Genomic DNA, 72,089 nt, shown 5'->3' with positions numbered 1-72,089 from the left:
GCTACTGGCGGTCACGTGTGCCACTACGTAAGAGAAATGAATATTCATGAATTCTCACTGTTCTCAGCGCTGCTTACAAGCATAAAGCAGTTGCTGGCACCGGAGCAGGAGGCTGCAAGGGAGCGCCGGGTAGGTAAGTGTAATAGTTTGTTTTTTTAATGTTTTCTGATAGGGCCATGCATACCAGGATAGGAATGGGGGTGGGGGCCACTTATAAGTATGGGGCCCTGTATACCAGGACGGGATGGGGCTGTAGGCTACCAGCAGGTGAGTTGGATGCAGTGACGAGCAGAAAACAGAGCAAGTGTTAATGGGTGTTTTTATATACCCAGAGAAAAAGATAACAACGCTTTCTCCATGCAGGGAGTTAATATATACAAGATGCACAGAAGTATTGCGCGGGCAAATATGTGGAAGTTCAGTATTATGCAGTGACAGCTTGACTTCAGCTGTCAACAGTGGTAACAACAAAAAAAGAATTGCTAACGGCGGGAGAGGAAAAAACGGTCGGGTTCAACTTATCAGACTCTGTTGTCCGAAGGGAGGTGGTTGAAAGATTCCACGATGGCGCCGCAGACGCCGCGTCACGTTGAGGAAGCGGTCCTCGATGTACCGGAGGCGCTGTCTCTTAGCGGCGAAGAAGAGTCCGGGACCTTTTGGTGGGCTGCTGTATGTCCAGATGAGGTGGAGGGTTCTAGTATCAAGGCCGCAGCCGCAGATGTAAAGTGAAAGTCTCCGACGGGAGTCATGCACTCTACACTGTCTGCTGTTAAGCGTTGCACAGTACGGTCAGCGCTTCCTGCCTGCAGTCGCGTAGGGTCGGCATCCGGCAGCAGTAAGTGGTCACTGGTGCTGTTGCTGGATGTTGGGGGGTGCGCACACAAGCGCAGTTTGTCGTCAGTAGTGTTATCCGCAGGGAGGGAGCAAACCTTCCTCTGCTGCACCTCCTGTCTTCCCGCCAGAAGCCCCAGGTTCCAGCGCACCCCCCTTTTTATATCAGACTCGCCCTTTGCAGCAGAGGTCACAGGTCTGTCCCGGTCAGGTTCTCTGTTCCCCTGCCACACTAGTGGCATTCCCACACTGTTGCCTTTATTGTTCCGGTCCTTCCTCCTACAGGGCCATGCATACCAGGATAAGGATGGGGACATGCATACCAGGATAGGGATGATAGTACCTTGCATACTAGGAGGAGATAGGGGACCCTGCATACCATGATAGGGATGGGACCATGCATACCAGGATATGGATGATGGTACCATGCATACCAGGACGAGATGGGGCCCTGCATACCAGGATGAGATGGGGCCATGCACACCAGGATAAGATGGGACCATGCATACCAGGGCGAGATGGGGCCATGCATACCAAGACGAGATGGGGCCCTGCATACCAGGACGAGATGGGGCCATGCATACTAGGTCAAAATGGGGCCCTGCATACCAGGATAGGGATGATGGGGTCATGCATACCAGGATAGGGATGAGGGATACATGCATACTAGGATGAGATGACGGGCCATGCATACCAGGATAGGGATGGGACCATGCATACCAGGATAGGGATGATGGTACCATGCATACCAGGACGAGATGGGGACCCTGCATACCAGGACGAGATGGGGCCATGCACACCAGGACGAGATGGGACCATGCATACCAGGACGAGATGGGGCCCTGCATACCAGGACGAGATGGGGCCATGCATACCAGGACGAGATGGGGCCCTGCATACCAGGATAGGGATGATGGGGTCATGCATACCAGGATAGGGATGAGGGATACATGCATACTAGGATGAGATGAGGGGCCATGCATACCAGGATAGGGATGAGGCCATGCATGCCAGGATGGGGATGAGGTGGCCATGTGTATCAGAATGGGGATGTGAGGACCATATATACCAGGATAGGGGATATTAAGTACAGAATTGACCACATTTTTTGCTTCAATTTGTTTTTCCTAATTTCCGCCACTAAAACCTAGGTGCGTCTTATCGTTCAAAAAATACGGTAAGTGTCAATTTTCTGTACAATAACAGAGTTTCCCTTTAGCCTGAAATTTCAATTTCTTTTAAAACAAACTAACTTCAAGGAGGATTGTGATAATCAACAGGACAAACATTCCACCTGTGCCATGATATATCTCTAAGCTGTGCGTGGCTGAGGGCTGTAATATACATTTATTCCCGCCTGCAGGAGATGTGTTGGCTCCAGCCCTGGTTTCATAGATTTACTAAACGTCATGAATTCCATTATGTTTTCCATCCTAAGGAATTCAGATTACTGCACAATCTCTCCTGAAATGGTGGCGCTAATACATTCTCTCCTCTTCTGGTCAGGATTCATAGTAGCTCCAATGGTCCACCATAAATGAGGGCAGCTCCAGTTTAGTGTTCTCCCCTAGTACATACATTGTTGTTGGGGATATAACATTTTTTTTGTTCTATGTCTTTTTTTAACCTGCTCATTCTGTATGATAGTTTGATTGTGGTGGGATCGGCCTTCCTGCCTAATGTGAGTCTTTAACTCCCTGAAAAAAATCTCTCCATTGCCTCTTCCAAATGTCTAAGATCTAAATTTAAAGGGAACCCGTCAGCAGGATTGTGCTCAGTAACCTACAGACACTGTCAGGTCGGCGCTGTTATACTGATTGCATTGATACCTGGTGGTGAAATCCGTCTTGTGGTTGTTGTTTAATCTGTATTTGTAGTTTTCAGTTAATGAGATTCTCGTGCTCTGGGGCGTGGCTGTGGGCGGGGCTTTATGTGGTGCTCTAATTACATATGCATCTGTATTGGCTTATGACAGGTCACTGATCCCTCACTGACCTGCCCCCCATTTTTACATAATGCATATAATAGTGTTGATATTATTGTTGATAATGCCTATAATATTGTGGCTATTGTGAGGCTTAGAAAAAAAAATTTTCACATGACACTGGCGGCGCCTGTCCAATAGCCTCTACCTCTTACTTATAGATGGTACTGTGCAGGTGCCGCCATCACCGGTGACATTTTTCTGGATGTAATTTTTTATGTAAAATAGGGGGCAGGTCACTGAAGGATCAGTGTTATGAATGAGTCACCGAGGAGGAAAAACAAAAAGCATGCTAAGCCCAGAAAACCGGAGAGGTTGGTAACTAGCAGTAGCCGTGGAGCATGCCTACGGTGGTCCTAGACGCCTTGTCACGGCCGGAGAACTAAATAAGCCTAAAGAAAGAAAAGGGAAAATCTAACCTGCCCCAGAGCAGACCCCAAAGGAATAGACAGCGCCCAACATGTATTGTCGGTGAAACAAGATGAAAACACAAACACAGATAGAAAGATAGGATGAGCAAACGGTGGGGCCCACACCAACTAGAAAGGATAGCAAAGGAAAGCTGCTGTCTGCAATCCGAAAAAACCCTGCCAAAAAGATGTCCAACACGTCTGATAGGAAAAATCCCTATATCAGCACTCAGGTATATTCTGAAGACAGAGCAAAAGAGATCAACTGATCAGGGACAAAAACAAACTGAAATAATCAGAGACAAAAATGGGAATTCAGCACTGCCCCAGCCGGGGCTGGCTGAACACAAAAAACTAAGTAACCAGACCAAAACTCATATGAACAATAGCAGAGCAAACTTAGCTTTGAGAAGGCAGGAACCAAACTCGAAACCAGAAGCCACAGGCAGGAGAAATCACCAGCAAGAAAATAGGGAGTCGGCTGCCTTAAATCCAATCAAAGACTCCTGATGTCCAATCGCAGTCCTCCTCCTCAGGTGGCAGGTCTCTGCCATTTAGATCAGCTTCATTACCTCCTTTCACCAACAGAGGGAGTCCAGATAGAGAACTCACTACTCCTCTGTCAGCACAGCCAGCTCCATCACCCTCACCAGAAGCCAGAGGTGAACCAGAAAATGCATTCACAACAGTACCCCCCCTTGAGGAGGGGTCGCCAAACCCTCATCCACGCCACCAGGTCGATCAGGATGGGCCCAATCTATTGGTATGAATATCAGAGGCAGAGACCCAAGAATTGTCCTCCTGGCCATAACCCTTCCACTTGACCAAATACTGGAGTCTCCGTCTAGCCAGACGAGAATCCAGTTTTTTCTCTACCTCATATTCCACATTACCTTTAACCAATACAGGGTCAGGAGGTGCCGCCATAGGAACTACTGGCTCAACAAACCTCTTCAACAGCGACTTATGAAACACGTTATGGATCTTAAACGTAACAGGAAGAGCCAATCGAAAAGAAACCGGATTAAGAATCTCCAAAATCTTGCAAGGTCCAATAAATCTTGGCTTGAACTTTGGAGAAGCCACCTTCATAGAGATATTCTTTGATGATAACCAAACCATATCACGCACTTTAAACCGGGGACCAATGGTCCTATGCCGGTTGGAAAACCACTGGGCCTTTTCCTGGGAGAGAGACAACTTATCCACCACTTGGTCCCAAATCTGCTGCATTCTCTCTACAACAGTGTCAACACCTGGGTAGGCTGAAGATTCCACTTGCCCTGAAGAAAATCGAGGATGAAACCCAAAGTTACAGAAAAAGGGCGACATCAAGGTGGCAGAACTAGCTCTATTATTTAAAGCGAATTCGGCCAAGGGCAAAAATGAGACCCAATCATCCTGATCAGCAGATATAAAACATCTTAAATAGGACTCCAAAGTCTAGTTTGTTCTCTCTGTCTGCCCATTAGTCTGAGGGTGAAACTCAGAGAAGGACAACTGAATTCCCAGCTTGGAGCAAAAAGCTTTCCAGAATCTGGAAACAAACTGAACTCCTCTGTCCGATACAACGTTCTCTCAGGAATTCCATGCAACTGAACCACCTGTTGTGAAAACAAGGGTACCAACTCTGAGGAAGATGGCATCTTTGGGAGTGGTACAAGATGGACCATCTTAGAGAATTTATCACAAATCACCCAGATAACAGTAATTCTCTGAGAGACAGGAAGATCAGAAATAAAATCCATTGAAATCCATGGCAAGGGCATCAACAACCCACTAGAGCGAGAACAGGGTTTAGACTGGGAACAAGTCCCACAGGACTGCACAAAATTCCTGACATCACGAGATAAGGCAGGCCACCAAAAAGACAGACTCACCAAATCTCTGGTACCAAAAATACCTGGATGACCAGCCAATGCGGAGCAATGAACTTCAGACATCACTCTCTTCCTCCACTGGTCAGGAACATACAACTTTCCCATAGGACAACGCTCAGGTTTGTCCTCCTGAAATTCTTCCAGAGCACGTCTCAAATCGGACGAGATGGCAGAAAGAACTACCCCCTCACCTAGGATGGTAGTAGGCTTGGTCACAATAGGAGAATCAGCAAAGAAACTCCTAGAAAGGGCATCTGCCTTAACTTTCTTGGAAGAAAGGAGACCACAAAATTAAAACGAGTAAAAAAACAAGGCCCACCTAGCCTGTCTAGGATTCAAGCATTTGGCCGACTCAAGGTAAATCAAATTCTTGTGGTCAGTGAGGACCACAACTTGATGTCTAGCTCCCTCCAACCAATGTCTCCACTCCTCAAATGCGCATTTCATGGCTAACAATTCCCGATTCCCCACATCATATTTGCGTTCAGATGGGGAGAACTTTCGGGAAAAGAAGGCACAGGGATTCATTTTAGACGTCACTGGATCTTTTTGGGACAAAACAGCTCCTGCACCAATCTCTGAAGCGTCTACCTCAAAAGGAAGTGAGACATCAGGTTGCCATAAAACCGGAGCAGAAGTGAACCTCCGCTTCAGCTCCTGAAAGGCCGAAACAGCCTCTGAAGACCAATTCAGCACATCAACACCCTTCTTAGTTAAATCAGTCAGTGGTTTGGCAATACCAGAAAAATTAGCTATAAATTTACGATAAAAATTAGCAAAACCCAAAAACTTCTGGAGAGCCTTCAAAGAAGTGGGCTGAACCCAATCATAAATGGCCTGCACCTTGGCCGGGTCCATTTCAGTAGTTGACGGAGACAAAATAAATCCCAAAAATGAAATCCTCTGTACACCAAAAAGGCACTTCCATCCCTTAACATACAGGGAATTCTCCCTCAAAATCCGGAACACAGTCCGAACATGTTCCACATGAGAATCCCAATCACTAGAAAAGATCAAAATATCATCCAAATAGATGATCAAAAACTTATCCACAAAGTCCCGGAAAATATCATTCATAAAGGATTGGAAGACAGAAGGGGCATTAGTGAGCCCAAAAGGCATCACCAGGTACTCAAAATGTCCCTCCGGAGTATTAAACGCCATCTTCCACTCATCCCCATGCTTGATGCAAATAAGATTATACGCCCCCCTGAGATCAAGCTTAGTAAACCAGCAAGCACCTTTAACTCTGGAGAATAAATCAGAAATCAGGGGTAACGGATACTGATATTTAACCGTAATTTTGTTGAGGGAACGATAGTCAATACAAGGCCTTAATGAACGATCTTTCTTGGCCACAAAAAAACCCCCTGCACCTAAGGGTGAAGAGGATGGTCTAATATGACCCTTTTCCAATGACTCCTTAATATAAGATCGCATAGCCTCGTGTTCGGGTACAGATAAATTGAAAAGTCGACCCTTGGGAAATTTACACCCAGGCCTCAACTCAATTGCACAGTCATAACTCCAATGAGGAGGCAAAGACGCAGACTTACTCTCACTAAATACATCCTAAAAATCAGCCAAATAGTCGGGAACATCATGCGACTGGGGAGAGGTGGAGAAAACAGGAGTGTCGCCAAGAGCACACCGACAACCCCAAATCACCACAGATACAGATTTCCAATCCAAAACTGGATTATGAATTTGCAACCAGGGAAAACCCAGAACAATGGTATCATGCAAATTATGCAAGACCAAAAATCTGCAATTTTCTTGGTGGTCTGGGGCGACCCGCATTATCACCTGGGTCCAAAACTGAGGTTTATTCTTCACCAAAGGAGTAGCATCAATACCCCTCAAAGGAATAGGCGTCCGCAGAGGTGTCATAGGAAAACCACAACGTTTAGCAAAATCCAAGTCCATCAGGTTCAGAGCCGCTCCTGAATCCACAAAAACCTTAGCGGAAAATGTGGATAAGGAGCAGATCAGAGTAATTGCCAAAAGAAACTTAGGTTGTACACCACCCACAGCAAATGTGTGTGCAAAACGTTTCTGAAGACAGAGCAAAAGAGATCAACTGATCAGGGACAAAAACAAACTGAAATAATCAGAGACAAAAATGGGAATTCAGCACAGCCCCAGCCGGGGCTGGCTGAACACAAAAAACTAAGTAACCAGACCAAAACTCAAATGAACAATAGCAGAGTGTAATGATGTATAGTAGGTTTCTATGAAGACAGTGGCTAGATGATAGAGTCACAGACACAGGTATACGTGAAAGTAGTTTGTATTAAACAAGCAGCACAGAACAGCACAGGTGCTGGCGGAGCCAGACAATGACAGCAGTGGTAACAGCAGCAGAACTCAGTCCAGTAGATAGCAAGTTGCACACCAGCACTATGTAGATGTAAGCAGACACAGTCTTAAGAATGCAGGCAAGGACAGTCACTTAGCCCTCTCCCTTGCGGGAGGGGAATCTTCGAGCACAGTGCAGTGGCAGAGAAAGTCACTAGGTAATTGATACTGAATGTGTAAAGGTAGCAGGGATAAGTCTCTCAGGTGAAACGCACACAGCAGTCAAGATCTTCAGCGCATACCGTGAGTGCTGTAGGAGCGGTGAGCGGTGGAGGCAGGGCTGGAAGGAGCCTTCAGGCAGACACCGTCAGAAGGTCCAGGCGGCGGCGGTTAGGCAGCAGGTAATCCAGGTGGATTCAGAAGGAAGGAAGGAGGTAGCACAGCGTGCAACTCCAGCTAGCAGATCAGGTACAGGACGAGATATACAAGCAAGGTAGTCACGTCCAGGAAAGCTATTTAAACCCGGCGGGCGGGACCAACAGGCGGTGATGTCACAGGAACCAGTATGGCCAAATGAAGCCAGGCTTAAGGGCAACAGTAAGGGCAAAGTCCGGAACACAGCAGAATAGGAACGATGCTTACATTATTCCCCCCTTAAAGAATGTCCTCCGGACAATCTTCGACCAGGCTTGTCCGGGTACCTTAGATGAAACTGCTCCAGCAGCCGCGGAGCACAGATATTCTCCACCGGTTCCCAGGAATTCTCCTCGACAGAGTATCCTTGCCACTTGACCAGGTATTGCAGCTTCCTTCTGAAGATCCGTGAATCCAGAATCTTCTCCACGACATATTGTTCATGTCCATCAACGAGCACTGGAGCTGGAGGAGAGGAAGTACGCCCTGGGAAGGAATTTGGTACAACTGGCTTTAGTAGGGAAACATGGAACACCGGGTGAACCTTCCAGGCAGGGGGCAATTTCAGACGCACCGCTACCGAATTCACTAGAGCCACGATCTTGTATGGCCCTACAAACTTCTGTCCAAGCTTGACAGTCGGTGCCCTCACCCTCAGATTCTTGGTAGACAACCAGACCGTATCTCCCACCCTATACACCGGAGCCGGCCTCCTGGTACGATCTGCTGCTCTCTTATACCTCTCCTGCGCTGTCGTCAAGGTGGTCTTTAGAGCTTCCAAATTCTGCTGTAAGAAGGAAAGATGGTCAGACACAGCAGGCACTGCAGCCTCCTTGGGGAACTGCGGCAAGATGCTTGGGTGGTAACCCTGATTAGCAAAGAACGGTGACTGCTTAGTCGAGGAGTGCTGCGAGTTGTTATATGTGAACTCTGCCAGGGGAAGCAGATCTACCCAATCGTCCTGCAGATGACAAGTAGCAACGGAGGTACTGCTCCAGGGTCTGATTCGTACGTTCCGTCTGTCCATTGGTCTGTGGATGGTAAGCCGAAGACAGACTTACTCTAATATCCAGAGCCGCGCAGAAACACCTCCAGAACCTAGACGTGAACTGCACCCCACGATCCGAGATCACCTCATCCGGGACCCCGTGCAGACGGACCACCTCTTGAATCAACAAGTCTGCAGTCTGTTTTGCTGTGGGTAATCCAGCGCAAGGGATAAAGTGTGCTGCCTTAGTGAGGCGGTCCACGACCACTAGAATGGTGTTCTTACCCTTGGAGACCGGTAGTTCAACAATAAAGTCCATTGAGATGGATCTCCAGGGACGAGATGGTATAGGCAAGGGTTGTAACAACCCGGAAGGTGACGCACGAGGCGTCTTGAACCGAGCACATACCTCGCAGGATGACACGTATCCCTCCACGTCCTTCCGGTACGAAGGCCACCATAAGTACCGAGCCAGGAACTCTTGGGTCTTCGTTATTCCACAATGTCCCCCAATCTTAGAATCATGGATCAGTCGGAGGACTTCAAGTCTTGTCACTTCTGGTACATACAGCCGATTCTCCTGTAACCACACTCCTCCACTGAAATTTAGGCTTACTTCGGGGGTAGGTTGCCTTAGCAACGGATCTGCTGTGTATGCTGCTTTGATCTCAGACAGAAGATCCTGATGATGGATTGCAGAGATGAAATGAGCGGGAGACACAACAGTACTAGGAGACGACTCAATCACTTCCTCAGGAGCAGCAATCCTAGATAGCGCATCTGCCTTACCATTCCGTGCCCCCGACCTGTAGGAGATGATGAAGTTGAATTGGTTTAGAAACAAGCTCCAACGTGCCTGACGTGGGTTCAAACATCTTACGGACTGCATGAATTCCAAGTTTCGGTGGTCGGTAAGAACTGTAATCGGAGTTGAGGACCCCAGCAGCAAGTGTCTCCACTCCTTGAATGCCGTCACAATCGCCAGTAACTCCTTGTTCCCTACGTCATAGTTCTTCTGCGCCGGGGATAGCTTCTGAGAAAGAAAGGCACAAGGATGAAGAACTGCCTTCTCACCTCCTCTCTGTGACAACACTGCGCCGATGGCGACATCCGATGCGTCCACCTCAAGAGTAAAGCTCAGGTCTGGGTCTGGATGTCTTAAGATGGGAGCCGACACAAATTTGTCCTTCAGCCGTGTGAACGCCTCCTGGGCTTGCGGAGTCCACCGGAACGGTACCCCCTTCTTAGTCAGTTGGGTGATGGGTGCCACAATCTCAGAGAAGTTACGGATGAAGCGCCTATAGAAGTTGGCGAATCCCACAAACCTCTGAACTTCTTTCACCGATCCTGGCGCTGGCCACTCCTGGATCGCTCTGGTCTTTTGATCGTCCATCTGGAGACCCTGTGGAGAGATAACATAACCGAGGAACTGCACTGTTGCCCTGTGGAACTCGCATTTCTCCAATTTGATGTAAAGATGGTTATGCAGCAGGCGTTGCAGCACTGTCCTCACGTGGAGCCGATGTTCCTCGAGATCACTGGAAAAGATTAAAATGTCATCGAGATACACAACCATAAATACATCAAGCACATCTCGGAAAATGTCATTAACAAAATGCTGAAAGGTTGCAGGAGCATTTCGTAGTCCGAACGGCATGACCTGTGACTCGAAGTGTCCATAACGACAGCGGAAGGCCGTCTTCCACTCATCTCCAGACCGAATTCTCACGAGATTGTAGGCTCCCCGAAGATCCAGTTTGGTGAATATCTTAGCCTGCTTCACCCTCTCCAGTAGTTCAGAGATTAAGGGTAGAGGGTGCCGATTCATGACCGTTATCTTGTTTAAATCACGGTAGTCCATGCAAGGACGCAGACCCCCGTCCTTTTTCTTCACGAAGAAGATTGGTGCACCTGCAGGAGAAGTAGACGGTTGGATGAAGCCCTTGGCGAGATTCTCGTCGATGAAGTCCTTCAAGGCCTTTAATTCAGGACCAGACAAAGGGTAAATACGCCCGAATGGGATCTCCGCCCCAGATACCAGTTCTATCGGGCAATCATAAGGCCGGTGGGGAGGTAACATATCTGCCCTCTTCTTGTCACATACCTCTGCCAGATCCTGATACTCCGGTGGTAATTGTCCCTCAGTCGTAGCTACTACCTTGGGGATAGCAGCGACCTTAGGAATAGCGGGGTTGCTGTTAGAACTTGGAGGGAACTGCACTTCCCTGGTCTCCCAGTTGATGCGAGGATTCTGAACCTGGAGCCAAGGTAACCCCAGGATAATAGGGAAGTGAGGAGAAGATATTAGTAAAAAGGACAAATGTTCCACAAGTTCCTCTCCAATGCATACCTTCACCGACTCAGTCTCCATGGTTACCGGTCCAGATGTAAGTGGCGACCCGTCTACTGTCTCCATCAAGACTGACGACTCCCTCTTCACTGCCCTGATTCCATGCTTCCTTGCAAACGCGATATCCATGAAGTTCCCACTGGCCCCGGAGTCCAACATGGCGGCGCTCTCGACACACCGACCCTGGAAGCAGACCCTCAAGGATAGGTAATAGTGGGAATTCTTCTTAGTAGCGGAGTAGGAGGAAACGACGGATGTCATCGAGATCACCACTGCATTCAATGGAAGAGATGCCAGCGAATTCATATCGGCAAAGTCCAGGTCTCTCTGATTGTCTCTGCCCCCCGAATTGTTCAGATCTAGGACGCAGGACTCCCCCGCGTCGGAGTTACAATCAATGATAGCTGCAGCCGTCTTACGTCTCCTGACTGGACACTCGGAGATGAAGTGACCGGTCCCCCCGCAGTAGAAGCACAGGTTTTCCTTAAAGCGATGCTCCTTGCGGGCATCAGGAGGATTTCTACGTACGGCATCCACCTGCATCGGTTCGGGCTCGGGCTCGGGATTCCTCCTGCTGGTGACATCTCTGGAGGGAGAAGAGAACGGAACAGTGTTATTAAACCGTAGATCAGACCAGCGCTCCTGTCTGCGCTCGGAGAGTCGATTGTCAATGCGGATGCAGTGATTGATGAAGTCCCCAAGAAGCACGGGCGAGTCCCCGCGTGCCAGTTCATCCTTAACTGCCGTAGACAATCCCCTGCGGAAGATGGCCTGCTTGGCTGCCCCGTTCCAGGTGGTGTCTAAAGCCCATCTACGGAAGTCCAATGCATACTCCAGCACCGAACGCTTCCCCTGCTGAAGGGTCAGCAGCGTCGTCTCAGCAGTATTAGCTCGGTTCGGGTCATCAAACATCTGCGTCATTGCGGCAATGAAATTGTCCATAGAGTTAAGCAGGGGGTCATCGGTCTCAATCAAAGGGTTGGCCCATGCGAGCGCCTTACCAGACAGCAGCATGACTATAGTCAGAACTTTGGAGCGTTCAGTAGTGAACTGTGGGGCATGAGCAGCAAAGAAGATCCGGCACTGGTTCAAAAATCCTCGGAATTTATCCCTCTCACCAGCGAACCGGAAGGGTGGAAGCTTCGGGAAGGTCGGTGTAGTATCACGGGCAGCACCTGCTACCTGCGCGGCTGGGGCCTGTTCCAGAGCAGCAATCCGATCGAGCTGCATAGGAATCGCTTGCTCCAACGCCAGAACACGATCACCCTGAAGAGGAACTGCTTGTTCCAGCGCCGTAATCCGATTTGCCAGTCGTTGCAACTGTGCCTCTGCTGCCCCGGCGTTGTGTTCGATACGTTGCTCCAGCGTGTCCAGCTGGGTCCTAATGCCTGCCACATCCTGCCGTATCAAAGCAAGCTGCTTGCTTACACGTTTCTCCAGGGACTCTACACCTGCGGTCTCCATATTGGTGGCTTGTATATCCTGTAATGATGTATAGTAGGTTTCTATGAAGACAGTGGCTAGATGATAGAGTCACAGACACAGGTATACGTGAAAGTAGTTTGTATTAAACAAGCAGCACAGAACAGCACAGGTGCTGGCGGAGCCAGACAATGACAGCAGTGGTAACAGCAGCAGAACTCAGTCCAGTAGATAGCAAGTTGCACACCAGCACTATGTAGATGTAAGCAGACACAGTCTTAAGAATGCAGGCAAGGACAGTCACTTAGCCCTCTCCCTTGCGGGAGGGGAATCTTCGAGCACAGTGCAGTGGCAGAGAAAGTCACTAGGTAATTGATACTGAATGTGTAAAGGTAGCAGGGATAAGTCTCTCAGGTGAAACGCACACAGCAGTCAAGATCTTCAGCGCATACTGTGAGTGCTGTAGGAGCGGTGAGCGGTGGAGGCAGGGCTGGAAGGAGCCTTCAGGCAGACACCGTCAGAAGGTCCAGGCGGCGGCGGTTAGGCAGCAGGTAATCCAGGTGGATTCAGAAGGAAGGAAGGAGGTAGCACAGCGTGCAACTCCAGCTAGCAGATCAGGTAAAGGACGAGATATACAAGCAAGGTAGTCACGTCCAGGAAAGCTATTTAAACCCGGCGGGCGGGACCAACAGGCGGTGATGTCACAGGAACCAGTATGGCCGAATGAAGCCAGGCTTAAGGGCAACAGTAAGGGCAAAGTCCGGAACACAGCAGAATAGGAACGATGCTTACACAGAGCAAACTTAGCTTTGAGAAGGCAGGAACCGAACTGGAAACCAGAAGCCACAGGCAGGAGAAATCACCAGCAAGAAAATAGGGAGTCGGCTGCCTTAAATCCAATCAAAGACTCCTAATGTCCAATCGCAGTCCTCCTCCTCAGGTGGCAGGTCTCTGCCATTTAGATCAGCTTCATTACCTCCTTTCACCAACAGAGGGAGTCCAGATAGAGAACTCACTACTCTGTCAGTACAGCCAGCTCCATCACCCTCACCAGAAGCCAGAGGTGAACCAGAAAATGCATTCACAGCAGATCAGTGTCATAAACCAATACAGATGAATATGTACGCAGAGCACCACATAAGGCCCCACCCACAGCCCAACCCACAGCCACTCCCACAACCCCACCCCGAAGCACGAGAATCTCATTAACTGAAAACTACAAATACAGATTCAACAATAACCAGCCCGCAGCTTCCCAGAAAAAGCATGTCTATTAGATGTGCCAATTCTGATGCTTTTCCTAGCTCTTCCCACTTGCCCTGTAGCTGTGGGAAATGGGGTTCGTATTTGTATGTTTGTGGGTTTGTGGTGTTGATGTCACCCTTGTATTGTCAGGTGACATCAAGCCCATGGCTTAGGCTAGTTTCACATTTGCGATTCTGGGCGCAGCGCCCCCTGCCGCGCCTCCTCCGGTAGCTCAGCCTACCGGCGCAAGACGCTGCATGCGTCCTGCGTCCCCTATCTTTATCACTGGGGACACAGGTCATGAGCAGTCTGCGTTTCGCAGCGCATGCGTCCTTTTGATGGTGCGCCGAGCGCAACCAAAATGCAACAGGTTGCGTTCGGCGCTGGTCGGCGCACCGTCAGAAGGACGCATGCGCCGCCAAACAGACTGCGCATGACCTGCGTCCCCAGTGATAAAGATAGGGGACGCAGGAAGCATGCAGCGTCGTGCGCCGGTAGGTGGAGCTACCGGAGGAGGCGCGGCAGGGGGCGGGGCTTAGCGGCGGCCGTGCGCAGGCCGTCTCTGCGCCCAGAATCGCAAATGTGAAACTAGCCTTAGTAATGGAAAAGTGTTTATCCATTACGAACCCCATAGTTACATGGTAAATAAAGACACAGCCAGAATAAGGTCTTTTATTAGAAATAAAACAAAACAGTTTTCCTTTTTCAAAAATAGCAAACACAGTTATACTCATCTAACACCTAAGTGCAAAGCACCAAAATTGGCGCATCTAATAGATGTGCCTTTTCTGGGCAGCTGCAGGCTGCTATTTTTAGGCTGGGGGTCAATATCCATGGCCCCTTACAAGCCTAAGAATACCAGCCCCCCAGTTGTCAGCTTCAGCAAGGCTGGTTGTCAAAAATGGGGGGGGACTCCATGCCGTTCTTTTAAAATAATTTATTTAAATAATTAAAAAAACAGTGTGACGACCCCTCTATTCTTGATAACCAGCCTTGCTGAAGCTGACAGATGAGGGTTGCAGCCCCCAGTTGTGAGTTTTGCCAGACAGGTTATAGAAAATACAGTGGATCCAACACCGGTATTTTCATTCATTTATTTAGTTTTAGTGCAGGCGGTGGGTGAGGAATACTCCCATCATCCACTCCTGCTGTCACTGTACTTAGCAGCAGCAGGTGTAGGTTGATGGGAGTAATAATCCCAAAAGCCCCCACCTGCTGTCATCATTCTGACTTTAATAGAACTCTCCTCATTCTCCCCGTTATCAGAGCAGAGGAGAATAATGAGAGTGTCTTCAGCACCCGCCGGCGGGGAATAGCGCTTACTGTAGCACTTCTTCCCTGCCGGCCGCCCATGTGGTACTGATACTGCACACGGGCGGTATATGGTTGTCACATTTTGCCACAAATATTACACACATGGACGTCTCCGGTACCGGAAATATCAGGACGTGTGAACCCGGCCTTATACACAGTTCTCTTTAAATGCCTAATATTTCTTCTTGAAACTCATCTGACAGAAAATATTGGAGCTTACGATAGTATAGATTGTGAAGTCTCTGAGACCCACATGCCAATTACACCAGAGAGGTTTCACCACTAGTTACTCATTTATTACTGATGGAGACTGTGGAGTTTGATCATTTCAGTAGTTCCTAATCAGGCCCCATTATTAATATCTGACGTGTGTCACTTTATGTGGTGGTAAGTTTGGAATTTTTCACAAAGGATAATAGAAAATAAATGGATCTTACAAATTATTTTCCAGCTTCGCACTATACCCTACATACGGTTGTACACTACTGTCTGGGCACATGGCAGTGTTCAGAAGGGAAGGAGCGCCATTTAGCTATTTGAATGCAGATCTTGCTGGAATAGTTTGCAGACACAATGTATTGGGAGCACTGTTCATGGTCACCTGGCAGCTCAAAAGATGTCCACCATGAACCTGCTTGGCGCTATCTTCTCTGCTTTCCATATCCCAAGGATCGCCTTGCTCATCACCCTATAACACCCTCACATGGATTTGACATTACACAGGGACTTCTAGGCTTGGACCATGGTGTTATCTGCTATTCTGTGGTGTTCGATGGCAAGAAGAATAGTCAGGTAGCTGGGTCAGAACCAGAAGGACAGAATACAGAATCAGAAGACACAAGAGTAGTCAGTAAACGGGCCACGGTCACAGCAGGAAACAAATACACAAGCCGCAAGCTGAGCACAGAGGACTGAACCAGAGGAGAACAGCGCTGTATCTGGCAGATTCCGGCCATGTGCTTTGCGCTTAAGTAGGGTGTGGTACTTTCCAATTGGCTGAAGTAGGGAGCAGATTACTCCAGCTGGACAGCAGGAACAGATCCCAGATGAGATTGGACACACCATATGCAGAATCCCTAATATAACTAAATGACAGAAAAACAGAACAGTCGAAATCCCCATAAAGTGATTCCATTTTATAAATTAATTCACTGAGGGTTATAATCCTTAGGAGGAGTGAATATTTTGACTCCACAGCCTCTTTCTGGAAATTAACATGCAGTGGATGTTGGAGAGTGAAAATTACACATTTGTCATTTTATTACCCAGCACATAGTGCCCAGATTGTGCTCCAGGAGACACACACCGCAAATTAAGTGGGTTCTTCTCACTATAATATTGCTAAATACAGGATCCTAAATGTTGTTTGCGCACACTGCAAGTCTCCGAAGTGAGAGCGGATTTTACTGGATTGGTTTATGGAAACCTTGTTGCTTTTCAACAGCCTTTGAGCCACTAATAGTGCGGGAACCTCTGTTTTTCCATTGACAGATGATGGACCTGAGTGGGGACTTGTTTTTTGTGAGATGAGAATTGGTATTTTTTTCGCCTACATAACAAGGTTTTCTATTAGACTGTGAAGTGTCATTGTCTTGGTAAATAATTAAAGTTTTTTACATAGCTTGCCATTTTTATGGACAGTTTAAGTAGAAATGTTCAAAAATATAAAACTCAAGGATATTTTATTAAAAAAGAATTGTTTTTTTATCTTAGCAGATGACTGTACCAGGAGATCAGAGGGACAGCTGACATCTTCAGTTTTTAAATCTGATGTTCTTGAGATCCTACAAGATACAACTGAAGTGATTGCTATTACTCCAGATATACCATCATCCATTCACAGCAAAGATCTGTCATCTGATCCTATGAAACAGGTCCCACCTTCTGATTCACTACTGACTACTAAGGAAAATCAAAGTCACAAAAGAAGCAATAAAAAAAAACTGCTCCTAAAGCAAGAATTCATATTCATGTTCAGAATGTGGGAAATGTTTTGCACAGAAATCAAATTTTGTTGCCCATCAGAGAACCCACACAGGGGAGAAGCCTTTTTCCTGTTCAGAATGTGGGAAATGTTTTGCACATAAATCATATTTTGTTACCCACCAAAGAACTCACACAGGGGAGAAGCCTTTTTCATGTTCAGAATGTGGGAAATGTTTTGCACATAAATCATATTTTGTTACCCACCAAAGAACTCACACAGGGGAGAAGCCTTTTTCCTGTTCAGAATGTGGGAAATGTTTTAACAGTAAATCAGATTGTGTTAAGCACCAGAGAATCCACACAGGGGAGAAGCCTTTTTCATGTTTAGAATGTGGTAAATGTTTTGCACAGAAATCAAATGTTGTTACCCACCAGAGAACTCACACAGGGGAGAAGCCTTTTTCCTGTTAAGACTGTGGGAAATATTTTAACCAGAAGGATCTTCTTGACCGCTATCAGAGCAGTCACATAAAGAAGGAGCCATTTTCATTTTTCTTAATGTGGGAAATATTTTACTTGGAAATCAACTGTTAATAAACATCAGAGACATCACATAGGGGAGAAGCCTTTTTTATGTTCAAAATGTTGGAATAGTTTTAACCAAAATTGAATCTACTTAAATGGGTTGTCTCTTGAGATTCCTCATCTTTGCTGACAAAAGAATAAAACTAAACCTTATTAACTCCAAATGTAAAACTATACCCATAATTCACCCCCTGAAGGTTAGTTAGTAGGTGACTAATAGAAAAAACATGTACCCCACAGTTCAGTATATAGGGTGAGGTGACGTATTCACACTCCAAGCCTCTCATTTCATTGTCCTCACCAAAGGCAACTCATCAGGAGACTATTTAGTATTGACCTATGTTCAAGTGAGACTAGACAAAAACTAAAATCATTTATCATGTTATCAGAAAACTAGCCACATATTGTCAAATCCCAGACCTCAAACTATATACTTCATAAGTTTATAAGCCACTCCAGTGTCAGGAATAGAACAATACAAATGGTAGAAAGCTGCATCCTATAAATGTAACAAATTTATATTTTAAATAAACAGGTCATGCTAGCTGAAAATCATGGACATATAAATGGATCAGTCATACATATGCAAAATCACGGGGGTGTGGCAAAACCACATAAATGATCAAAACACCCAAATCTTAGAAAAACATATACTTTATTTTGGATAATTGGACAGAAAAAGGAAGGTCGTGGAGAGCATGTGCAAAAATAAGCAAAAAGTGCCACAGTGCAACAAGAGGACGCGCTGACCAATGAACCACCACCATCAATGTATCTCAACCATATTTGTTATATCATCACCACCCCCAAGTTATATTTAAAAGGTTACATCAGAGATAAAGAATAAAAAGTCTGAAAAAATAGCAATACCTCTTAGGAAATGGGCCAAAGGTATTAGGGCCATCAAATGAGTCGTGCAACCACCTGAAATTAGGATAGCAGCTATTGTATCACATGAATATGAATCTAATATCCTTCCCGGTCTCATCTCTCCTTTTGCCCATTTAGAAAGTGGTGTCTCCCATTATGGCGGACCCAGTCAGCGCGTCACCCTGACGCACGTTTTGGAGACTGAATCCTTCGTCAGGGGGCGTGACAGTGAATAAGAGACACTGGTTTAAATTGCCATCTACCGGATGTGATGACACCGCAGCTGGAAATGACACATCTGTAGTCCTAGCAACCTGGAATGCCTGGTGGCATTAGAATCATGTGGTAGGCAGAACCAGGTGGGTCACTCGGCAACCGCCCCCATATAGAGATGCTGCAGACCATCAGGCGTGTCGGGGCAGGGCGCACATGCGTACAGGGCCGCGGCATCATCAGATCCTCCCACATTATTGCATCACCACCAATATTGAAAATATGTGAAGATACAAATCTCAAGTAAGGGACCTGCTAAAGATAATGTATTCATTTACCATAAAAAGTCAAAAAGCTATGTCATAATATTTCCTAGATCCACTTATTGTAAGAATCTATAAATCAGCCTATCGCATTATCTACCATATATCATCTATTAGTTATATAACTTTATAAGTACACATATGACATGTTATCCAAGATAGTATTCTATAGCAATAGATGGCAAAAGCATCCATATATAAAAGTGGCATCAAATGCATAATATAGAGACAGTATATAATATGGCAAATTCCGATCCCAATGTTGAAACTGAAGGTGGGAGGACTCCATGTGTTCATGAAGCGCCTTCAATCCAGACAGAATGTATATGTGCACAATCTAAAAAATAATAAGAAAAATAAAAATAATTAAAAACAAGCACAGCACACTATTACCCATAAATGCACTGCTCCAAAGCAGGAAAATAGATAACAAGAATATATAGTATGAATTTGAATTTACCAAATGGCTGCAATGAAGCAAAGAGTGAAAAATTTAAAGGGGTCTGAATACTTTCCATACCCACTGTATCAGTAAAAATAACTCATCTTTATTAGGTAAAGTATAAAAGAATTGCGCCATTTTCCGATATTCGTCTCATGTCCATTTTTCATGATCTTGGGTTGATCTTGGGTTGGGTGAAGGCATGCAAATAGTTTAAATAATCAAGTATTGCTATAATAATCTCATCTCCATTCTTACCCTTTATGTAAATACTGAATGAGGGACACTTGTTAAGTCTAAAAATAGGTTACATTCCTCTGTATAAAGAGACTGAGAGAGAAACAGCCAGAGAGATTCTGCCAAGACATCTATTCATCCAAAGGACAAGAGACAGGACAGCAGCCACAACATCGTCACAAGGGACACGGATCTATCATTCTATAGGAAACAACCTAGGGGTTTTCAGCCTCATTTAGAAGAATACAGATCTACTCCATTGACCATCACTGAACCATGGATACGTTTGAAGCCAGGTTGTGATCCTCAGATCAACTGGCCTTGTACCTTGTATAGAATCAATGGACTGTCATCTTCTTACACTTGTTGTTACCTCATCTCTGTGTGCGTGCCACAGGTGGAGTAGTTGTCCCTGGAATATGAAGCCAGGTTGTGATCCTCGGAACAACTGGCCATGTGTGGACTGTCATCTTCCTACACTTGTTACCTCCTCTCTGTGTCTGTGCCACAGCTGGGGTAGTGACCCTGGAAGATCTGAAGTCACAGTAGCTATTATCCCAGCAGGTCAGTGGAAGGGTGAGACTCTGTAATGTGCCCCATCTTGGGTATTTTGCTGGGACTGTTCTATGTGATATCTGCCTGTTTTGTGGTACACTAAAGCATTGCCACACTGTTTTACCCTCACCCTGTGTTGTCTGAGTAGCGTTTTGCCCATAAAAAGGAGAGTGGGAGTTTGGTGGGACAATCCCTGATCCATGTGGTTTTGGCTAGAGGGTAGCGCTCATAGCATTCCGGCAGTGACAAGCATAGAGGCCTGCTGGAGACCTATGGTTGTCATGCCAACCCATCGGTGACCCATGATCATGTGACGGGGTCACCGATGGGTGGGATTTCCAGCATGCTTGCTGGAAGTGCGCATTATGTGCCGCTGTCAGAGGCTGTTAGGGGCAAATCGCAGCTGTTCAAAACAGCTGACGTGCCGGAAAAGATGTGAGCTCACCGCCATAGCCCACATCAAAGGGGGAAGTACATTTATGCCCAATGTCAGAAAGGGGTTAAAGGGGATTGTTTTTACAGAGACAGAAGTGGTAATCAATCATGCATACTTACAAATAATTACAAAAATACACAGCTTCTAATGTTATAGTATATAGTTACGACAAGAAAATATAATTGTTAAAAAATGCTTATTCTTGTATATTATTCAGGACTTATTACCAGATGCGATATGACAATTTCTTATAAAAAAATGTAGTGGTTTATTTGGATTCTTCCATTAAAGAAAAGATTATTACAGAAAAACTGTAAAAAATAGGTGCATGATTATAAAGAGATTGTCCATTTGTTCATAGCAAAGCTTGTACCCTTCTTTTCCTGGAACTCTGCATGGTAAATGGCGTCTGTCTCTGTTAAGCGAAGTCACATGGTGATTCAGTTACATACCAGCTGTCCGTAGTGTCGTGCAAGGATCATTCCTCAAGTCTGTGTCTCATGGTGGTGAAGGAGCGAGCGACCCCTAGAGTAAGCCCCCACCTTAAATATACGTCTTCTAAAGCACGTGGTCTCTATAAATGGAGTTGACATCTACCATGAGCTAAACTTGCAAAAAAACACATGCAGTGTCAGCTGAAGGCACTCTTCAGTAAAGAATTGAGTGTAAGAAATTAACAACCGATTAATATTTAACAATTCCCCCTTTTGAGGGTCAAAGACATTAATTGGAACCCTCAAAATATAAGATCTTTCTTATTTTCTTCTTCTTTGACAAAATAATTTAATATCAATAATAATAATATCAGATTATTGTTATATGTACTCAATGATGTGAATTAATGTTATGGTAAGCCGTGAACAATATTCATATAAAATATGTATAATCATATTTCCCTAAATCTAAATTGAAGCATCTCAGGTCCAGTCATCATCATCTGATGTTATTCTGACTCATGGATATTTAGAACGTATGGTACCTGGATAGACCTCTCTTTCTGGGCCCCTTCCGTATCGACCTGTACTCACGTTCATACCGATTAATCAGACAGCTTAACTCAGCCACGATCTCATGTAAGAAGACTCCAGGAAAAGAGGGATGCTTTAACTGAAATTCTTGTATTATGATGAAAGCAGCAGGTAAAGAGGAATATTCTTCAGAGGACATGTAACAGGATGCATACAGATGGAGGGACGATCACAAAATGGAGAATAAAGGAGGGAACAAACATACATCACAGGACTACAGGGAGAGAGTTGGAACAAAATACAGGGAAAGGCAAACTTCTGCCTAGCAACAGAGATGCAACACAAACAATGCAAATATTAAATGATTTCCCAAGTCATGGGACATGACACTCCCCGTCTGAAATCCTTGGATTTCACGATGTCCGTAATTCTTCGAAGTCGTTCAAACCTGAAAAACAAGAGAAAAGAAAAAAAAACATGTATGCAATAATACACATCAAACATTTTTAAAGTCCAACTCGTTGTTGTTGACCCGTAGATCACACCGGAAGATAAGTCCAAGACTATAAACCCATCTTCGGATTGGGGAAGCCGGAAACATGCCAACTCTTCCACCAACCCAGCAATCCAATGTAAAATGTCAATGTTCAATTAAAAACTGGGGAATGAGGAGGAATGCTCCCCGCCGTGAGCAACGTCCAGGAGCAATGTTCAGTTCATGTGACGTCCTCCTTTGGCAGTAGCAGCACGAGATCGGTGACCGGACGGAGGAAGGTTCGGGTAGAGCCCCCTTTTGTCACCTTAACTTCTGTCTTACGAGTCTTTCCGTCCTCACTGGGCATGACCTTGGTGATAAGACCCATTGGCCAGTCGTTACGATGAGCCTCTTTGTCTTTTAAGAGAACAAGGTCTCCTTCTTGGAGATTGGGACTGGGTGTCTGCCATTTGTGATGATTTTGAAGCAGGTGCAAGTATTCGGTCTTCCAATGGTGCCAAAACACGTTGGCTATGTGTTGTACGTGCTTCCACTGACGTTTGTAAATGTCCTTGTTATCGAAATTCCCGAGAGGAACTGTAGCAGCTCCAATCTTCTGTGTAAGAAGTGTAGCTGGGGTAAGAATCATTGGAGCATCAGGGTCAGATGATACTGGGACCAAAGGTCTAGCATTTATTATGGCTGACACTTCTGCGAGGAAAGTGACCAGAACTTCATGAGTAAGAGGAAGTTTATGGTCCAGCAACATGGAGTCAAGGATCCTTCGTGCAACTCAATCATGCGTTCCCAGGATCCACCCATGTGTGAAGAGTGTGGAGGGTTGAATACCCAAGTGCATCCATTGTCGGACAAGAAATTGTCAAACTGAAATTCCTTGCAGGCTCCTACAAAGTTGGTGCCGCAGTCGGACCGGAGTTGCTTGGCAGGTCCCCGGATGGAAAAGAATCTTCTTAGGGCGTTGATGAAGCTAGAGGTATCCATGGATTCAATTACCTCGATGTGAACTGCACGGATACTGAGACAGGTGAACAGGACAGCCCACCGCTTACTCTTTGCGGCTCCTCCACGGGTTCTTCTGGCAACAACCGACCATGGGCTGAAGACGTCTACACCAACGTATGAGAATGTTTGGTCTGTGCTCAGTCGATCTGCTGGAAGGTTCACCCTTTGTTGTTGGTGTCTTCCTCGTAACCTTCGACACTTGACACATCTATGGAGAACTGAGGAGACGCACCTCTTCATCCCCATGATCCACAAGCCAGCAGACCTGATGGCACCTTCAGTAAGATGTCTGCCTTGGTGCTGCACTCGTTCGTGATAGTGCCGAATCAACAGAGTAGTGACGTGATGCCAACCTGGAATGATGATAGGGTTCTGCTCCTTATCGTATTGGTCAGATTTATTTAAACGTCCACCCACTCTTAGTAACTGGCAATGATCGACTACTGGGTTCAAGTCAAGCAGAGTGCTGTTTCTAGACATACCGACTCCCTTTGTAATACTGTCAATCTCGTGTGAATATTCTTGTTGCACACACCTGATGATGACTTGTTCAGCATGGTCTATGTGGTCGGCAGTAAGACGACTCTTACACACATGCCAACCATGGCACCCTGAGGGCTTGTCCTTTGTAAAACAGCGAGCAATGTGGATGAGACGAGCTATAGTTCGTACAGCGGAGGACCAGCTAGAGAAGCGTTCGAAGTGGTGAGACTTCAACCCTTGCCTAGGTGTCGTTGAAGTATAGTGAACAGAGATAGTTTGTCTGATTTCCTTATCAGATTCTGGTTCCAACAGCTCATAAGCATTGTTGGTGTTGCTCGCACAGAAATCTTTGTACAGGAGACTGGGAGGCGTAAACCACATGTTGTCACCAAACTTAGAAGCAGATGTAAGTCTTGTACCTCGGTCAGCTGGGTTTAGATCGGTGGAGATGTGATGCCACTGCTCGGGGGTAGAAAAACTTCTGATGCGCTCTACTCTGTTGCTCACATATACTGTACATAGAACTGCTTTGTTTGGTTGTGTATGTACCCGAGTACCACTCTGCTGTCTGTGTAGAAGGTAAAGGAATCAATTGCAATGTCCATTTCGTCTCTTACAACTTCAGCAATTTCTACTGCCAGTACTGCAGCGCAAAGTTCGAGTCTGGGTACAGAGTGTGCAGGCTTCTGAGTTAATTTGGCCTTACCCAGGATGAAACCACAATGCACCTTATCAGCTTCTAAGGTCTTCAGATAAGCTACTGCGGCTATGGCTTCTGTAGATGCATCACAGAAAATATGGACTTCTCTTCTGGTTGCAGCCAAAGATGATCTTAGAGAATAACAACGTGGGACTTGGAGTTGCTCTAAGAACTTCAAGGACTTCTTCCATGTCTCCCACCTTTGCTGTTTCTGAGTCGGAAGCGGGGTGTCCCAATCAGTGTTCTCGGCAGTGAGCTGTCTTAACAGTATCTTGCCCTGAATAGCGATGTATGCTACAAACCCGAGAGGATCGTAGATGCTGTTTATGACAGATAGGACTCCTCGTTTGGTAAAGGGTTTGTCACAGGGCGACACTTGGAAGGTGAAGGTGTCCTGTTTGATATCCCACAGTAGACCAAGGCTGCGCTGTGTGGGAGGAACATCAGAACCTAGGTTGAGGTCCTTTATGTTCGTGGCATGGTCCTCAGATGGAAACGCGCTCATTACTTCTTGACTGTTAGAGATGATCTTGTGGAGTCTGAGGTTTGATGTGGATAGCATTTCCTGTGTCCTGGAGAGTAGGTCAATTGCCTCTTCACTTGTGGGCAAGGACTTGAGCCCGTCGTCTACGTAGAAGTTCTTCTCTACGAATTGACGAGCATCGGATCCGTACTCTCTCTCACCTTCCTGGGCTGTCCGTCTCAGTCCGTAGATCGCTACAGCAGGTGAAGGACTGTTGCCGAAGACATGGACCTTCATCTAGTAGTCTATGACTTGATTGTTGACATTGTTGTCTTTGTGCCATAGGAACCTAAGATAGTTTCTGCTGTCTTCCTTCATGATGAAGCAATGAAACATCTGCTGGATGTCGGCCATTATAGCAACAGGTTCTTGTCTGAAGCGGATCAATACTCCAAGGAGGCTGTTGTTCAGGTTGGGTCCAGTTAGTAGCAGGTTGTTGAGAGAGAGGCCTTCATACTGAGCACTGGAGTCAAACACCACTCTGATCTGGTTAGGCTTGCGAGGGTGATAGACACCAAAGGATGGAAGGTACCAACATTCTTCTCCTTCATTCAGTGGTGGCGCAGGTTCAGCATGATCTTTGTCAAAGATGTTCTGCATAAAGTCAATGAAATGCTTCTCCATCTCTGGTTTCCTCTTTAGGGTACGTTTTAAGGATGAGAACCTTGCAGTTGCTTGCTGCAGGTTGTTTGGCAACCTCGCTCTTGGGAAACGAAAGGGTAAAGGAGCTACCCAATTGTTGGAGTCATCTTGAACAAATTCTTTGTTCATAACCTTTATGAATTCTTTATCTTCCCTTGTGGGTGCTAACTTGTTGTCTTCACTTGTGGAATCGAACACTGTTGACCCGAGGTTTTCGTCCCAGGGCTGGAGCATGTTCATGTTGTTGAAGGATTCCTGTTGCCTCTTGGTGTTGCTCACTTTCTCTTTCACCCAGTAATGATGTGGGTATGGCTGAAAATGAGTGCTGCGACCATTTGGCAAGATGTGTTTTGTAAGAGGAGATGTTATTAGGTCTCTTCATCTTGTGTATGCAAACATCGCCTATAATTACCCAGCCTACATCAAAGCGTTGGGCAAATGGTGCGTCGTGTGGTCCGTTAATTTGCTGACGTACCTTGTGCAGCCGGAGAATGTCTCTGCCAAGCAGAATCAGGATATCTGCGCTGTTCTTGAGGGCTGGTATCTTGTTTGCTATCCCCTTGAGATGTGGGTGATGAAGAGCAGCCTCTGGCGTTGGGATCTCTTCTCGATTGGATGGAATCTGGTTGCACTCGACAAGTGTGGGTAAGGGTATCTCCACGGTGTTGTCGAGGGATGTCGCTATAAGACCACTGGCCCTTCTCCCAGAGACCTCTGTAACACCGCTGCAGGTACCTAAGGTGTAAGGGTAAGCATTTCCCTTTCAGTTAAACATATCAAAGAGTTCTGACCTTGCAAGTGATCGGTTGCTCTGATCATCCAAGAGGACGTACACCTTCACGGCTTTCTCTGGGTGACCGTTGGGATATACGTTCACCAGGCAAATCTTTGCACAGGACTTGTCCCAGAGACCTTCTCCGCAGACTTCTGTGCATGAAGAAGATATTGTGGTATGACTTGCAGTTTGAGCTGCGTCCTCCCCGCCATGGCTCGTGGTGGGGGAAGGAGTATGTGTAGAGTCAGGACGGTATGGGTGGAGTGCTTGTACGTGATCCTCACTGTCACTCTCCATACACTTAATTGTAGTTTTACAGTCTTTAGCAAGGTGTTCAGTAGAAGCACAACATCTGTAGCATACCCCGAACTTCTTTAGAAGTTCCTTGCTTTCTTGGAGCGGTTTCTTTCTGAAGCCGATGCACTTTTTTAAGGGATGTGGCTTCTTGTGGATGGGACACTCACAATTTGGGTTCTCTCTCTTTTCACCCTTGTTGCTCTTGCATGGGGCTGATGTTGGTAAGGGAAGAATATCCGTCTTCTTCACTGACACTGGACCCCTGCGGTTTCTGTCATTCGAGCGTGTGCTCATGTATTTAGAGGGAGGTGAAGCTGGGCCACTGGATTCTCCGTAGGAAAAGCTTGGGTCGTTCTTATGCTCTGCAATGTCTTTTATAAACTCACAGAAGTAGGAGAACGGAGGAGATGACACTTGATGGTCTTTCTTGTATTTTGACCCTTTTGCAGTCCACTTCTCTTGTACATTGTATGGTAGCTTGGAGATAATGGGGTTTACTCCACGAGCAGTGTCCAGGTAGCTAAGGCCAGGTAGGTGGGTGTCTGCCTTGGCCAGCTGGAGCTCTAACAGCAGGTCACTGAGCTCTAGGAACTTTGAACTGTCCTTGCTTGATATCTTTGGAAAATTCTGTAGTCGCTTGAATAGTGCATCCTCTATGGCTTCTGGACTGCCAGAGTTTCTCTCTAGTCTTTCCCATGCAGCCATGAGACCAGCCGTTGGATTACTGATATGTACAGACCTGAGTCTCTTGACACGCTCTGTGGATTGTGGTCCTAACCATCTGATCAGCAGGTCCAGCTCTTCCGCAGCAGTGATGCCGAGGTCACCAGTTACGGTTCTAAAGGCACTTTTCCAACCTCTGTAATTTTCAGGTTGGTCGTCGAAACCTTGTGAGACCGGTTTTAGTAAGTTCACGGCGAATCATGTACCTTGCGAAGTCGGACATGTCTGTTCTTTCTGACTTAGGATGCACAATTGTAGGCTGAGCGGTGTTGTACATAGGGGTGGAGACGTCTTGGCCTTGAAACATGGGGAAGTATGGAGTGGCATATGCATTTAGTCCAGCAACTGGTTTGGTGGGTATAGTTTCTGCTACATGTGGAGGTGGCACTGTGTGGTTGTCGAGGGTATAATGACCTTGAATGCAGGATTCTGTAAGTGGATCGGCATCCTGGTGCTCTAGAGAAGCGTCAACACCATCAAGAGTGTTAGTGATGATCTGCGGTTCGCCATCTTGGCTTAGCACGTAGTCTCTTGTGCGTTCAATAGGGTCTTCTGCCTCCATTTCACACAAACTGACGCTGTCTCTTTGACTCCCACTGATAGCCTGCTCGAGTACCTTTAATTCTGCCATGGCTGTTGCATGCTCACATTCCTTCTCTAGAGCTTCCATTTCCGCTTTCACGCGTGCCGCTTCTGCATCCATTTCTGCTCTATTTTGTGCAGCAGCTGCATCCATTTCTGCTCTCTTTTGTGCAAAGGCAGCTTGTACCTTAGTAGTTTCAGCCTTAGCACGTGCTCTTATAAGCTGCTCAGTAAGAGTAGAATATTTTGATGAACTTGACCTAGATGAACGTTTTGAGTGCTTACACGATTTGGATGAGCGAGTTGATGCATCTGGTGTCCGTGCGATTCTAGCCTCTATCTTGGCTTTAATGTCACGTACAGTGCAGTCTCTTTCAGAATTAAGCTGCTGGAAACCTTGCAATTCGTTTAAAGTCTCTGGGAGATTCAGTTTCTTCAGGAGAATAATGTATTGGTCACTCTTCTCCATATACATTTGGTATGCTGTGCATAATTGTTCTAGAACTCCCTCTGGTGGTAACTCATGAGAAGCAGGCCTTGATGCAGTATCTATATGACTCAGCACTTTCTTCCATACTGAATACACATCACTATATAATTCACATTTTGCAGTCTCTAAATTCTCCATGACTTTCCATGTGGGTTTGACTGTACGTTTTCCCCGTTCACTAGATGGTGGATGGGGGGTCTGGGTCTCTTTCCTGTGCTTGTAAGTCTGGTAGGGACATTGTATTCCTTGCTTCAGACATGATTAGATTGCAGGCAGGAAGAGTTGATGATGGGGGTTCTACTTCCCACTGTTCAGCAACAGGAAATACACAGAGACTCTGCACAGAGTTGATACTTTGTATCTAATGCTGGAGCAGCTGCAGGGTCCTGTATAATGATGGGAGTTATATTCCTCTCTGTTCAGCTGCAGTGTGTAGCTTCTATGCACGCTGGGGTCTGGCTGGAACTGGGTTACAGTCTATCTGGGAAATGTCTTTTTCCACTGAGATTTAGCACAGACCTTGAGTTACTGTCTCTGAAGGCAGGTTATTCCTTTTTACTATTCTGACTCATGGATATGTAGAACGTATGGTGCCTGGATAGACCTCTCTTTCTGGGCCCCTTCTGTATCGACCTGTACTCACGTTCATACCGATTAATCAGACAGCTTAACTCAGCCACGATCTCATGTAAGAAGACTCCAGGAAAAGAGGGATGCTTTAACTGAAATTCTTGTATTATGATGAAAGCAACAGGTAAAAAGGAATATTCTTCAGAGGACATGTAACAGGATGCATACAGATGGAGGGACAATCACAAAATGGAGAATAAAGGAGGGAACAAACATACAGTACATCACAGGACTACAGGGAGAGAGTTGGAACAAAATACAGGGAAAGGCAAACTTCTGCCTAGCAACAGAGATGCAACACAAACAATGCAAATATTAAATGATTTCCCAAGTCGTGGGACATGACAGATGTCATCTGGTCTTCATTTTGATGTCTTCTGTCTTTTCCTTGGTTCTTTTTTAGAACAGTCTTTATATGATAATTCCTTTGAGATAGCTTATAGATGTTGTAGAAATCATGTCGTGTGTCATGTGTCAAATCAAAGTCCATAAATTCAAATGTTGATAAGAAAACAAAGTCCATAGATGAAATGTAGCTTTAATATCTGTGCAGTGTCACTTTTAAAAACCTGGACTTACATTGGCTCACCTTGGATATTCTGGAATCCTCCATCGGCACTGGTCTTTGAATAGGTGTGACGTCTTTGGTCAGCAAAGCAAGGGTTAAAATGACTCTTCCTTGCTAAACATAGCACCATAACCAGTCCTCAGTCCTAATGCACAGGACACAGGTCAGGGTTGTAGCTTCCTCACAATTACCTTATTGTTCACCAGCTTTACAGGTGATTGGAAACCCCTGGAACTTGATAAGAGAGTGATAACACAGTTCATCTCAGCATCATAGGATCATCGTCCTCTGGTTGTCACGTTAGACACTTTAATTGTGACTGTCAGTGGTGAATTCTGCATTTGTAATTAACACAGTCTATTACTCAGAAATCACAGCTTTGTTACCTTCTGGGACTTCTGGATCGCGGCATTCTTCTTCTTGCAACTGATAAGAATCAATAAAGTTTAGAAATATGAAAAGTCTTTATTATTGTAGTTTCAGCATCTTGCTTGAAGTCTTCATTCCCTTTTCTATACCAAATCTGGCAATTTTCCTAACCTATAATATCACAGCGTACCATAGCAGTCAGTAATATCCATATAATTATTATCATAATATGTACCATATATGGATTTCAATGTTTGAAATAATAAAACAATAATAAGTGATAATACATTATTATCCATATTCTTTCTATATATGGAACATTTTTTTATGTCATAGGTGTAATTACCTTTTTCAACCCATAGGTGTCAGTGTGTTTTATGTAACAAGTGTTTTCATCTTTATTAATAAAACTTTATTAATAGAATATATTTATTATACCAATAATATGTAAGAATGTATAGCCATGAACCAAATTAAGAATATATGAGTGAGCGAATGAATGAATGAAAGAATTGTTGCATATAACTCAGAATTGAAACATTTTCCTTTGTAATGGCCATATCATTGTTATATTTAATGAAGCAATATTCTCATAGTAGATATTACTTTATTAAATATTGATTTTTTTGTTTGTTTTTTTCTTGATTGACAGAAAAAATAAAAATTTAAGAATTAAAAATAAAAATAGAATAATAAAAATTGAAAATGAAAAATAAAAATGAGAATAAAAATAAGAATAAAAAATAAGGCCTTTATGTTGATACCAAATGCAGAATAGTTATGTCCTCAGTAACACATACCCTTAATATTTCCATGATCTGGATTATTTCATAATTGTCATAAACTTGTATTACCAAAATATTCAAATTATGCAACTTTGCATGTAATACTCCTCTTAGTGTAAAGAAATGACTCTTTATAATACTCAATGTTATTATACCCAATACTTATACCATTGTACCTTATTTATATTTCTTCTTTATTAAAATGTGTGAAGAAGAGGTATTAATCAAATGTGATGATGTAGTCAGGATCAAAAACACATTCCCCCTTAATACCAAAAAATATTGTTTCATGAAATAATTCATTTATCAAAACCAAAATTAAAAATCATTAATTTATAAATAGTGTAAATTGTATACTTGCTTTATACCATTTATTTGTCTGAAGATGTGTAACTATCTATGTAACCATTAAAAATAAAATTGAATATCATAAAATTATCCTTTGGAAAAATTAATTTAAATGTAGATTTTCTTAATAAACCATTTTGATGTGTGATTGCACTTAGGCCTCTTTCACACATCAGGTTTTCGCCGTCAGGCGCGATCCGGCGCTTTTGACAAAAACCGGATCCGGCGAAATGCAATGCCGGATCCGGTTTCCCCCCCATTGACTTGCATTAGTGCCGGATCGAGCCGGATGGCCATGCGTTTCATCCGGTTTTCGCCGGATCCGGCAATGTGTCGCGATCCGGCGTCTGGAAAAAACGGCTACTGTATCCGGATCCGGCGCGTCTGGCTTTTTCACACAATGAAAGCCTATGAGCGCCGCAATGCGCCGGATCCGGCGAAAGCCGGATCCGGCGGCCGGATCCGGTTTTTTTGGTCTGAACATGCTCAGTAGCTCTGCCCACAAGACATATATAAAAGCAAGACAGTGGGACCCTCAGCCACACCCAACATGCCACCCAAGACAGCAACCAGGCGCAGGAGAAGGCAGGAGACATCTGCAGCAGCACCATCAGCACCACCCCAATTGGAGCAGCATGCTGAACAACGGGAGGGGCGTCCAGCAGCAGATGAGAGACGGTAATTATCAAATCCCCCATTCCTCCAAACTAGGGCCATGGAATATCAAGATATTCATTGGCCCTTTGTTTATCTTTATTCAACAGCCGCCCAATAGATGCAGCAGCAGCAGCAATGGCAGCAGCAGCAACACCACCCACAGCCATGGAGTCTGGCCAGCAGGAAGACAGCACATCTTCTTCTGGGAGCCCTCCCTCGCATCGTCAGCGTTTGACGGTAAGTTTTTATTTCCAAAATCCATTATCTCTGTAATATATGTCTATTCATTGCCTTTTATTTCAAAACAGGAATCACAAGATGAAGAGGAGCTCCCAGAAGAAGAAGGAAGGGGTGGACAGACACCTGGAGTGGGCTCACAATTGGTAAGATTTTGGCATCAAACGCAGAAACACAACATCACACTACACACAACACATAGAAAACAATGTTCTGCAGACCACACACAGCAAACAAATGCCTACATCCAAAGACATAACATTTTTTGTTTTCTTCTCTAGTCTTCCCAATCTGGTGCTCGGCCAAGAGGTCCTCGCAGTGCCTTCCAGGGTCGTCGGCGACAGCAACGCGGCGGTCACCAGCGTGTAAGTATAAATATTTTTGCTTTGTTTTTTTGCGCTTTTTATTTCATTTCTTTTGTGGAGGCTAATTATGTTATTTTTGTCTTTTTCTTTAACAGCCTTCACAGCGTGCTCCCGACTCTGACGGTGAGGATGGAGGGATTGATGTGGACCACCTCATCGATCTCGTCAGAGAAAGGGAGCCGCTATGGAATATGGCTGACCGCCGCCATGCTGACCTGATCGTTACCCGACGACTCTGGGAGGAAATCTGTTCGCTCCTTGTGGGCCGCTGGGAGGAACTCGATGTTCGGGCCCAGATTAAAGAGCGTAAGTATATACAGTACCGGTTGCTTGATGTAAACCAGTGTTTCCCGAACTCCAGTCCTCGTGGTCCCCCCGGATCATGTGTTCAGGATTTCTATTTACTATGGAAATCCTGAAAACATGACTCCTGGGGACCATGAGGACTGGAGTTTGGGAAACACTGATGTTATATACTAACCACTCCTTTCTCGTTTCAGGGAACAGAATTGTGAATCGGTGGCGGTCTGTGAGGGATCGTTTCAAGAAGGAGTTCAATAAAGAGATGCGGGCCCCGAGTGGATCTGGAGGACGCAGGAGCAAGTACAAGTACGCACAAGCCCTGTCGTTCCTCCGGGAAACAATGGTCACTAGAAGGTAAATATTACACACCACATGTGAAAAAAAATGTTTAGATGTAACAATTTTTTTTCAGCCAGGGCCATGCCATGTCACTATTTTAATTGTTTTTTTTTCTCTTTATTCCACAGCACGGTGAGCAGCACTCGGGAGCCTGCACGATTGGACCCTTTTGAGGCGATCCCTGAGGAGACCGGCACCGAGGGACACTTCGACCACCCCGGTACATCTGCACCTTCCCAGCCTTCCCACACATTCGACCCATGTGTCCCATCCACCAGCACAGGAGCATCGTGGCCGCCTACATTACATGAAGCTGCTGGTGAGGAGATCGCTTTCCCTTTACCCCACCCTTCTGCCCCTGCCACCTCTAGTACACCTGCGGGTACTGGGCGGCAGCGGCAGAGGGGTCAGGAAAAGACTTATGCGCCAGAGTTCTTGCATCTGAATTCATCTTTCCAGAACTGTCTAAAAGTCTTGTCAGAGCAAATCTCCGCAGGCTTTCAGCAGATCAACTCCAGCATTCTGGAGGTGAAGACACTTCTGCAAACCATGCATTCAGAAGCAAGATCTTTGCCAAACCACACCTTTTTCAGGTCTGTTGTGGAGCGCATGGAAACGCTATCTCCTACCCAGCAGATGCATGTAATGCATTCATGCCACGGTGCTCTCCAGCAAGTTACCTCCCACCACAGTAGTTCCTCCACCTGCACCCCCTCCAGCCACTTTCCATCCTCCCCCTCCTATTACATCTGCACCCCCTCCAGCCACTTTCCATCGTCCCCCTCCTATTACATCTGCACCCCCTCCAGCCACTTTCCATCCTCCCCCTCCTATTACATCTGCACCCCCTCCAGCCACTTTCTATCTTCCCCCTCCTATTACATACCATCCACCTCCCCAGTACCAGCAACCTCCCCAGTACCAGCAACCTCCCCAGTACCAGCAACCTCCCCAGTACCAGACATCTCCCCACTTCCAGCAACCTGCCCCGTACCAAACTCCTTCCCCGTACCAAACTCCTTCCCCATACAACTTGCCATCAACATCATCTGCTCCTACAGTCCCTGCCCAACACTCCACTCCACCGCCCACCACCTCTTCTGCCTCCCACATGTCCACCCATTCTGTAGCTTTTTCCACACCATCACCTCTAACTGTTCCTTCCCCACCACGATCCCAATCCTCTCTCCACACTCCCATTGTCGAAGTGTCCCGCAGCCCCTCCAGCAGTATTTCCACCCCACACTACACAGATTTTTGATGTGTTTTGTAATAAAAATGCCCAGTTGGTTTCAAACCTTTATTAAAAAAGTTTTTTTTAACTTTAAAAACAGTTTACAAAAAAAAAATATTTTAAATAAAAGTTAAATTATTGTTTACACTGGTTGTCTGTCATTTCTTTCTGCGGCGAAATATGTTTTAAAAAAAGGTTAAATACAGGGTATTTAAAAGGTAAAAAGGTATTCAAAACCAGGTATATAACTGTGGGTAAATTTTAGCTTTTTGCCACAGTTGTGTTCCTGGTTGTGTTTGAAGCAAAGTATTTCACCTAAAAAGTTGTGTTTATTGTTGGTGATTTCCTAACAATGTACACAACTTTTGTTAAAAGGTGAAATACTTTGCATAAAACACAACCAGGTACACACCTGTGGCCTAAAGCTAAAAATAGAGACCATGACAAGATAGCCAACTTTGGTTGGCAAAGGTATATACTGTTGGTCCAGAAGGTACACAAGTTTGGTTAAGGGCACAAATCTTTCACACTCTGTCATCCTGCCAGTGTACTCTGCCTTGAGGTGACATAAAGTATAGTGCAAAATTGTCCCTCATTACTGAAACCGTCACAGAACTTCTAGTGGTAATGTCATGGTAATCTTGCAAGGTGGTTTCTTCAGAGGTGTCCTCAATGGAAATGGGTTCCTTGCAGATAACAAAATTGTGGAGTACCACGCAAGCTTTGATCACCTCGTCCACAGTTTCTGTCTTGAGGTTGATCGCAGTCAATAGGACCCGCCATTTGGCTGTCAGAATACCAAAGGTACATTCAACCATTCTTCTTGCTCTTGTGAGGCGGTAATTAAAAATGCGTTTTGTTCTTGTCAATCCTCTGCTAGAGTACGGTTTCAAAAGGTGTTCTGACAGCTGGAAGGCTTCATCCCCTACACAGACAAATGGCATAGGTGGACCAGATGTTTGCGGCAGCGGTCTAGGTGGTGGGAACTGGAAGGTGTTTCCATACAGTTTACGCCCCATGGCAGAAAGTTTGAAAACTTGAGAGTCATTGGAGCGGCCATAGGCCCCAATATCAACAGCAATAAATTTGTATTCCGCGTCAGCGATGGCCATGAGGACAATGGAAAAATATTTCTTGTAATTGAAATATTCCGATCCCGATCCGGCTGGCTTTACAATGCGGATATGTTTCCCGTCCACAGCGCCCAAGCAGTTCGGAAACTGACATATCTGTTGAAACTTTTCTGAAATTTCAATCCACCTCTCTGTTGTGAGCTCTGGTAAAAACTCTTCAGCTAAGGAGTCCCACAGTGCACGGCATGTGTACTTCACTATTCCAGATATGGTGGAAATCTCGAGTCTGTACTTGAAATGCAGTGACGAAAGGGATTCTCCAGTTGCAAGAAATCTGTGGGGAATTAAAAAACAATCAATTAGTTTTAAATCACGGCATTACATACCAAAACTCAGCTATAACACTTGGAGATACAAACTACCACCAACAAGATTGCAGTGAAAGTGTGCTCTGATGCGAGCATATCCAATAAATGTGGCTTACCTTAAAGTCACCATCAGACGCTCTGCGGGTGAAACAGAGAAGCGGCAATAGGTGTCCGCTTTTCTTATGAGGTGTGCAATGCGCTCCACCAAGTAATCAAAATTCTCCATTTTCATCCGAACATATCCAAAAAATTTATCCGGGTTTCGTCGAAGGTCCATGCAGAGTGTAGAATAGACCCCACGCGTCATTCTCTTGGCTGTGATGGGGTGGATCCACAAACGTCGTCTACGATGCCTGATGCGCTGCTGTCTCGCTCTCTCCTTCTCCAGAACAATCACCCTCAAGCGATTCGCCTCCGCTGTAAAATCCGCCAAATTCTTCAAAATATTTCCAATGACAACATCCATCTTCGCCAGTAACTTGCTCTTCTCTCCAACCTGCACTTTCTCCTCTACAACCTGTCAAAGAAGGGCTGTAGGAACATGCTATATATAGTTTTCCAGTAGCCAATCCCGTTTGGAAGGCCACAAGGGGTGTTTTTAAAAACCGGATCCGGCGTAATCCGTCGAAAAACAGATAGAAAAACGGATGAACCGGATGAGACGGATCCGGTTTTGTCTGTCAAGAACAAGACGGATCCGGCAGAAAACCGGATCCGTCACATCTGGTTTTACAAAACATTTGCCGGATCTGGCGTTCCGGCACGACGCCGGATCACGCCTGACGCCGAAAACCTGATGTGTGAAAGTAGCCTAATCCACAATTAACTAAATCAAGAAATAATTACTAAAGAAATATAGAAATATATGTTGTGTAGATAATATTTCATTATGTATCTTAATATTCTAATAATTAAGCTGACCTGCATATTTCTTATAAAGACAAAGTTTTTTCTCTAACATACATAGTCTTGAGGCCTCTTTCATACATCAAACGTATCACATTACCCCTTAGCAGCTGCTCATACATGCATCTGTCATCTGTCACTCAGACTGTGTCACATATAAGTTCAAACCAAATTATTCCACATACAAAGGTGTGAATACATGAATACAAACCCTAAAATTATTGTCCTAATTATCAATACGCATTGTAAACTATTAAATTTAGTATCTTAATATTTCTTTGAATGTTCCCCAAATACACATAACATAAATATATGTTGTATTAGCTATACTTGAAACTTTAGGCCTAGAAAAAAAAATTCCTTTGACTAGTAAAGGCTGGCATCAAAACCAAAAATTCTTTTCACTAAGGAACAGGGACATGGTATACCTATTATTAGAACAAGGTTCAGATTTCACATGCTGTGGTTGTCATGTCATGCCATGCAGTAAAGACATACACACAGAACACATTTAAGATGCAGTTATTTTCTTTTAAGTGTTAAATATATAAAATCATGCAATTATTGCAACTTCCTATGTAAATAAAGGCATAAATCCTTGTAAGAGAATTTTTTCCGATTAAGTCCTGCTTTGAAATGAAAATTCTAAGGAAAAATAAAAGATAAGGTTAATATCATATTCATACAGTAATTATAAATATTATTACTGGAGTAAATTTTAATTTTCACTAAAAAATACAGTTCTACAATCTCTACTTCTACAAACACTCTATATATACTGTATGAATATGTATCTCTACAAAACTATAGAACTACAGAATTATACTCTATATAATAATTACATATAACTGACTAATACATTGTATAACACTTTTACACAACATATAATTACATTTTTAGCCAATTCCTAAACCCAATCTTATTTCTCTGTAAAAAATGTCCTGAAAAGTTCTTGCCATTTTGAAGCTGACGGATTCTCTGAGCAGAGTGTTCAGTTTAAAGCCAATGATCTCCCTCACCACCTGCTTCTGTCCATCAGATAACGCCATCTTTTTTACAGAAAGAAGGTCAGAACTCATTATTCCATAAGGCTTAAAGCAAATATGTGATTTTCTTCGTTCTTCATAGATTTGATTTCGGGGATAACTCAATTTAGAACACTTTGATACAGGCTGCTGATAAGATTTTACTCTGCCTGTCTTTACAAAATTAGCATGATTTATCCTCCTTTCATTATTTTCACATTTCCTAGCAAAATCAAGGGATTGCGCCCATTCAAATAAAGAATCTTTTTGTGACGCAATAACACGAGATGCAGGATTTAGGAAACCAAATTTGTTTACAAAACTCTTTATCAGGGTGTCATGATCTCAGTGCGGGTTTGACTCGCACACATGGGGTTAATGTCTGGAACCAGTGCTGATGACTGGCATTTCTGGGGTTAAAGGTTGTGTTCCCAGTGCAGTCTTACCTGGACACCTGGGGCTTTTGATTGTGGCCTCTCCCTGGTTCTGGGAGAGGCTTCTTATAGCCTCAGGAAGCTCCTATCCCCGTCAGTTATACTTTCGCCCTTGGCATAGTGTGGTGACCCCTGAGTGTGTTAGTGCTGTGTTCTTGTTTATCTGATACTCTGTGTATGACTCGGTCTGTTCTCTGGATACTGCTTGTTGGATTCTGCTTGGTACCTTCCATGTCTGTTTGGTTTTGACCTCTGCTTGGCCCCGACTCTCCGTTCTGTGTCATCCCTTTTACTTTACTGTTATCTCTGTGTATGACCCGGTTTGTCTGACTTTGAGAATTCCTGTACTAGTGTTCTGCCTATCTCTGACAGCAGGACGCTAAGCCCTGCCCCCTTGTGGTCCTTCACTGCTCACTGCCTTTAGCTTCTCCAGGTCCTGTTTGCTTGAACTATCCGGCCGTGTCTGACCCCGGGCCCCTTTGCAGTGTGGGTGAGTCCTTGCTCAGCGGTGGCTGCACGCCGACCTTAACAGGACCGTGATATTATAACTGACCGTTAAGCTTTTGGGGTTTTTTTTTTTCTCTGCTGAGAAATATGGATCCCATACAATCTCTGGCTGAACAAATGAAAAATCTGAGTCAGATGTTTCAGGGTTTATCTCTGGAGCAGCAAGCTCTTGCTCGTTCTCAGCAGCAGGTTTCTGAGACTGTGCGAGGGGCTTTATCTGCTGGGTCTCTGGGGGCTGGGGCGAGTGATGTTGTTTTGGTGTCCCCAGAGCCACCTGTTAAACTGCCTGATTTCTTTTCTGGGAACAAAAAGGAGTTCAGGGTCTTCATGGAGCGTTGCAAACTCTTCTTTAGTTTGAGGCCACGTTCCTCTATGGACGAAAGTCAGAAGGTTGGGGTCATGTCTTTATTAAGAGGGTCCCCACAAGCTTGGGCTTTCTCCCTTCCTCCCACTGTCCCTGAGAGAGTGTCTGTGAATGCGTTTTTTGAGGCCCTTGGGCACATATATGATGAGCCGGACCGAGTGCGATTGGCAGAGGACATGGTGATGAGTGCCTGTCAGGGGAAACACTCGGCTGAGTTGTTTTGTACAGAATTCCACCGCTGGGCCGCAGAGGTCTCTTGGGACGATGACGCACTCCGAGGACTCTTTCGTGGAGGCTTGTCCGAGTGGTTACAGGATGCCTTGGCATTACATCCCCCACCTAACTCACTCGAGGACACCATGACCCAGGCCATCCGGATGGACCGCAGGCTGTGGGCCAGGGGGGTGATGCAGGCGGAGACTTCATTGTTCCCTAGTGCAAAAGAGACTGTTTCTGTGCCTTGGACATAGGGGCTTTCTCCCTGAAGGAAAAGGAGAGACAACGCCTGAAAGAAAAGCAGTTATGCTTCTACTGTGGTAAAACGGGACATTGGAAAAGGGAGTGTCCTGATTGCCCATCCTCAACCCGATTGACGGGAAACGACTAGTTCTGGGTAGTCAGCGGGGAGACTACTCAGACCCTCAGGTACCCTTTTTCTCGTTTTCTAAGGTGTTGCTTCATGTGGAACTGTAAGTGGACGGTTGTTTTTTTCCCTCTACAGCTTTCGTGGACTGCGGATCATCCATCAATCTTATTGACTCCCAATTGGTCACACGCTGTAAGATAGGGACAGTTAGACTTAAGGTTCCGATCAAAGTGGTGGCCATTGAATCCTCCCCCCTCAAAAGGAGCCAAAGATAATGGAATCATTACAAAAGAATTGGTATTGGCCCTACAATATGACAAACCAACTTATACAGTCTCTACTTTTTACCAAAAATGTATAAAAACGAGATAGCACCACTTGGAAGACCAATTATTTCTGGTAGCGGTAATAATTTGGAAACCACAAGTAAATTCATTGATGCCAAACTACAGCCTCTACTTGAATGTTATTATCTTTTATTTGTGATACTGGTGACCCATTCAAAAAAAATTGATGAACTTAATATTGAAGCAAATACAAGGAGAAAAAGTATTTTGGCGCACCGCATTATATAAATGAAAATATGTATGATATAGGGATGCAACCAAGTTGTCATCTAAGACTGTAACTAAAGAAGCAAAAAAAGGCACTACCAGAATAATGCACACGACAACTATATATGAAAAATATAAATCACAACAATTTTATTGGCACACAATTACAATTAAAACACTTAAAAACCATAGAGCTGTGTCCACAGAGACAAATTAATTCAATAATGACTCCCATATGTGGCGCCCCTGAGGCTTCAGTCGCCACAGAGGTACTGCACCTTCTCCTAAGGTGTAGTGCCCCACCATCCAGGTAGGGTGGGAACTCCCTTTCACATTCCATCACCTGCACCTCACACACAGGATAGTTCAGCAGGGAATCATCCATGCTTTATGCTGGAAAGGTCATGGGATGCCTTTTGTGGTCCCTGACTTCGTAACACATGAGGTGCTGGGGAGGCAGGTGGAGTTAGATATAAAAGAGAGGGAAGGTGTAGGACTTCAGGGCAGTCTGACAGAGGGTGAGGGAGAAAGGAAGTCACTCAGACAGGAGTGAGGATCCCTGGAAGAGGGATGGAGGAAGGAGTGCTGCAGCTGCCTCAGTGACCTGAGCCAGATGGCATGGGAAAGGAACAGAAGGAAGGAGACGTAGACTGGAGACTACAGATTCCATAAGAGAGATAGAACAGATCGGAACGAAGGAGAATAGAAGGACGGTGGGAAGCAGGTTGAGAAAGAGAGAGAACCCTTCCAGTCCAGAGCGCAAAGGCCGGGGCCCAGTCCCCGAGGTTGATTGGATCTTTATGTCCGGCAACAGACACCGGAGGAATAGTGAGCCACTAATGCCTTACTCCCATCATAGACTTGGGTCACAACAGCAACTGAATAGTGAGCCGGGACGCAGAGAGGAGTCCCCGAAGCAGGCTACAGCTGTCTGTCATACAAGTAAAGACTAGGAACACCTAGAGAGAGGCATTCCAGGGTAACTAAGTACTGGAGTGATTCGCACCTAAAGGCGCATTGGAGGAGCCGTTCAGTAAGGTACATATTGGTGGAGTGTGGAGGGGAGAATCCTATCCTGCCTGGAGGTTGGCTGGGGCCCTGACCTGAAGAACACAGTGCGGAGGCAGGCATTTGTGTGAACTGCAAACAGTGAGTAAAGCTTTGGAACCGCATACTCTGGTGTCCTCCAGTTATTCCAGCACCGCTATACCTGGGTACCAGCATCTATACCATTCTGTGCTCACACCCTCAGTCCCAGTGGATCTGCATGCAGCGTTGGCTCAACATCTCACTTGCCAAACACCACGGGTGGCGTCACAAACTATCCAAATAAACTATTACACCATTAACATCACCCCCATTGATATTGGGTGCCCAGGGCCACGGACTGGGTCACCGCTGCTGTGACACACATTCCCCCTGACACCGGCCCGGTACCGAGTACCCCACTGCCCTAGGTGTGAGGGGCGACCCACATACATGAGAGAAGGCAATAAATGACCCTAAAATAACCCCTCCCCTAGTGGCTCATGAGGCTAAAGCAAAGCCTACAAATGTAAGCTGTCCAATAGGACCTGGAAAGCTTGATAGAATAATAATCCCAAAGGGAGAATAATCCCAAGGGGAGAGCAAAGAAAAATATAAACTGTCTCACCAGTCTAATAACCGGTGAACAATATGAACCCAGAAGGAAAGCTCAAACAATGAAGACACCTTCCAAAGAAAGCCCCAGTGTCAGCATATTACCAGGAGAGAGTCATGAACCCACTGATCCCAAGGGCCAGAGTTCTGAGTGGACCGCAGATGTAACCCCATGCGTATCACCCCCTCAAGTGAGGCCTCGTCAGGGGAAGTGAGACACATTATGGCCAATCGACCTTAAATACAATGAATAATAATTAATAACCCACCGGTGTGTGGCACGCCAGCAGCCCAGGGCCAGGATACCACGAGATGTACCGCGCATGGCTGCTGTAATCACAGTAGGGGTAGCAGGAAACCCATGTCATGTGGGGCGTAAAGACGTCATTGTGCATAAAAAAATTAGAATGAACTGCGCATGACCATTCTGTAAAGCAGAGACGATGAAGCGTAGGACGCTCCTGCATCAACACAGGAAGCACGGAGTCAGTGCGCCTGCGCAGAGTAGATCGCCAGGCGTCACAGCACCTGCATAAGATGACAGGAAAAAGAGGCCCCCTTATACCCAGAATAAACTGTGCATGACCACCCAAGCTACAACAAAGGGGTGAGGGAATCAGGCCGGCATTAAAATAAAAAAAAAAATGCAGGACGTCAAAGCGCCTGCATGTGACGAACCGCAGGCCTCAATACGCCTGCGTGAAGTGGGACGTAGGCAGATCTCCCCAACGGGAAGAAGGGCAGAAAGCTGCAGCTGGGTAGACAGAAAACTGGTCTGGCATAAATTACAGGGGCATAACCCGGCGTTTAACACATTAGATAGCAGATGGCCACCGCAGTGACCAAACTTATATAATATGAAAGACGCTAAAGGCTTAAAGCCATCCACCATGCATAAGCATACATGCACATATAACCACCGGGGAAGGGAAGGCAACCATACCATACATACACAAATGAAACAGGCATGGAATAAGAAAGACACAAAATTGTGGAATCACAGGCAGATATGAATTTATAAATGCTTCAAGTAAATTTTATTATCATATGATTAGCACGTTACTATAAACATCAAAATATTAGTATAAATATAAATATTCAGTTAGGAATATAAATAATGAGCGTAGAATAGAAAGCCCTAAAAGGCACGTTTAAAAATCCGCGCATGAATAACAGAAAATGGCCCTAAATAAGCCATTCAAACTGACCCACAATGGAATACCAACCCCTGTGCAAAATATCCCAAGGCATCCACATAAAGAAATAAATGCATGTATGCGTCCCCATGAGACAATGAGGACCCCTAAGCCCCATGAGCCAATCTACATCCCCTGTCCCACCATGGAATAAACCATACAAAAAACCAAGACCCCACATGTATAATGTATGCCAACGAGGGCCTGGGAACCATAGACAGGAACAATAGCTGATGACATTATAAAATAAAAAAGGCATCGCCAATGATATCCCATCATCAATACCAGAAAGGGCAGAAGCTCCCAAGCGAGATTCCTCCAATATATTGATCAGAATGTCCAAAACTAATTAGCAGGCAAAAAACGGAATAAAGAACAAGTCCCAGATGAGGTGACCCAAATGCACCAGATCCAACCTAACCCAGGAATCTGGTGAAGAGTAACTCCTCGTTCAAACTTGTGGGAGAAACAGAACCAAGGTTAAATATCCATCTCGATTCGACTTGGAGCAAAAGCTTCCTAGGACAGCCACCTCTGTTGTGAATTTGCTTTCTGGCCTCCCTCTGGTTATTACTGAAGGTAGTGGAGCTGGTCAGATTGACAGAGGGGTTGCGAGTTCTCTTTCTGGGCTCCCTCTGGTGGTTACTGGAGGTAATGGAGCTGATCTGATTAACAGAGGCTTGCCACCTGATAATGAGGATGACGATTGGAGATCTGGGGTTTCAGATTGGGATTTAAGACAGCCGACTCCCTCTATCCCTGATGGTGATTTTCTTCTTGCCTCTGTCACGTGGACCCGTCCTGTGTTACATGACCCGCAGGCTGGTAACTAAAACAACAAGACACGGTACGTGTAACTGTCCTGTGTGACACGACCCGCAGGCCGGTAACTAAAACAACAAGACACGGGGGAAGGGAAGACAGTTACAACGGTGGGCCCTGCAATAGGGAACGGGGACGTGGAGACCTCCTGCACTCTCCTGAGTCAGTGTACCTCACACTCCTAACGTTCCCTAGGCCGGTTCCGCACCGGGCGCCAATCAGGATACCTGTCACCCTAGCACACCCTACACCTATCCCTTGCTAGGGAGCTGGGTGGTGCAGGTACTGGCCCCACCGCTGTACTAATACACACCAGGGAAAAATACAAACAGGGAAACACCACTTAGCTTTGCTCTGTTGCTATTGCTCCCAGTCCACCACCAGAATGCAGCTTTCCTCAAGAATAGCTGCTACTTCTCCAAGCTTTGTCAGAGCTGCAAGGAACACCTCTCTGTAATTCCTTCCTTCACCAGACTTTAACCCAGAGCTCTCCTGAGCTGCTCTCTGTAGTTCCTTCCTTCACCAGTCTTGCTTGGAAATGAGCAATATCACCAACACCTGCTCATAGACCATGTGACCCTATATAGGAAAAGGGAATGGTCAAATGATCAGGGGCAAAAAGCTGCTATAACCCCACTGACCACCGGGGGCAAAAGGTAAAGCAAAGAAAACATCAAGTGCAATGACCCTAACGGCCACCAGGGGCAAAACTAGAACTGAAACCACACAGCTTAAGGGAAAAAAAAGGTTACTAGTGCTTTTTATCTGTCATGATCCAGCATGGATCATGACAGTACCCTCCCCTTAATGAGGGGCCTCTGGACCCTCAAGACCGCTCCTCATCAGGGAACCACCTACAGAGGGGACGCCCAGATCCAGAGTTCACCCCTGCAACTACCTGCATGTCAGGTTGATGATAAATGAGCACCGCTGGTATTGGCAATGTATGTTCTGGAGGCACCACACATCTCCGAAGCGCTGACCTGGGAAACGAGTTGTGTATGTGTATGTTTAGTATGAACTGGTAAGACTCCGCAACACACTTCCACTAGATGTTTTTTGGTGGCCACCCATACATGCTCGTTCACACACAGGTCCGGACCTGAACGTTTATTGCCACACATTCGTTTGTCACAATTCGGTGAACTCTTTCTGGGATTGACAACAGAGGCATCCCACTCTGTCACTGCACTCACACCCCTGCACTTCACCAAGGGGTACACCACCCTCCAACCCTTTCCACCACGAGGTCTGCACCTCCCAGGGTTGCCTATTGGCGAGGGTTGAGACTTGCCCCTACTCTCCTGCAGCACATCTGCTGCTCTCACTGGAGAGGAAGGGGTCGGTTGAAGAAAGACGGCAGAGACAGTAGTTCCTAGGCAGCAGCCCTCACACGACTGCCCCCAGCTGACTACTTCCCTCACCCACCAATCTATTACCGGGTTGTGTTTTTTCAGCCAAGGGAGGCCTAAAATGATAGGTACCGGCATTCCCTCCAAGACGTAGCATGACAAGGACTCCTCATGATTTTCCTATAAGTATATGGATATTTTCTAAGACTTGGGTCAAGCTCCCCTGGCTCAGTGGAACAGAGTTTATGGCCTGGATGCTTATAGGTTGGGCTAGCGTCCTACACCTCAGGCCATGAGTCTGGACAAAGCGAGCATCTACCAGACTGACTCCTGCTCCGCTGTCCACAAGCACCGGTATCACCTCCGGTACCCCGCCAGCCAACACCTCTGCTGACATAGTACCTTGGGAGGGCAAAATGGAGGAAATATACACTCCCTGGTTGCCTCCCTCCAAGCGACCAGGGGAATGCGGCTTCTGAGATGGAATAGATAATTTGGCACGCATTGGGCAAATCAACAGGACATGACCAGTCTGCCCACAGTAAAAACATGCCGACATCACTCCCCGAACCGTAGGCAGCTGCGTACACAAACTAGCTCCTCCTACTTGCATAGGTTCGTCTGGAGACTTGGCACGGACTGGGCAGGCTCTCATGAAATGGCCCAGCTTCCCACAGGAAAAGCATACCCCCCCACCACAACGAGCCGCAGACACCCCCTTTTTTGTACCAACAACACCGGGCTGTCTGGGTTCCTCCGTCCGCACTGGTGGGTCCTCCTCCCTAGCGAGGACATCAGGGGGCACATTTTGTGTATGTCTCTCCCTAAGGCGTCTATCCACCCAGATGGTAAGGGACATGGCGGCCTCCAGCAACCTGGGGGCGGCGTACTGCACCAGAGTATCCTGCAACTTTGGAGACAGACCCTGCACAAATTGACTCCTAAGTGCAGGGTCATTCAACTGAGTGTTAGTGGCCCACCTCCTAAACTCTGAACAGTACTCTTCAGCAACCCAGGCTCCCTGTTTATACCTACGGAGTCGGGATTCCGCCAGGGTGACGCCATCAGGATCCCCATACACTAGCGCCAAAGCCGCAAAAACCTCGTCCACGGACTCTAATGATGGTGAATCGTCTGGCAGGGAAAAGGCCCAGGATTGGGGATCCCCCTTAAGAAGGGACATAATGATTCCCACCCGTTGCTCCTCACTCCCTGATGAATGAGGGCGCAGCCTGAAGTATAGTTTACAGGCTTGCTGAAATACCAAGAATTGATCTCTCCCTCTAGAAAACCTGTCAGGGAGGGGTATCTTGGGTTCTGGCTGAGCCTGTTCCTGAACCAAGCCCCCAAAGCCCACCAACAGCCGCAGCTGCCACACCAACCCTCCGCGCAGCCCCCTAATCTCATCAGTAAGGATCATCAGCATTTGGGCAAAGGGCTGCATTGGGTCCATGGCTCAGCAGAACAAAAAAGTTAGGGTTGGTGATATTGCTCATTTCCAACCAAGACTGGTGAAGGAACTACAGAGAGCAGCTCAGGAGAGCTCTGGGTTAAAGTCTGGTGAAGGAAGGAATTACAGAGAGGTGTTCCTTGCAGCTCTGACAAAGCTTGGAGAAGTAGCAGCTATTCTTGAGGAAAGCTGCATTCTGGTGGTGGACTCTGTTGCTGGGAACAATAGCAACAGAGCAAAGCTAAGTGGTGTTTCCCTGTTTGTATTTTTCCCTGGTGTGTATTAGTACAGCGGTGGGGCCAGTGCCTGCACCACCCAGCTCCCTAGCAAGGGATAGGTGTAGGGTGTGCTAGGGAGACAGGAATTATGATCGGCGCCTGGTGCGGAACCGGCCTAGGGAACGTTAGGAGTGTGAGGGACACTGACTCAGGGGAGTGCAGGAGGTCTCCACGTCCCCGCTCCCTATTGCAGGGCCCACCATTGTAACTGTCTTCCCTTCCCCCGTGTCTTGTTGTTTTAGTTACCGGCCTGCAGGTTGTGTCACACAGGACAGTTACACGTGCCGTGTCTTGTTGTTTTAGTTACCGGCCTGCGGGTGGTGTCACATAGGACGGGTCCACGTGACAGCCTCCTGAGGTCTGATGTTTCTAGCTCTATCCCTGCATGTTCAGCTAAGTGAGAAACTGGGTCTGAGCAGAAAAAGTAAATTAATGTGCATGCAAAATGTAATTGCATATGAACACATGACCTTTACACAGAGAAAACCAAAAGCAAAACACAAAACAAATATCCTGGAATAAAAAAGTAAAAAAATATATTGCAAAAATTGCATGAAGGTAGTAATAATAGTAATAATAAGGGTATTTAGTTAACATAATTTTGATCAAAATAATGTAGAAGCCATCCCGCCATGTCACGGCAACCCTTGTGGGACAGTCCTAACTCTTGTATTTAAAACCTTTCCACTTGTCAAGTGACGTAAATGTGAACAAGGACAGAGGGACTGAACCACCAGTAATAGTATAGGCCAGACAGGATGGATTTTCCAACTCAGAAACAGGGCGGTCACACCCTTATATGCACAGAATGCACAATGAAACAAATGAGAAACTGGGTCTGAGCAGAAAAAGTAAATTAATGTGCATGCAAAATGTAATTGCATATGAACACATGACCTTTACACAGAGAAAACCAAAAGCAAAACACAAAACAAATATCCTGGAATAAAAAAGTAAAAAAATATATTGCAAAAATTGCATGAAGGTAGTAATAATAGTAATAATAAGGGTATTTAGTTAACATAATTTTGATCAAAATAATGTAGAAGCCATCCCGCCACGTCACGGCAACCCTTGTGGGACAGTCCTAACTCTTGTATTTAAAACCTTTCCACTTGTCAAGTGACGTAAATGTGAACAAGGACAGAGGGACTGAACCACCAGTAATAGTATAGGCCAGACAGGATGGATTTTCCAACTCAGAAACAGGGCGGTCACACCCTTATATGCACAGAATGCACAATGAAACAAATGAGAAACTGGGTCTGAGCAGAAAAAGTAAGCTAAGTGTTCATTTGCTATTCTGTTTGCATTTGATCTGGTTTTGTCTATCTCAGTTTTGTGCAGGTCAGCCAGCTCCGGCTGGGGCTGTGCTGAATCACCGTCCAAATGTTACTGCTTGTGCCAGTTTGTTTTTGTCCCTTATTAGATTGGCCTCTTTTTGCTCTGCTTTGAGAATATACCAGAGTGCTGATATAGTCGGCAAAGTCGTGTGACTTCAGTGTTTTTGCATCAGACGTGTTGGACTTTTTGTAGGGTTTTTTGCGTGATTGCAGACAGCGTCTTTCTTTTCCTGTCCTGTCTAGTCAGTGTGGGCCCCATCATTTGCTCAGTCTATTTTCCTGCCTGCGCTTGTGTTTTCATCTTGTCTCACTGACAATATATGTTTGGGGGCTATCTATTCCTTTGGGGTCAGCTCTGGGGCAGCTTAGATTTCACCTTTCTTGCTTTAGGCTTAGTTATCTCTCCGGCTGTGCCGAGGCATCTAGGATCATCGTAGGTACGCTGCACGGCTACTGCTAGTTGTGTAGATGGGATCAGGGGTCTACAATCTGCTTAGTTACCAACCTCTCTGGTTTTCTGTAGCTTAGCTTGGGCCTGCTCTCCTCCTCGGTGACCCAATCATATCACACCTCTATTGGATCTGAAAACTCTCTCCAGTCCAATAACTTGTATGTTATTAGTTTGGCCAGAATGGTGGGCCAAAAAGTGGCCTTTGCTCAAATCACTAGAAGCCAGATTGATACAGGAAAGATGTATATCTTAGCCATTAAAAGGTATCAACCACTGAGGACTCTCAATTCTGAATATTTTTCTTAGAAGCCAGATTGATAGTTGAAAAATGTTTTTGCACCCTACATCGCAACTCTTGAGATGTCTGGCCAACATAAAGATGTTGACAGGGGCAAATTAAAACGTATATCACACAAGCAGTTTGACAGTTGATGTATGATTTAAGCTTGTGTCTTGTACCATCAACCAGATTAGTGAAAAAATCCCTGGTGGAACTCATATGGGGACAGCTTCTGCACTTTTTGGTATTGATGAAGGGATATCATTGGCGATGCCTTTTCTATATTGTCATCAGCTATTGTTCCTGTCTATGGTTCACAGGCCCTTGTTGGCTTACATTATACACGTGGGGTCGTGGTTTTTTGTATGGTTTATTCCATGTCGGGACAGGTGATGTAGATTGGCTCATGGGGCTTAGGGGTCCTCATTGGCTCATGGGGACGCATACATGCATTTATTTCTTCATATGGATTCCTTGGGATAGACCAGGGTCATGGACAGATAACCAGAGAGGTAAGATACCAGGCTCAAAATTATGAGGTCCAGAATAAATGTTTGAATAATTTCTTATGTACTGATGTGTATTTTTGTAGCTATTTAAATGTATGAATATTTTTAACCATGTTAATTTTATGTATATTTTATTCTAATTGTTTAAATGAAAATAATTCTAAGCTCAAACTTCCCTGCGTGAGGAGCTCAATATATATCTGACTTGGTTTTAATTAGGTAGAAATATATCGATTGTAACCAGAACCTGGGAAATTTTGGGATATTACAGACCCGCTTTTTAGTTTGACATATGTTAAATCTACTGATCTCAAGGAACAACTGCCGATAATAATATATGTTATTCACCATAAATACTGGACGTGAAGCACCATGTATCTTATCAATGGTATCTAGTGGAGCAGAAGCTATCCTCCAGGAACAACAGACCAATATAGTATATGTCATGTCCGCCATGTCTGTTTTGCCTCATGACCCCTGGAGCGGTGTGCACGCGCATCTCATGTCTGCTATCCTATATGTTCTCTAGAGCAGTGTGCACACTCACCTCATGTCTGTTGAGCTGCGGGATGCCTGCATTTCTGCTCTGCCTTCTGTGATCGTCTCGTCATGTCTAGAACCCCTGATCATGTGTCCTTCCTATGTTCCAGCAGAGGCTGGATCTGCAATCATCTCTGCATGTCTGGAATTCTGATCATGTGACCTGCCTAGGTTTCAGCGCTGGTTCTGCAATCATTCCTGCTTGTCTGGAATCCTGATCATGTGACTGCTCCCTGTGATCCTGGAGGACCTGAACTGGAAGTACTTCCCTGGTCCTGACTCGGAAGTGGAGGTGCTATGCCCTATATCAGACCGCTCCTTCCTATGCTCAGGGCCTGAGTATTGTGTTGCTTCCCTGCATGGCTGCTTGGTCTGCTGGGTCGCTCCCTCTATTCTGTGCCCGTGCACTCTGCCCTGTCGTGCATCTCTGCACACGCTCCGTGCTCGTACTCTGCCTCTTGTCTCGTGCCATGTCTTGTGTTGTCTCTCGTGCCATGTTTGTCCTTGCTTTGCTTTGCTTTGTAGTACTTCCGCTGTTCTCTGTCTTAGTCTGTTTTGCTATGTCTCGCCTTAGCTATTCTTTGACTTGTAGTCCTTCCTCTGTTCTCTGCCTTGCCTGTTTCGCTATGTCTGGCCTTTGCTATTCTGAGCCTTGTAGTACTTCTCATGTTTCTTCTTTCTGCCTGGTTTTCCGTACTCTGTCCTATGGTGCTCTCTTGGGCTTCGGCCTACGCTCCGCTCGCTCTGTCCTGGCTCTGTCTGTGCCTATGTTCCGCTCCGTGTTCCGTACCTTGTCTTGCCTTGTTTCTTGCCTTGTCCTTGTTTTGAACCCCGGCGTGGGTTCCCCTTGGCTGTCTCCTGTGCCGTGCTAAGTGCCTCGTGTTTGAGTACAGCCGTGTGCACTGGCCAGTGAGGCGTGCCTCCTGCGTGGCTCCTTGCACGTGTCCTGCCCTGAACTCTGGCGTGGCTCCTAGCACGCACCCTGCCTTGAACCCTAACCCTGGCGTGCCCTCTGCACGCGCAGGACTCTGCCTTGAACCCTGACCTTGGAGTGACTCTACACACGCACTCTGTCTTGTACCTTGTGCTTTGGCGTGTCTCTACACACGCACTGTCTTGTACCTTGTGCTTTGGCGTGTCTCTACACACGCACCCTGTCTCGTTTTGTGAACCCTGGCGTGTCCCCTACACACGCACCTTGCTTTGCACCTCACTTTGAACCCTGGCGTGTCCCCTACACACGCACCTTGCCTTGAACCCTGGTGTGTCCCCTACACATGCACCTTGCCTTGGACCTTGGCGTGTTCCCTAACATGCACCATGCCTGGATATCTGTCGTGCCTCCTTGCCTGAACCCTGGTTTGCCTGCCGGATGCCCGGAACCTGCCGATGGCTGCCAGAGATCATAAGCTGGATGACTGCGGCCTGATGTCCGGAGCAGTTCTCCGCAGCCTGATGCCTTGATCATGTCGATCGTTGCCAGCGGTCCGGAGTCCAATGCCATTGTGCCTTTACCTGTACCTAGGCGTGCCACCTGGCACGTACTATGCTATAGACCTTGGCGTGCCCACGCGCGCACCTTGCACGTTTTGCTTGTTTTCACATTTGCACTGAATGTGATCCTGAAGATCTTAATGAAGATACCTTGCACTTACCTCTTGTCTTGTCTTGTTTCCTGCTTGTCCCTGGTCGTCAGACACTCCCATAGTGTCCCCCTGAGCCGTCCGTCTGGTCCCAGCAGTCGTGGTGGCTCACCCCCTTGGTCTTGCCCCTGACACTCCCTGTGTGGTGGATTCTCATAAGGTAAGCTCGCCCTCGGTGGGTGGGTACCAAGACCCAGAGGGTCCACTCAAAAAATGGGCTCAGCAGAAACTGAGTCCGTCACAGTATATAATTAATCTGCAGATAGTTTATCACTATAGTCGGATGGTAGATATACAGTATATATCTAGATGGCAAAAGATGGCTAGGGGGAAAGGGTGAGTATGGAAGATGGGGAATTGTGGCCAGGGAGAGAGCACAGTAGGTGCTCATCCGTACTGATTCTACTGGCAAGAATCTTCTTATTGGAGAGAAAGAAGGGGGAACTAAAATATATTTGATCATATATATTATATTTATAACTAATTTATAACTCACTTGCTGATTGTCTCTCTTAGGCCAGACACATCCACACAATCACAGGGAGTGAGTGTGTGAAGACAAAATAGTATTGTGACCCGGTCACTGCTTCACATAGAGTCTTCATTGCTAGTGCATAAATCAAGAAGCAGGAGAACGTGGCAAACCCCACAATGTCCACATACCAAAGAGGCATACACAGTCAAGACAGGTCTATAAAGATGATTACATTACCCAGAGGCGCTCTTTTAAGCACGTTTCGCTTGTAATGCTTCCTCAGAAACCCCATTTTGTTGTGAATGAAATTTATTGGTTATTTTAAATGTTTGTGGAAATACAAAAACTGAAAAGTGGGGCATGCAATATTATTCGGCCCCTATAACTTAATACTTTGCTGCGCCACCTTTTGCTGTGATTACAGCTGCAAGTCGCTTGGGGTATGTCTCTATCAGTTTTGTACATCGAGAGACTGAAATTCTTGCCCATTCTTCCTTGGCAAACAGCTCGAGCTCAATGAGGTTGGATGGAGATCGTTTGTGAACAGCAAGCAGTTTTCAGCTCTTTCCACAGATTCTCGATTGGATTCACGTCTGGACTTTGACTTGACCATTCTAACACCTGTCTGGATATGTTTATTTGTGAACCATTCCATTGTATATTTTGCTTTATGTTTGCAATCATTGTCTTGTTGGAAGACAAATCTCCGTCCCAGTCTCAGATCTTTTGGAGACTCCAACAGGTTTTCTTCAAGAATGGTCCTGTAGTTAGGCTCCATCCATGTTCCCATCAATTTTAACCAGCTTCCCTGTCCCTGCTAAAGAAAAGCAGGCCAAAACCATGATGCTGCCACCACCATGTTTGACAGTGGGGATGGTGTGTTCAGGGTGATGAGCTGTGTTGCCTTTACACCAAACATATCGTTTGGCATTGTTGCCAAAAAGTTCGATTTTGGTTTCATCTGACCAGAGCACCTTCTTCCACATGTTTGGTGTGTCTCCCAGGTGGCTTGTTGCAAACTTTAAATGACACTTTTTATGGATATCTTTGAGAAATGGCTTTCTTCTTGCCACTCTTCCATAAAGGCCAGATTTGTGCAGTGTACGACTGATTGTTGTCCTATGGACAGACTGTCCCACCTCAGCTGTAGATCTCTGCAGTTCATCCAGAGTGATCATGGGCCTCTTGGCTGCATCTGTGATCAGTCTTCTCCTTGTTTGAGATGAAAGTTTAGAGGGACCGCTGGGTCTTGGTAGATTTGCAGTGGTATGATACTCCTTCCATTTCAATATGTGCTCCTTGGGATGTTTAAAGTTTTGGAAATCATTTTGTATCCAAATCCAGCTGTAAACTTCTCCACAACAGTATCACAGACCTGCCTGTTGTGTTCCATGGTCTTCATGATGCTCTCTGTGCTTCAAACAGAATCGTGAGACTATCACAGAGCAGGTGCATTTATACGGAGACTTGATTACACACAGGTGGATTATATTTATCATCATTAGTCTTTTAGGACAACATTGGATCATTCAGAGATCCACAATGAACTTCTGAAGTGAGTTTGCTGCACTGAAAGTAAAGGGGCCAAATAATTTTGCACGTCCCACTTTACAGTTTTTGAATTTCCACAAAAATTTAAAATAACCAATAAATTTCGGTCAACTTCACAATTGTGTCCCACTTGTTGTTGATTCTCCACCAAAAATTTACATTTGGTATCTTTATGTTTGAAGCATGATATGTGGGAAAAGGTTGAAAAGTTCCAGGGAGCTGAATACTTTCGCGAGACACTGTAATTGTTATACTTCTTCCATATGGTCTTTCCACTTACAATTATATATATGTAAAGGATTTATCTAAACTATACTTTGGGACAGATTTAGATACGTTTTATATACATACCTGATGATTTTTCTATGCATAATCTCTTCTTTTTACATTTTTTTATGTGTTTTGTTGAAATAAATATTTATTTCATACTGACATTCTGTTTATGGGAGTAACGCTTGTAGGCTATGTTGTTGATTTCTACTTCTGAATATATGGAGGACCTCATTTGGGCTTTTTATATATATATATATATATACACTCACTGGCCACTTTATTAGGTACACCTGTCCAACTGTGTGTTTAGACTTAATTTCTAATCTGCCAATCACATGGCGGCAACTCAGTGCATTTAGGCATGTAGACATGGTCAAGACAATCTCCTGCAGTTCAAACCGAGCATCAGTATGGGGAAGAAAGGTGATTTGAGTGCCTTTGAACGTGGCATGATTGTTGGTGCCAGAAGGGCTGGTCTGAGTATTTCAGAAACTGCTGATCTACTGGGATTTTCACGCACAACCATCTCTAGGGTTTACAGAGAATGGTCCGAAAAAGAAAAAAAATCCAGTGAGCGGCAGTTCTGTGGCCGGAAATGCCTTGTTGATGCCAGAGGTCAGAGGAGAATGGGCAGACTGGTTTGAGCTGATAGAAAGGCAACAGTGACTCAAATTGCCAGCCGTTACAACCAAGGTAGGCAGAAGAGCATCTCTGAACGCACAGTGCGTCGAACTTTGAGGCAGATGGGCTACAGCAGCAGAAGACCACACCGGGTACCACTCCTCTCAGCTAAGAACAGGAAACTGAGGCTACAATTTGCACAAGCTCATCGAAATTGGACAGTAGAAGATTGGAAAAACGTTGCCTGGTCTGATGAGTCTCGATTTCTGCTGCGACATTCGGATGGTAGGGTCAGAATTTGGCGTAAACAACATGAAAGCATGGATCCATCCTGCCTTGTATCAACGGTTCAGGCTGGTGGTGGTGGTGTCATGGTGTGGGGAATTTTTTCTTGGCACTCTTTGGGCCCCTTGGTACCAATTGAGCATCGTTGCAATGCCACAGCCTACCTGAGTATTGTTGCTGACCATGTCCATCCCTTTATGACCACAATGTACCCAACATCTGATGGCTACTTTCAGCAGGATAATGCGCCATGTCATAAAGCTCGAATCATCTCAGATTGGTTTCTTGAACATGACAATGAGTTCACTGTACTCAAATGGCCTCCTCAGTCACCAGATCTCAATCCAATAGAGCATCTTTGGGATGTGGTGGAACGGGAGATTCGCATCAGGGATGTGCAGCCGACAAATCTGCGCCAACTGTGTGATGCCATCATGTCAATATGGTCCAAAATCTCTGAGGAATGCTTCCAGCACCTTGTTGAATCTCTGCCACGAAGAATTGAGGCAGTTCTGAAGGCAAAAGGGGGTCCAACCCGTTACTAGCATGGTGTACCTAATAAAGTGGCCAGTGAGTGTATATATATATATATATATATATATGGTTAGACAAACAAACTACATAGAGCGGCAAAAGGTGTATACATGATAACCTCATACTGCAGGGAAGACATGTATTCTAGAATACTAAAGAAAGTGATAACACAAAATGACAATATTTTGGAGTATTTCACCAAACTCCGTTACAATCAACAAATCCCCATGTCCCTTTTATCTAATGTCCTTACTCACATAACTCTTCACATATTGACTACTGTATTGTCCTCATCACAGACACTACTTACTACAGTATGACACCATTATTTACTCTCACAATGCCCTGCAGCTACTCCTATTAACTTTTGTGTATGCCAACCATACCTGCTAATGGCTCTGATGTCATTTTATGTCTCCATTCTGGCTAGAGCTCCCATAAGGTCATCTCATTAGCTGCAAAGTTAGTTAGCGAATGTTTTTCCAAGATGGCAGCTCAGCCCGACATGGCTGTTCAATATATTTAGTACTGATCATTCTCGCACAATGAGTGTTTTTATTGTAACATGGCCAAACATGAGGAATAACAAGGGGTTGTCCTAGTAGTGGTCAAAACCTTTAAGAAGATACAATTTTGAGTTAAAATATTTCCAACATTTTGAACATGAAAAAAGCTTCTCCCCGTATGACTTCCCTGATATTTTTTAGGAGTTGATTTCGGTAGAAAACATTTCCCACATTAAGAATATGATACAGGATTCTCCCCTGTGTGAGTTTTTTGGTGACTAAGAAGAGATGATTTCTTCACAAAACATTTCCCACATTCTGAACAGGAAAAAGGCTTCTCCCCTGTGTGAGTTCTTTGGTGCTTAAACAAATATGATTTACAGTTAAAACATTTCCCACATTCTGAGCAGGAAAAAGGCTTCTCCCCTGTGTGAGTTCTATGGTGATGAACTAAACCTGATTTCTGATTAAAACATTTCCCACATTCAGAACAGGCAAAAGGCTTCTCCTCTGTATGAGTTCTATGGTGAGTAACCAAATCTGATTTCTGATTAAAACATTTCCCACATTCTGAACAGGGAAAAGGCTTCTCCCCTGTGTGAGTTCTCTGGTGACTAACAAGATGACATTTCTGGTTAAAACATTTCCCACATTCTGAACATGAAAAACGTTTCTCCCCTGTGTGAGTTCTTTGGTGCTTAACACAATCTGATTTATTGCTAAAACATTTCCCACATTCTGAACAGGAAAAAGGCTTCTCCCCCGTGTGAGTTCTCTGGTGATTAACACAATCTGATTTATTGCTAAAACATTTCCCACATTCTGAACAGGAAAATGGCTTCTCCCCTGTGTGAGTTCTCTGGTGATTAACACAATCTGATTTACTGCTAAAACATTTCCCACATTCTGAACAGGAAAAAGGCTTCTCCCCTGTGTGAGTTCTGTGGTGCCTAACCAAATCTGATTTCTGCCTAAAACATTTCCCACATTCTGAACATGAATATGGCTTCATTCCTGTATGAATTCTCTTATGTGTAACAAGATATGAATTCTGAGAAAAGCATTTCCCACATTCTGAACAGGAAAAAGGTTTCTCCCCTGTGTGAGTTCTCTGGTGCTTAACACAATTTGATTTCTGGCTAAAACCTTTCCCACATTCTGAACATGAATATGGCTTCTCTGCTGTGTGAATTCTCTCATGTGTAACAAGATGTGAATTCTGAGTAAAACATTTCCTACATTCTGAACAGGAAAATCTATTCTCTGTTATGTGAATTTTTTCATGTTTAAGAAAAGTCTTTTCAAGATAACTATTTCCATATTCTGAATATGAAAATGGCTCCTTTCCTTTAGAATCAATTAATTTTTCAATGCTTATATCGTGACTTTGATTTTCCTTAGTAGTTGGTAATGAGCCTAAAGATGGGACCTGTTTCATAGGATCAGATGACAGATCTTGGCTATGAAGGGATGATGGTATATCTGGAGTAATGGCATTAACTTCAATTGGATCCTGTGAGATCTCAAGATAATCACATTTAAAAATAGAAGATGTCAGCGTTCCCTCTGACCTCCTGGTGCAGTCATCTGCTAAAAATAAAACCAATTAATAATTTTGAATAAAATATCCTCAAATTTTATACTTTTGGACATTTCTACTTAAGGCCTCTTTCACACTTCCGTTTTTTACAATCAGTCACAATCCGCCAGGTTTTTAAAAAAAACGGATCCTCAATTTTTTTTTGAGGATCCGTTTTTTTCCCATTGACTTGCATTAATGGCGGATTGTGACGGATTGCTATCCGTTTCATCCGTCTTTTGTGAGGATCCGCCAAAAGTTGCTGTCCGTCACCATCCTCAAAGATTTCAAAACGGAGCTTGTAACGTTTTTTTCTCTGGCGGATCCTCCAGACACTCATTTAACCCGAAATTCTTTCTGGGTGCCGGACAAAATAAAAAAAAAAAAATTCTCTCTCTCTCTCTCTCTCTCTCTCCCCCCCCCCCCCCCCCGGCCAGCGATTCCTTTAAATTTCTTCATTTTCAGGATCCGTCTGAAAACGGATCCTGTGCCATCCGTTCACATCAGTTGAGAATGGATCCGCTTGTCCGCCTTTTTGGCGGATTATAACTGATGCAAAAAACTGAAGTGTGAAAGAGGCCTAAGTTGTCCATAAAAGATACAAGCTTTTTAAAAATATTAAATTATTCACCAAGACAATGACAGTTCACAGTCTAATCGAAAGCCTCATAGCATGAACCAGCGCATCATGGTGTTCAATGGTTTGTTCATTCTGCCTCCCAAACATGGAATAAAAAGCCACCAAACAATGTTATATAGGCGAAAATTATACCAATAAAACGTCTACTCATCTCACGGAAACACAAGACACCACTAAGGTCCATCATCAGACAGAGGAAAACCAAAAGGTTTCCACAATATTTGTGGCTCAAAAGCTCTTGAAAAGCAACATGGCTTCCATAAACCGATCCAGCAATATCCGCTCTCCCAAAGTCAAATATCCACTCTCTTCTGAGCCTTGTAGTGCGCCCAAACCATATTTAGCATCCATATATGTGGCATTACTATAGTGAGAAGAATCCACTTAATTTACGGTGTGTGTCTCCTGGAGCACAATCTGGGCATTATGTGTTGGGTAATAAAATGGCAAATTGCAATTTTCATGTTGCAACATCCAATGTGAGCAAATTTCCGTAAAGTGTCACTACTCCCATAGAATAATTCACTGAGGGTTATAATTTCCATAATGGAGCCACTTTATGGGGATTTCTACTGCTTTAGTTTCCTGTAATTGTGTTATATTAGGGCATCTGCAGATGGTGTGTCCCCTCTCCACTGGAATCTGCTCCTGCGATGTTTGATTCCATCACCAAGCAGCGCCTTATTTATTGTGCAGGCGTTGCTGGTAATAGAAGAGACGTCAAAACCAGAAGCTCTGGGTGGCGCTGGCTCTGTCCAGCCGCTATGATTAGGGTGCCTGAGACCAGTAGTTTCACCCAGCCTGGCAGTATGGGTTTGTGTGCTGTCCAGCAATCTGGTAGCAATCTGCTACCTGCTTAAGCCAATTAGAAAGCACCAAACCCTACTAAAGCTTGAAGCCTATTCCCGGAATCTGCCAGATACAGCCTTGTTCTCCTCTGGTTCAGTCCTCTGTGCTCAGCTGGTGTATTTGTTTCCTGGTGTAATCCCAGCCCGCTTACTGACTACACTTATGTCTTCTGATTTTGTACTTTCTCTGCCCTCCTGGTTATGACCAACTACCTGACTATTCTTCTTGCCATCTCACCCCACAGAATAGCAGGTAACACCATGGCCCAAGCCTAGGGGTCTCTGTAAGTCCAGATCCATGAAGAGGGGTTAAAGGATGATGAGCAAGGCAATCACTGGGATCTGGAAAATAGAGTAGATAGAGCCAAGCCTTCTCGTGGTGGCCATCTTTTCATCTGACAGGTGATCACTAACAGTGCTCCCAATACATCGTGTCTGCAAAGTATTCCATCAAGATCTGTGTACGAATAGCTAAATGGTGCTCCTTCCTTTCTTAACCCTACCATGTGCCCAGAGAGTAGTGTACAACCATATATAGGGGATTGTTGGATTCAGGAGACATTGGAGAATAATTTGTAAGGTCCATTTGTTTCCTATTATCCTGGTGAACACTCTCTGGGTAATTAGAGTATGGGGCTCGGTGGCTCTTGGCAATCTAAACTATCGTAAGGGCCAATATTTTCTGTCAGATGAGTTTCAAGAAGAAAGATTAGATATTCATAGAGAACTTTTTATAATCGTGCAGAGCTGATGCGTCTTAAATTTAGATCTCAGGCATTTGGCAGAGGTAATGGAGACCTTATTTTAAAGGCTACCAGGTAGTTGCAGACTCACGTAAGTGAGGCAGGCCGATCCCACCATCAACAAACTGCCATACAAAATGAACCTGTACAAAAAGAACTAGAATAAAAAAAATGTTACCGTATTTTTGGATTATAAAATGCACCCCAAATGTTGAGGAGAAAAATAGGAAAAAATTTGTTTTAATTAAAATTGTGGTGCTTCTTATAATCCATGCGTCTTATTGCTGTGGTGAAGCGGGGTCCCAGGGTAGTTGCTGGAGGAAGCAGGGGTGGGGTGATGCTGCAGGCCACAGGGTGGGATGGGGGGGTGTCCGATGTGCAGTGCACCGCTGCGAGTGTTTTGTGCTGCTGGGGTGCCTGGCACTGTTGCCCGGGGCTTCCGCTGCTGCCCACAATGGCTGCCTCCGCTGCTGCTGCCCGGGGTGTCCGCCGACATTTCTTGAAAGGCCGGACCCCCCGCATGTCCTTGGTTTCCTCCAGTGTGGAGGACTGTGAACATGGTTGCCGGGGGGCGGCGCATGCACAGATGGAGATCTCGGTATCAAGATCTTGGGATATGAGATTTCAGCCCTGAAATTAGATCTCAGGATTCTAGGAAGCCAACAGCATCATTACCCTCCACTTTCTCTTACAGGCCCAGCATACGATTTTTCTTCAAGTGATTTTCTATCTTGTCAGCACATTCTACGTACGCTGTCATTTGGCTTTATAGTTTACAGATCTGGGCAGGAAACAACATCTCCTAATCCCAGGGGGTAGGTGGATCCTCCAGGTTGTAAGTTCTATAGAAAAGGGCTTTCAATGCCCAAAGTCATTTGAACAGTTTTGGGTGGAGGAGAATGTTGTGGTCTAGAGGCAAATGGTGATCATGGTAATACGGCCGGACTACACCACCGATAAAGCAGCCACAGCCGGTGACTGAGAGGAATCTGTGACTTCTCTGCATTCAGTGGTTACTACTCACCTGGGTAGTCATATGTGGGAATCTCCTCTTTACACCACTCATCACCCCTCACATATGTCTCTGTAGTATTAATATGGGTCAGAACTTCACCCTGAAACAAATATTGTAAAAGTCACAGACAGATGGAGAGTTACATCTATGAACAGTTCTAATCCTGCCATCTCCACCGTTCTCATTACACAAGTTGTTGGGATAGGTTTGGTGCAATAACTCCATTCCTGTCTATTAGTGTTTAACTGCTAAATTTGTATGCTGTTTATACTGTAGAGTTTAAAAAAATCTCCCAGAGGCTCACACAGGAATAGCATGTGACTGTACTTCATGTTTTCCTGCTGAGTCTGAGTATGAGAGAAGCAGCCTGTTGTAGATGCTGCACAGATAGAGATACACAAATGATTTATCCCTTTTCTATTAAGCTTATCATATATTGTTCCTGAATAAACAAGTTCTGTTGTCACATGCTTGGAGAGAATCGTGAGTAATCTCCGCCAACAGGTTATGGGCCCAGAGTGACATAGAACCCCAGAGTAACACAGCAACTATAGCCCAAAGCAAAAGCAGCACAGAGCAATAGAGAAGATGTCCACTAGCAGCAATCCTGTCAATTTGTCAGTGCCAAGCCTCACTAATCAGAACTACCAGTCCTGGAAATTCAAGGGGAAGATGCTGCTCATAAGAGAAGGTACGTGGAAGTGCACTCTGGATCAAGTGCCTCATCCATTACCAGATGATTGACTAGAGAAGGATCAGAAAGCACAAAGCTCAGTGTAGATGATAATCAGATTGTGCATATATGCAAGTGTGCAACTGCAAGAGAGATGTGGGATGAGTTACAGAAAGTGCATGAAAGATCAAATCTCAGCAATAAGCTTTATCTCAAGATAAAGCTGTATCAATCTAAGCTAAGTGATAAAAAATGGCAAGAAAAAAACGATCTTCAGTCCATATAATGTAGAAATATTAATTTTTATTAGTATCACAGGTTAAAAAACAATTAAAAATCAATGTCAGATACATTCCCCATGAAATCAGTATACTTATATAAGGGCGCAAATGTCCAATTCCACATAAAAAATAAAAGTGATATGGATGAATACAAAAATGAATTTAAAAAATGAATAAAAAAGTGCCCCCTGACGAAGACAGCGTGCCGAAACGCGCATTGGGGAGGGCGTTTGTTCAGGAGACCAGGAGTCCTTATCTTGTAAGTTTCTTTTTTGACATCTATTATACCTATATAATTTTTCTGTATTTACGTACTCCATGGTCACACATTATAGTATGTGGTTCCCCCTATACCCGGTGGTGTCTTTTGCACATTTCACTTTAGATTTGGTTTCACTCAATGTTTATCTAAATACACACACCGTTTTTTTTAATACTTCACCAACACTTGTTGCTCACATAATTTGTAGACTTTACGGTACACCTTTTTATATGCACTTTTTTATATTCTTTACACTTTTTTATTCATTTTTGTATTCAACCATATCACTTTTATTTTTATATGTGCAATTGGACATTTGCGCCCTTATATAAGTATACTGATATCATGGAGAATGTATCTGACATTGATTTTTAATTGTTTTTTAACCTGTGATACTAATAAAAATTAATATTTCTACATTATATGAACTGAATATCATTTTTTTTCCTTGGTTTTTTTTTGTAGTTTGTTTTCCAATTGTCCAGTAGTTTACAAGTGTCCATTTTTTCGGTGAGCACTTTATTTAATTATTTTATATATTCAGACATATATATGTCTTTACAATTGACACATATAATATCATAGTGCACTGATATTGGGTCACTTTTTCCTCTGTTTGTATTTGTATAAGCTAAGTGATGGACAGAATATGCAGGACTATATAAGAAACATCCAAGAGATTGTGGATCGTCTCAGGGGTTTTGGAGAAGAAATGCTGCTGCATTTCTATTAAGTGGTCTTCCAGAGAGTTATGACACACTCGTGACTGCACTAGATGCACGGCCAGATGATGAGCTGACACTAGAGTATGTTAAAGGCAAACTTGTGGATGAATTCAAGAGAAAGACACAGCATGTAAGCAGCAGTAATGAATCCAGAGCAGAAACAACATTAAAGACACAGGATTTCCCTAACTATAAGAGCAATCTAAGAGAAACTCGTGAATGTTTTGTCTGTAAAAAGCCCGGACACCTTAAAGTGATCTGCTACCTTGGATCAAATCCTTATAAAACAGGGAGGAAATGGTTGAGGAGGTAAAAGCGGCTGGGACCCTAGGAGGTAGCGATCATGCTATTTTAGAATTTTGAATAACTAGAGGAGGAAAGACCTGTGAAGACTCAGACGTCAAGGTTAGATTTAAGAAAGGCAGATTTTGAGGGATTCAGAGAGAGAATTGGAGGGATCCAATGGCTGGATATCCTTAAGGACAAAAATGTCCAGGAAGGATGGGAAATCTTGAAAAATGAAATTCTCAAAGCACAATTGTTGACAATTCCGAAAAGAGTGAAGAATAGGAAGCATTTAGGGAAACCAGGATTGTGGAACACAGAACTTAAGCACATGCTAAAAAGGAAGAAAAAAATGTTTATAAAATGGAAAGAGGGAGGCATATCTAAAGTAGAATATAATGCTGTCTGCAGAACTTGCAGGGCACAAATCAGATTATTGACGCTGACAATGAATTGATGCTTGCAAGAGACGTCAAAAGCAATAATAAAGGATTTTGGGGATATGTCAAAAGTAAAAGAAAAGTCAAAGATGCTGTAGGATTTTTACAGGATGAAAATGATGAAATCGTAAAACAGGATGTTGAGGCCGAACTTTTAAATTCCTACTTTGCATCTATTTTCTCTCAGAATGGAAATGTCATATTAACTGATCTTCACTGTCCTATTAAGGGAATAGAAGAATCCAGGATATCTATAAACAGAAAGATAGTGAGGAAACACTTAGCTAACCTAAATGTATTCAAGTCTCCAGGTCCAGATGAATTACACCCGAGAGTACTAAAGGAGATAGCAGAAGAAATTTTTGAACCCCTCTCCATAATCTTTGAAAATTCTTGGAGAACAGGAGAAGTCCCAGAAGACTGGAGAAGAGCAAATGTTGTTCCTATCTTCAAAAAGGGGAAGAAGGTGGACGCAGGCAACTATAGGCCGGTGAGTCTGACTTCTATACCAGGAAAGAGCTTTGAACAAATCATTAAACAACATGTATGTAAGTACCTGGATAAGAATGAAGTGATTAAACAGAGTCAGCATGGGTTTGTAACTAATAAGTCATGTCAGACTAACTTAATTTCCTTCTATGACAGAATCATTGATTGGCTGGATCAGGGAAATGCTGTATAGTATATCTTGACTTCAGCAAAGCATTTGACAAAGTATCTCACACAATCCTTATTGAAAAAATGGCTAAGAATGGAATGGACAAGGCAACTGTTAGGAGGATTCATAAGACCTCATCTGGAATATTGTGTCCAGTTTTGGGCACCACATTTTAAAAAAGACATCAACAAACTGGAGCAAGTTCAGAAAAGAGCGACCAGAATGGTGACCGGTCTGCAAACCCTGTCTTATGAGGAAAGATTGCAGGATTTGGGAATGTTTAGCTTGCAGAAGAGAAGACTGAGAGGAGACTTAATAGCCGTCTACAAATATCTAAAGGGCTGTCACATTGTAGAAGGGTCATCTTTGTTCTCATTTGCAGAAGGAAAGACTAGAAGCAATGGGATGAAACTGAATGGTAGGAGACACAGATTAGATATTAGAAAAATCTTTTTGACAGTTAGAGTGATCAATGAGTGGAACAGGCTGCCATGAGAGATGGTGAGTTCTCCTTCAATAGAAGCCTTCAAAACAGAGGCTGGACAGACATCTGTCTGGGATGATTTAGCGAATCCTGCTTTAAGCAGGGGGTTGGACCAGATGGCCCAGGAGGTCCCTTCCAACTCTATGATTCTATGAAGTAGACTGCAGAATTTGGAAAGCAAGAATGAGTTAGCTTAAAAGGCAGAACAGTGATCAAAGGGTTAAAACAGCTGTAAAGGAAGATTCTGCATGTCCTGAAGCTGCATTTAATGTCAGAACAAGCCCTTCTGCAAAGTGTATACGGTGTATAAATTCTTGTGCAAGCAGCAATATGACAAATAATAAGGATTTCTTCACTGACCTTAATGAAAGCAAGTCAGAAAAGGTCATCTTAGCTAATGGTCACTATGACTTCAGAAGGAGTAGGATACTGCTACCTCCACTGTCCAGATTCCTCAGCACAAAGCAGAAAGATCCCAATAAAGGTAAAATGCTGCTGCAGTGCAGTAGCATGCAATCTCCACCAGTGGGTGCTGGTGAGGGAAAAAAGGTTGCAATCACAGCCTAGCTCCACAGTGCAGCAGCACAGGTGCCACTAGGTAGTGAAAGAGTGGTTAGACAAGCCGGATCGTTAATGGACAGGAAACGCAGTACCAGAGGAAATAGCATTACATGTGGTCAGATACAAGCCAGAGAAGATGGAGATGGTCGGGAGCAGAGATGCCAGAGACATGAGACAGTCAAACAGGTTAAAGATCAAGCCGGGTCAGTTACCAAGGGGTCACAGCACAGGGAACAAACACTAAGATGAGCGAGTTAACAGGAGTTGGCAGACACGGGAACTCAGTAAACAGGCAGGGGACAAATCAGGATGTAACGGGGTCAGCCGCTCAAGCCAGGGGCAGGAACTATAACTGATGCTGCATGCAGGCAGCAGCAGACTGAAATAGCCAAACAGATCCCAAAACAAGGCAGAGAAAGTTAATCCTCGCATGACCAGGCCGAGGAGTGAATAACAAGAAACAAACCCCAACCTGAATCATGGCAAAAGCATGTTCTCTATGTTCCCAGCCTTGAAAGCAATCTTCTGTCAGTAAAGAAGCTCATGCAAAAGGGGAATGTAGTTACTTTTAGAGATAACAGCTGCATCATCTAAAAGAAGGGTCACACTCTTGCAGTAGGAAAAATCCAACATGAACTTTATCAGCTAAAATGCAAAGAATGAATGTACAGTACTAGACAAGATCTGCATAAGAACTGTATCCATGTACGGCACAGACGTCTTTTTGGCACAGAAACCCAGAAGCAGTAAGGAAGCTAGCAAATCTTGCAAATGGTATTGAAATCAACCAGTGTAGTCAAATGATGAAGTGCACTAGCTGTCTTACAGGGAAAATGTCCAGAAAATCCTTTCCTAAAATAAGCACCACTAGATCTGCACAGCCTCTAGATCTGATACATACAGATGTATGTGGTCCAATGAGTGTTCAAACTCCTCGCAAGATGAGATATTTTCTCACATTTATTGATGACTACTCCAGATATACAGTCGCCTACCTGCTTCTCAGTAAGGATGAAGTTCCACAGAAACTTGAAGAATATCTTGCTGTAGTGTTTAACAAATTTGGAAGAATGCCAAAAGCCGTGCATGCCGAAAATGGAACCGAATATACAAGTGGTAAGGTGCAAGCCATTTTGAAAAAGGATGGAATCGTGTTCCAGACAACCATTCCATACAACTCAGAACATAAAGGCATTGCATTGAGAAAGAACCGTACTCTCTGTGAAAGTGGAAGAAGTATGTTGTTTGATGCGAATCTACCTACAACGTATTGAGGAGATGCCATCATGACAGCTTGCCATCTTCAAAACAGAGTGCCAGGTAAAGCCACAAATAAAACTCCATATGAGCTATGGGACTGCGAGAAGCCTAACCTGAAGCACCTCAGGATATTTGGAAGCAAAACATTTGTGTATGTTTCCAAAGAAAAACGTTCCAAGTGGGAATCACACGCAAAGCAAGGAGTCCTGGTGGGCTATAGCGAAACTCAAAAGGGATACAGAATCCTACACCCAGAGACCAACACAGCAACAATCAGCAGAGATGTAGTGATTGATGAAAACTCTGTAAAGCTCAAATTCCATGAAGTTACACCCGATATTCAACCTGAGAAGCAAGAACAAGAATCTCAGTCACCAAACCCAGATGCCGAAAAGATAAGCTCTGAAGCCACCAAGGAAGACACAGAAAAACCAAGTCAACCTCCAGTCAGGAGATCTGAAAGGCCAAACAAAGGTATCCCAGCTAGATGACTTTCTTATATGATCAGAACACTTCCTGAACCAGAGCTAAAGTCATGGCAACAGATGTAAAAACTGCCTGTCCACGAGAAGCAGAAGTGGATAAATGCTGCTAATGAAGAGATGGAGTCCCTTCACCAACTCCAGATATGGGAGCTTACTGAGCTACCACAAGGAAAAGGAGCTATCGGATGTAAGTGGGTCTTCAAAAAGAAATATGACTGTAATATGAAGGTAACGTTCACTGGTTTAAGGCAAGATTGGTCGCAAAAGTATGGTGAAGATCATGATGCTACATTTTCTGCAGTTGTGAAGCAAACCATATTCAGAACTTTAATGTCCGTAGCTGCAGTTCAACAGATGACAGTGAGACATTTTGACATCAAAACAGCCTTCCTACATGGTGATATTGATAAATCCACCTGAGGAAGGCAGCGATCCGCTGCCGAAACGCGTAGTGGTCTAATAAAAGGCTGTTCACTATCTACTTATTGCAGTGTGCTCTATTGCCATAGCGCTAATCAAATTGACCACATAACATTTAAAAAAAAAAAAAAAAAAATACATGGTGACATTGAAGAAGAGTTGTACATGAGCCAACCCAAGGGGTTTATTAAAAAGGGTGAAGAATTCCTTGCCTGAGGAGGTGGTGATGGTGAACTCAGTCGAGGGGTTCAAGAGAGGCCTGGATGTCTTCCTGGAGAGTAACAATATTGTATCTTACAGTTATTAGGTTCTTTAGAAGGACGTAGATCTGGGGATTTATTCTGATGGCATATAGGCTGAACTGGATGGACACATGGCTTTTTTCGGCCTAACTATGTTATTATGTTTAAGAGCACCTTGTTTGAAAAATGCAAAAATCTCTCTATGGACTTAAGCAGTCGGCAAGAGCTTGGAACTCGAATATGAACAAAGTCTTGATGGATGAAGGATTTAAAAGATCTCAAGCTGATCCATGTTTGCATACGAAAAATGTAGCGAAGGAGTGGATGTATCTTCTCTAGTGTTGAGCATTCCGATACCGCAAGTATCGGGTATCGGCCGATACTTGCTGTATCGGAATTCCGATACCGACTTCCGATATTTTTTCAATATCGGAATTCGGCATCGGAATCGGAAGTTCAGTTGATTGACGGCCTGACGTCATCATGATGCGCGGTGTGTGCGCATCATGATGCGCCGTCATTTCGGGCCTTCCGGGGGTCTCTGCCGGCCTGCCGGGGGGCTGTGCCGGCCTGCCGGGGGGCTGTGTGGACTGCCCGGGGTCTCTGCCGGCCTGCCGGGGGGCTGTGCCGGCCTGCCGGTGGTCTGTGCACCCTGTGGGGGTCTGCACCGGCCTGCCGGGGGGCTGTGCCGGCCTGCCGGGGGGCTGTGCTGATGTCCGGGGGTCTGTGCAAGCATCGTCCGATGGGACTACAAGTCCCATCGGGCGATGCCTGCTACCATGACAGTTATTGACACATTAGCCAATGATGGGACAGTAGTAGTCCCATCATCCGGCTAATGTGTTAAATGTTAAAAAAAAAAAAAAAAAAATACTACATACATACTACATGCATGCTACATACATACTACATGCTACATACATACTACATACATGCTACATACATACTACATGCATGCTACATACATACTACATGCTACATACATACTACATGCATGCTACATACATACTACATGCATGCTACATACATACTACATATATACTACATGCATGCTACATACATACTACATGCTACATACATACTACATATATACTACATGCATGCTACATACATACTACATGCTACATACATACTACATATATACTACATGCATGCTACATACATACTGCATGCTACATGCATGCTACATACATACTACATACATACTACATGCTACATACATACCACATATATACTACATACATACAATACATTCATACAATACATACATAGACATACAGTACATATAACATAGAGTAACATACTTACCAATACTTGTCACATTGTTCCCCGAAGCCATTGTCTTTCCGGAATAAATATTAACATAACAAACCACAAAAATACTCACCCACGATCCGAAGCAGTCCACGAGTGTGTCCCACGACGATCTTGGGTAGAGAACTGCAGCATCAGATGATGCTGCCGTTCTCTACGGGCTGCAGGAATCCAATGACGGAAGGTAGGTATCCTTCCGCACTGTATTCCTCCGCCACTTAAAAAAAAAAAAAGTCCCTAGTCTCACTTTATGCCATTGCTGTGTGGGAATTTCCCACACAGCAATGGCATAAAGTGAGACTAGGGACTTTTTTTTTTTTTAAGTGGCGGAGGAATACAGTGCGGAAGGATACCTACCTTCCGTCATTGGATTCCTGCAGCCCGTAGAGAACGGCAGCATCATCTGATGCTGCAGTTCTCTACCCAAGATCGTCGTGGGACACACTCGTGGACTGCTTCGGATCGTGGGTGAGTATTTTTGTGGTTTGTTATGTTAATATTTATTCCGGAAAGACAATGGCTTCGGGGAACAATGTGACAAGTATTGGTAAGTATGTTACTCTATGTTATATGTACTGTATGTCTATGTATGTATTGTATGAATGTATTGTATGTATGTAGTATATATGTGGTATGTATGTAGCATGTAGTATGTATGTAGTATGTATGTAGCATGCATGTAGCATGCAGTATGTATGTAGCATGCATGTAGTATATATGTAGTATGTATGTAGCATGTAGTATGTATGTAGCATGCATGTAGTATATATGTAGTATGTATGTAGCATGTAGTATGTATGTAGCATGCATGTAGTATGTATGTAGCATGCATGTAGTATGTATATGGTATGTATGTAGCATGTAGTATGTATGTAGCATGCATGTAGTATATATGTGTTATGTATGTGGTATGTATGTAGCATGCATGTAGCATGCATGTAGTATGTATGTAGTATGTATGTAGTATATATGTAGTATGTATGTAGCATGTAGTATGTATGTAGTATGTATGTAGCATGCATGTAGCATGCAGTATGTATGTAGCATGCAGTATATATGTAGTATGTATGTAGCATGTAGTATGTAGCATGCATGTAGTATATATGTAGTATGTAGCATGTAGTATGTATGTAGCATGCATGTAGTATATATGTGTTATGTATGTAGCATGTAGCATGCATGTAGTATGTATGTAGTATATATGTGGTATGTATGTAGCATGCAGTATGTATGTAGCATGCATGTAGTATATATGTAGTATGTATGTTGCATGTAGTATGAATGTAGCATGTATGTAGTACGTAGTATGAATGTAGCATGTATGTAGTATGCATGTTGTATGTATGTAGCATGTAATTTTTATTTTTTTTTTTTTTTTACATTTAACACATTAGCCGGATGATGGGACTACTACTGTCCCATCATTGGCTAATGTGTCAATCACTGTCATGGTAGCAGGCATCGCCCGATGGGACTTGTAGTCCCATCGGACGATGCCTGCACAGACCCCCGGAGCCTGCACAGACCACCGGCAGGCCGGCACAGCCCCCCGGCAGGCCGGCACAGCCCCCCGGCAGGCCGGCACAGCCCCCCGGCAGGCCGGCACAGCCCCCCGGAGCCTGCACAGACCACCGGCAGGCCGGCACAGACCACCGGAGCCTGCACAGACCCCCTGGCAGGCCGGCACAGCCCCCCGAAAGGCCCGTACAGACCCCAGAGAGGCTGTACAAGGGCAGGCTAGGGTTTTTCTTATTCCGATACCGGAAGTCCCATAGACTTGAATGGGACTTCCGGTATCGGAATCGGCGATACCGATACTTTTTTTAAAGATCGGCCGATACCATCCGATACGATACTTTGAAGTATCGGACGGTATCGCTCAACTCTAATCTTCTCCTATATGTAGACGATGTAATCATGTCTCATCAAGATGAAAAAGAAATTGCAAAGCTAGGTGAAATTCTCAACCAGCACTTTGAGACTAAGGACCTTGGAAAACTGACATATTTGGGAATCCAAATCCATAGAGAGGAAGATGGGAGTTTTCTTCTCAACCAAAGCTCTAAAATTTCCACAATCCTAAACCAGTTTGGAACGTCAGAAGCCAAAGGGTGAGAGTTACAGACAAGCAGTGGGGGCGCTTCTGTACATAGCAACCACTACTCGTCTGGATATCACAGCCACAGTCGGAATTCTGTCGACGTGTAAGCAAGCCACGCCAAAGAGAGTGGAATGCAATTAAGAGAATTCTTCAACATCTTAAAGAAACTCAAAGGTTAAATGTTAAGATATTTGCGTCAGGAGATCTCACACTCAGAGGTTATGTAGATGCAGATTGGGCTGGAGATTCAAGTGATCGAAAGTCAACAAGTGGTTACTGGTTCAAGTTAGGAGAAAATTCAATTTCTTAGTTGGAAGTCCAGCAGAAAACATGTGTCATTCGCATTATCTTCAACAGAAGCAGAATATATATCTGCTGCTTATGCTTATGTAATTTGGTTGAACCAATTTTAGAAGATTTCGGCAAGCTATTAGCTCAACCAACAGTTATCTAGCCAGCAGTAAGAAGATTATTGCAAGGACTAAGCACATCGATGTAAAACATCACCACTTACGTGACTTAGTAGAACGTGGTGTACTCCAGTTTGTTTATTGCGAGTCTGACAAGATGATAGCTGATGGCATGACAAAGCCATTATCAAGAGCCAAGTTTGTGGACTTCAGAACCGCAATGTGACTAACAGGGTTAAGTAGTTGTTGAGTTTGGTTGTATGAGTGTTTAGTTGCTAGTTTTGTATGCTGTTTATAAAGTTGAAAAAAAACTTCCAGAGGCTCTTACACAGGGAGAGCATAAGACTGTATTTCCTGTTTTCCTGCTGTGTCTGTGTATGACTGAAGCAGCCTTCTGTAGATGCTGCACAGATAGAGACACACAAATGATTTATTCCTGATCTATTAAGCTTATCATATATTGTTCCTGAAAAAACAAGTTCAGTTATCACACGCTTGGAGAGAATCATGAGTAATCTCCGCTGCCAACACAAGTTCTGTGATGTATTAAGAGAAGTATAGAGTCTACATCACGTCAAATAATTATTCTCTTCTACTCCTTCTTGGTCAGATCTCTTCTGGAACACTGTGTCCAGTTCTGGGCACCACATTTACAAAAAAACATTGACAAGCGAGTGCAAGATCAGAGAAGAGCTAACAGGATGGTGAGATAAAACAAGACTGGACACAAGACCTTCACAGCCGTCTACACATCATAGGGGAGATCTCCTGACACCTTCTCTCCATCTACCTGATGATCCTGAGGAGCACTGGGATCTTCTTGGTTACAGTCCTGTGGAAGAAGAGGACGGGGACAT

General features: G+C 44.6%; 1 protein-coding gene across 1 annotated transcript; it reads right to left on the bottom strand.

Moving 5' to 3' along the window:
* Positions 1-55,835: 55,835 nt before the first annotated feature.
* Positions 55,836-61,014, bottom strand: LOC141060216 (uncharacterized). The gene is made up of 2 exons (XM_073556456.1): positions 60,641-61,014; positions 55,836-57,393 (listed from the first exon to the last, which is right to left on the bottom strand). The coding sequence occupies exon 2, from the start codon at positions 57,242-57,244 to the stop codon at positions 56,039-56,041; it is 1,206 nt and encodes a 401-aa protein (XP_073412557.1). The 5' UTR covers positions 57,245-57,393; positions 60,641-61,014; the 3' UTR covers positions 55,836-56,038.
* Between the last annotated feature and the right edge of the window lie 11,075 nt (positions 61,015-72,089).

Source organism: Dendrobates tinctorius, unplaced genomic scaffold (genome assembly GCF_039654945.1).
Source record: "Dendrobates tinctorius isolate UK_male_01 unplaced genomic scaffold, ASM3965494v1 ptg000233l, whole genome shotgun sequence".
Classification (NCBI taxonomy): Eukaryota; Metazoa; Chordata; class Amphibia; order Anura; family Dendrobatidae; genus Dendrobates; species Dendrobates tinctorius.
Note: the sequence above shows the minus strand (reverse complement) of the source record. Positions and strands in the feature narration are given on the sequence as shown.

Excerpts from the sequence above, each read along its gene's own strand:
- LOC141060216 (XM_073556456.1), bottom strand. The coding sequence starts at position 57,244 with ATGAAACAGGTCCCATCTTTAGGCTCATTACCAACTACTAAGGAAAAT.